At 48.2% G+C, this 71,076-nt stretch overlaps 3 protein-coding genes across 3 annotated transcripts in view; 2 read left to right on the forward strand and 1 right to left on the reverse strand.

Moving 5' to 3' along the window:
- Positions 1-10,723: 10,723 nt before the first annotated feature.
- Positions 10,724-19,027, reverse strand: LOC129385791 (BTB/POZ domain-containing protein 6-like). Its single transcript, XM_055072919.2, has 5 exons — positions 19,022-19,027; positions 17,088-17,156; positions 14,694-14,911; positions 13,528-13,819; positions 10,724-12,215 (listed from the first exon to the last, which is right to left on the reverse strand). Exons 1-5 carry the CDS (start codon positions 19,025-19,027, stop codon positions 11,748-11,750), a joined length of 1,053 nt encoding a protein of 350 aa, XP_054928894.1. The 3' UTR covers positions 10,724-11,747.
- Positions 19,028-36,371: 17,344 nt separating this feature from the next.
- LOC126533887 (BTB/POZ domain-containing protein 6-B-like) lies at positions 36,372-60,675 on the forward strand. Its single transcript, XM_050181097.2, has 5 exons — positions 36,372-36,491; positions 37,707-37,862; positions 38,241-38,458; positions 54,070-54,361; positions 56,832-60,675. Exons 2-5 carry the CDS (start codon positions 37,758-37,760, stop codon positions 57,201-57,203), a joined length of 987 nt encoding a protein of 328 aa, XP_050037054.2. The 5' UTR covers positions 36,372-36,491; positions 37,707-37,757; the 3' UTR covers positions 57,204-60,675.
- Positions 60,676-64,223: 3,548 nt separating this feature from the next.
- LOC126534673 (uncharacterized) overlaps positions 64,224-71,076 on the forward strand; it is a 13,049-nt gene continuing 6,196 nt past the window's right edge. Inside the window, exons 1-3 of the mRNA XM_055072918.1 lie at positions 64,224-64,260; positions 66,159-66,499; positions 68,892-69,059. Of these exons, the coding sequence (XP_054928893.1) occupies positions 64,224-64,260; positions 66,159-66,499; positions 68,892-69,059 (546 nt within the window). The remainder of the gene's footprint in view (positions 64,261-66,158; positions 66,500-68,891; positions 69,060-71,076) is intronic.

A 71,076-nucleotide genomic window follows, 5' to 3' on the forward strand; every position in this document is an offset into this window, starting at 1 on the left:
GGGTTATTGGCAGGTTCCACTTACAGAAGAGGCTAGTAGGTATGCGGCATTCATTTCACCAATGGGGACATTCCGTCCTAAAGTTTTGAGTTTTGGTTTGAAGAACGCGCCATACTGCTTTTCAAGCCTCATGGATAAAGTGTTGCGGGGACAGCAAGAATTCGCTTTACCGTATCTAGACGACGTAGCGATATTCTCCGCATCCTGGCCTGAGCATATGGCGCACTTGCGGGCAGTGCTAACCCGCCTGCGCGATGCGGGCTTGACAGTCAAGGCTCCCAAGTGCCAGTTAGCACAGGCCGAGGTTGTCTACCTCGGACACGTGATTGGTCGGGGTCGTCGCCGCCCCTCTGAAATAAAGGTGGCCGCTGTGCGAGACTTCCCGCAACCGCGCACGAAGACTGATATTCGGTCGTTCTCAGGTGTCGCCGGATACTATCAGAGGTACATCCCCAGGTACTCTGATATCGCGGCTCCCCTAACGGATGCTCTAAGAAAGACAGAGCCGCAAACAGTCGTCTGGGATGAGACAAAGGAAAGAGCTTTTAGCGCCCTAAAGAGCGCCCTAACAAGCCAGCCTGTGCTACGATCGCCCGACTACACAAAAGGGTTCGTTGTTCAGTGTGATGCTAGTGAGCGAGGCATGGGCGTTGTACTGTGCCAACGGGAAAATGGAGAAGTAGAACACCCCGTCCTGTATGCTAGTCGTAAGCTGACGAGTCGTGAGCAGGCGTATAGCGCCACCGAGAAAGAGTGTGCGTGTATCGTGTGGGCCGTTCAGATATTGTCATGTTACCTAGCTGGCTCGAGGTTTATCATTGAGACGGATCACTGCCCTCTCCAATGGCTGCAGACCATCTCTCCCAAAAATGGCCGCCTCCTGCGCTGGAGCCTCGCTTTGCAACAATATTCCTTTGAGGTGCGTTACAAAAAGGGGAGTCTCAACGGTAACGCCGATGGCTTAAGTCGAAGCCCCTAACGTGGGAATCAGCCTCAAAATTGCTTGTTACTGATGTTTTTCTTCCTGAGGCAGGATTTTTAACCTATTGCTTTTGTGTAGTGTTTCAAAGTGATGATGTGCTTTCTAGTGCAATTTTCCGATTTGTGGACGCGTTCTGAGTGCTGCTAAACTACTGTAAGGAACTAGGCAGCAGTATAAAAGGGGAAAGAGCCTGGCAGGGCTTAGTGAGGGTTGTGCCGTACTTGCTGACTGAGCGGTTGACTTTCAGGCGTGGTTCTAACGCTTGCCGGAAACGAGAACAAAAATGTCAACTCTCCCGAAGTCACTTTGCAGTGTCCTGTGTGAACCTGAACGTGAGAACGAGGCCTTCTCTGTGCGCTGCGCTCAAGAAACGCCAACGGACGCCCGACTTCGGTTATGAGCATCATCGAGCGACATCCCTCCGGACAGCGGATGCAGTCCCCTGACCATCGGGATCTCCTTCCCCCGGCGGGGCGGTCTGTTACGTTTCGCCTACAACGCGCGGTAATGCCGGCGCGGATGCAACGGACGCCGGGGCTTCGTTCAAAGCGGCGGACATTTTGGGCCGTTCGACGCCGCCGCAACGCCTCCCCGCCAAGCGTGTCCAGGCGTGTTTCAGTGCCACGTGTCTTCGTGCGTGCGTGTGTGTGTGTGTGCCCACGCTTGTCAAAGCGCGGCAGCCGGGGAGCGGAGCTCCCCAAGTGAAGTGCCAGGAGGTCTGTCCGTCGGCGGGTTGGCGATGCGTCACTACACTTGGTTCAGCATGTCTCTCGGCTCGACCGTGCGCGCCGTCGTGGGCTCATGCTCCGCCGTCGCGTGGGCTCATCCCGTGACCTTCCTTCTGGCCCGCGACGCCGAGAGTATAAGAGCAGCTGCCCCCGGACGCCAGGAGAGAGGCTCCGATTTGTACTGTTGAGTTACGTGCTCTCCCGTCTCTCCACTTCGGTCGAACTGACCGGCCGCTCTTTTGCTATGTTAGAATAAACAAGTTGTTCTGTTACCAGTCTTCTCATGCTTTGCCGGGACCTTCGGATGCTTCCAGTGCCCCAGGCCGCCAGGCCAACGCTACCCTTGGGGCTTGCGACCCATTCGCAATAACGGGCGTCAGCACCGAGACCCCAACAATACCATTTAATCCTATAAAGAGAAGCACCCTGTCGTGCGATTCGCGTTGTCCGCAGAAGCTTCGAATTCACTATAGTACGCTTCAATTCGACTACCTCATCGTCTACAAACCACCACGTGGCGAACTTTGACAATGGTGTGCTATTCTCAAGATGCATCGGCACGTCTGGCGTTGTTCATGGAAGCGGCCATTTCTGCAGCAAAGATGACTGCTACATTCTTCACATCGGCACTTGGTTCACGTGGGTGAGTCAGTCATTCCGATGCGATAGCTGCACGACTTGACGAAGGCTACTCCGAGACCACATTTGACACAACTGTGTTGCGTCCGATGGCGAAATATGCAGTCGTATGACTGGCAATTGTAATGATAGATTGAGGCTTTATCAATCTGGCTATTCTGCACTATCGGTAGCAGAGGTCCTGGAAATCTGGCCTTACGTCTTGCCAGCCCACCCGAGCCATTTTTGCTCTACCTGAAGGCGACAGGCTTTGAGTGCCCGACTGTAAAGACGCTGCACGTGCCTTGTGTCTTCGGTGTGATAGCGCGTGACTCACCTCCCTCTCTCTCTCCGAACCTGTCATTTCGTCACGCGTCAATGTTGCTAGAATGCTGAAAGGGTGACGCGTTGCATGCACTCATGTTTCGCCCGCTCGCTGTGGGACGCGTGTGGTTTAACTAGCAGTGCACAATTTTAAGTGCCAAACACATGCAGGGTGACCATGTTTGAGTTTTATGGAATTAAAAAAAAAATCGCCTGTGACAAATAGCGAAATTTTTTCCTTGCGCAGGATTATTCGGAGAGGTGGACATTACTAGCATGAGATATCGAAACACATATTCGACTGATCAACAACATTCACCAATTAACTCAATTATTTAAAGCACATATCGCAATTTACGAAATCTAGCCGCTGAGTATATAAGACGTGTTCGCTTCAAATGAATTTCCAAGATGACACCAGTTTCAAGATAATATTTCCCAGAGTGGAGCGAGACACATGCGCGTTTCAGTTATACGTTTGTGCTTCAATGCATAAAATAACACTTTGTTAAAAAAGTAAGTGGAACAACAGTGGATTTTTACGGAAAGCTTGATGACCCTATCTCCAAACTGGCGTCCTTCTGGAAATTCATTCCAAATCTACACGCCTTGCAACCTCACCGGCTACAATTCCTAAATTGCAGCATGTGCCGTGAGGTAATTATTTCGAAAGATAATTAGTACATTTTAGTAAATTAGCTGAATGTGCGCCTCCATTTCTCATGCAAGTAATGTCCGCCTGAACAATCCAGCTCAAGGACTGCAATTATGTTCTATGCAACAGGCTATTTCTAAAAATTCCGTAAAACTTAAAAATTATCGACCTGTATTTGCGAAGTTGTGGGAACTACAATACGGTTTCTCCGACGTAAAGAATGAGACTGTTGTGAGTGTACGAAGGGTGGAGAATATCAGATATTTCAAGTCGATAGTAAAGTTCTTCCCGAAATATCGGACGTCGCCTCATCGATGGTGCCATGACACAGCGCAGGATTTGCTGATGCCTTGCAGCAATAAGCTTAGGTACGATGATCTGCCCATCGCTACTAGATACTTTTCTAATAATCTAGTAACGTTGGATCTGCCTTTCCTTTCCTCTATGTCTTTCTCTCTAGGTGCGATGAGATTGCTCATAAATATAGCAAAGTAATCCATAATTACTCTACGAGTCCTCAATACCTCGTTAGCACCAGGTGTGGCTGGACAGAGCATCTTTTTATTACGACCCGCTAAAGAAAACAAGCGTACAGAGCAGCGTGGCTTCGGGCGTGAAAAAAAAATACGAGACTCAGCACGTCACCGGAAGCGGAGGTGGTGGTCACGTGGTGTTTAGACGACTGCTAGTGTGTCTCGTTGTCCTCGCTCACCGCTCAGGGTGGCGACCACGGAGGAAGGAAACTCAGGAGAGGCCCTGACGTCACTCTTTTGCAGCTAAAGTGAAGCCGGAAGTTGGCGTTGCTCATGGCGTTGCTCCGCCTATCGGGCCAGCTCTTCTCTCTTGTTTACATTTCTCGCGAAACCACGCCGCGCTGCGCGCAACCGTGCTGCTCGGACGCGCGCGCTCCGCAGCAATACTGAACAATCGTTAGCACGTTAGCATCATTCCACCAAAGAGGGCAAAATTTCCCGCGGGTATTCCTTCGTCCGTTGCCATTGCCGTGGCGCGGTACATTGCGTTCAGCGTTGTATGCGCGTTCATTTCACCAACTTTAGTTCCTCCTGTCCCACCTGGCCACAGCAACATCCGGTAGAGCACGGTCCAGATAACGCAGCGCAACAAAACACGGAGACCAACGCAAACGTGCCCGCACGGCGCCTTTGCCACGGTACGAAACCTACGGAGCAACACCTGTGAGCGCACAGAACAATAACAAAGCCGCCATTGTGGCCCGAAAGGCGTGACCGCTACAGCAAGGAAATAAAAAAACAGCAAAAAAAGGAGAACCTACTACGTCACTTCCTCCACACTTTTCTCTTAGCGCGAGGAGGGGGTAGGGCCTCTCCTCAGTTTCCTTCCTCCATGCGGCTGCTCTATTCTCGACCTCGGTGGAAGAAGAGAGGCGATCCGACGATGCCGCTAGGCGCGGCCACTTAGTGTGACTGACTTTAGGCCCCCAGAACAGGTGCTGCCCCTTGCGGCAGCGGCGTGCGTAACTTTTTGGTTCGCTTTGCTGGCGCTTGTAAGGGCGCGCTCGGCTGAGGCGCTTTATTTCGATGCATATGTGCCGTTCGCTTGCTCAAAACGACTCTATTTGGTTGGACGAACGTCCCTTTATATTTCTGCCGACATTCCGAGCTTTTATTCGACTCGAGACCGCATGAGTGATTTATTAATTGAGGGCTCTAGCAGCAGTCATCTCGGCGTATGGCTGTATTAGGCTCTCATTTTGATATTTACGAGAAAGACAGGCACTACAAATGCATAATTAATAAAATTCCAAAGCGAGCACGGTGTGACGCACATTCAGAGGAGTGCCAGAGCACTAGATAAGCTTCCACGTCTGTCAACATGCACAGGTCATGCGTTGCTCAATCTGAAAAGTGCAAAGTGAAAATTGAGGGGTGCTATAATCGATTTCTGAATTGTGTTAGGAGGGCAATAGCCAAAGAAAACTGCCTTCGCTTTGCTTATTTTTATTGTGAGAGAAGTAATGCCCGGCATTATAATTAAGCAGGTCGTTTATCTGGTTTAAGGAAACGGGTAATTATATACCTGAATGGTTAAAACGAAATAATTCAAAACAGAAAAGTTAGAAGCCATGCAGAAACACGACCAGCACCGCATGTCTTTGTTCCATTCCGCAGACGCACACGGTTGCAAGCACGTTGAAAGCTTGGGCCGTATATCGGCGGTATCGACATATCGACTATACCGCCGTTGGTTGATCCGCAGATGTTTGGTTTCGCGTTACCCTGCTCCGCTGGACATTTGAAGCCGCGTAGGAATCGCGGAAGATGTGCCTTCATTTGATCACTCGACTGCCGGTTGTTTGCACCAAGAGCTTTCACATTTGACCCCTCGGCTGGTCAGAACAGCGCACGTAGCTCGCACAAGCTTCGCGAGCTTTCTCCAGTTGCGCGACTTGTTGTGTCGGACGTTCTCTGTTTGCTGAACTGTCACATGCTCAGCGCAACAAAGTAATTTAATAGATGCGCTGCAATATCTACTTTGCGCTCAGTACATGGAATTCGAATGCGATGCTTATCAAGCATTTCATCAATGGTGAGGTTGTAAGCATCAAGACTTTTCAGCATGTTTCTGGAAAACTGCTTCGGCTCTCACTAGCTTTTGAAATATGTGAGCAGCCTTGTGCAGAAGCCGGACTCGTGTCATGAGGTTCACAAGAGCAGCCGCCGATCACGCGAGCAGACGACGCGTGTCTCTCGTGTCGGCAATGACGGTATTTTGACAATCAGCGGCATGAAACCTTCCGCCTGCTAAGAATTAGGCGACAGGCCGCCATTGGAATCTGAACCTGGCAACGTTTAACGTTAGAACGCTATCTAGTGAGGCGAGTCTAGCAGTGTTATTGGAGGAATTAGAGGGCAGTAAATGGGATATAATAGGACTCAGTGAGGTTAGGAGGACAAAAGAAGCATATACAGTGCTAAAAAGCGGGCATGTACTGTGTTACCGGGGCTTAGCGGAGAGACGAGAACTAGGAGTCGGATTCCTGATTAATAAGGAAATAGCTGGTAACATACAGGAATTCTATAGCATTAACGAGAGAGTGGCATGTCTTGTTGTGAAACTTAATAAGAGGTGCAAAATGAAGGTTGTACAGGTCTACGCTCCTACATCTAGTCATGATGACCAGGAAGTCGAAAGCTTTTATGAAGACGTAGAATCGGCGATGGGTAAAGTCAAAACAAAATACACTATACTGATGGGCGACTTCAATGCCAGGGTAGGCAAGAAGCAGGCTGGAGACAAGTCAGTGGGGGAATATGGCATAGGCTCTAGGAATAGCAGAGGAGAATTATTAGTAGAGTTTGCAGAACAGAATAATATGCGTATAATGAATACCTTTTTCCGCAAGCGGGTTAGCCGAAAGTGGACGTGGAGGAGCCCGAATGGTGAGACTAGAAATGAAATCGACTTCATACTCTGCGCGAACCCTGGCATCATTCAAGATGTAGACGTGCTCGGCAAGGTACGCTGCAGTGACCACAGGATGGTAAGAACTCGAATTAGCCTAGACTTGAGGAGGGAACGAAAGAAACTGGTACACAAGAAGCCAATCAATGAGTTAACGGTAAGAGGGAAACTAGAGGAATTCCAGATCAAACTACAGAACAGGTATTCGGCTTTAACTCAGGAAGAGGACCTTAGTGTTGAAGCAATGAACGACAATCTCATGGGCATCATCAAGGAGTGCGCAATAGAAGTCGGTGGTAACGCCGTTAGACAGGAAACCAGTAAGCTATCGCAGGAGACGAAAGATCTGATCAAGAAACGCCAATGTATGAAAGCCTCTAATCCTACAGCTAGAATAGAACTGGCAGAACTTTCTAAGTTAATCAACAAGCGTAAGACAGCGGACATCAGGAACTATAATATGGATAGAATTGAACAGGCTCTCAGGAAAGGAGGAAGCCTAAAAACAGTGAAGAAGAAACTAGGAATAGGCAAGAATCAGATGTGTGCGTTAAGAGACAAAGCCGGCAATATCGTTACTAATATGGACGAGATAGTTCAAGTGGCTGAGGAGTTCTATAGAGATTTATACAGTACCAGTGGCACCCACGACGATAGTGGAAGAGAGAATAGGCTAGAGGAATTCGAAATCCCACAGGTAACGCCAGAAGAAGTAAAGAAAGCCTTAGGAGCTATGCAAAGGGGGAAGGCAGCTGGGGAGGATCAGGTAACAGCAGATTTGTTGAAGGATGGTGGTCAGATTGTTCTAGAGAAACTGGCCACCCTGTATACGCAATGCCTCATAACCTCGAGCGTACCGGAATCTTGGAAGAACGCTAACATAATCCTAATCCATAAGAAAGGGGACGCCAAAGACTTGAAAAATTATAGACCGATCAGCTTACTGTCCGTTGCCTACAAAGTATTTACTAAGGTAATCGCAAATAGAATCAGGAACACCTTAGACTTCTGTCAACCAAAGGACCAGGCAGGATTCCGTAAAGGCTACTCAACAATAGACCATATTCACACTATCAATCAAGTGATAGAGAAATGTGCAGAATATAACCAACCCTTATATATAGCTTTCATTGATTACGAGAAAGCGTTTGATTCAGTCGAAACCTCAGCAGTCATGGAGGCATTACGGAATCAGGGTGTAGATGAGCCATATGTAAAAATACTGGAAGATATCTATAGCGGCTCCACAGCCACCGTAGTCCTCCACAAAGAAAGCAACAAAATCCCTATAAAGAAAGGCGTCAGACAGGGAGATACGATATCTCCAATGCTATTCACAGCATGTTTACAGGAGGTATTCAGAGGCCTGGAGTGGGAAGAATTGGGGATAAAAGTTGATGGAGAATACCTTAGCAACTTGCGATTCGCTGATGATATTGCCTTGCTTAGTAACTCAGGAGACCAATTGCAATGCATGCTCACTGACCTGGAGAGACAAAGCAGAAGGGTGGGTCTGAAAATTAATCTGCAGAAAACTAAAGTACTGTTTAACAGTCTCGGAAGAGAACAGCAGTTTACGATAGGTAGCGAAACACTGGAAGTGGTAAGGGAATACATCTACTTAGGGCAGGTAGTGACCACGGATCCGGATCATGAGACTGAAATAACCAGAAGAATAAGAATGGGTTGGGGTGCGTTTGGCAGGCATTCTCAAATCATGAACAGTAGGTTGCCACTATCCCTCAAAAGGAAAGTGTACAACAGCTGTGTGTTACCAGTACTCACATATGGGGCAGAAACCTGGAGGCTTACGAAAAGGGTTCTGCTGAAATTGAGAACGACGCAACGAGCTATGGAAAGAAGAATGATGGGTGTAACGTTAAGGGATAAGAAAAGAGCAGATTGGGTGAGGCAACAAACGCGGGTAAACGACATCTTAGTTGAAATCAAGAAAAAGAAATGGGCATGGACCGGACATGTAATGAGGAGGGAAGATAACCGATGGTCACTAAGAGCTACGGACTGGATTCCAAGAGAAGGGAAGCGTAGCAGGGGGCGGCAGAAAGTTAGGTGGGCAGATGACATTAAGACGTTTGCAGGGACAACATGGCCACAATTAGTACATGACCGGGGCAGTTGGAGAAGTATGGGAGAGGCCTTTGCCCTGCAGTGGGCGTAACTAGGCTGATGATGATGATGATGATAACGAAAAAGAGCATATCTTTAGGTATGCGCGTTTCAACGCTGACTGAGGTCGTAAATTATCCACGCTTGAGGCAGTAGAATTGGCGGAGAGCAAGGCCTCCGGTACACGTGCTGGCCGTAGCTACGGCACTCACTTCCGGTCACACGAAGTGGCCGCTTTCTCGCCCCAGCGCGGGTACAGTGGCTTTTAGCTACTCTAGCGCGGGCGCGCCGTCGGAGCACTCTCTTCTTACTGAAGTACTAAATCGCCGAACAGACGGCACAAGAAGAGACACGGACAAGTGCTCGTCCGTGTCTCTTCCTGTGTTGTCTGCCTGGCGCTTTAGTACTTCAGTAACATGCACCAACTAGCCCAACAAAAAGTTCTGCTTGAATACCTCTCTTTTTCCACCGTGTTCTCGACACGCATGGCGGCTGCATGGCCGCCGTTATCCGCCATGTTGAGTCTCCGATTGGCTCTCTATAACTCGTGTGTCTTGAAATTTGTGCCGGGAAAGTGGCTTTTTTTGTTCATTGTCCTGATATCACGTAACGCCGTTGAATGAATTGAATTCAGTTCGAACCATCGCGTGCGTATACGTCTTATATATAACTGTGCTTTTTACCTGTCGTCTTGATTCCATGCGAACGCAGATCCCAACGACCGCAACGGTGGGCGAAATCATAACGGCGGTGCTGAAGTGGGCGACGTTCTTTCTCTATTTCAAGTGCGATAAAGTTCGTTCCAATCGATCAAGTGGTCATCTCGGAAAATCATTTCTGCGTTTTTTTACATGTATTTTAATAGACGCGTCATCGAAGTTAGGCCCTCTCTGTTCCTCCTCCATTGTTCTTTTTCTGTTTCTTTTTCCCATTTTTTTCGTAGATTATTTATTGACTGAATTTGATTTTGACCGCTGTAATAATAACCTCCCCAACAGTGGCCCATTTTTTTCCCCCACCGTCTCCTCGTTTAGCACAAGAAATTGTGCAGATCCAACGCACATGCCTGAATGTGAATATGTGAAGCGATCCGTGAAACGCTGTAAATTTGCCCGTTTCATTCCTGCGTGTATGACGCGAAAGAACAACTCGCGCATGCGCCCTGCGCACCCGTTCTGCGCGATGGGACTCACGTGGCCATCACCTCCAAAAAGATAGCTGGCATTGGTACGGCACAAATATACGAGCGATTGTTTCCCAATGCTTGCAGCATTGCTTGCTTGTAGATATACGGCGTAGCCATTGCAAGGTCGATTCAAATAGGTCGCGAAGCTTCGGGCGAAAAGCCGTTCAGTACAGATTGTCACCGACATCAGCATGGGGGTTTATGGGAGCAGCGATTGAAGCGCGACTATGTTTGGAGGGAACAAACACTGGGAAAGAAAAACGCGTTTTTTTAATTCAAACGAGACACAGTTAGATTCGTTCAACGAAAATAAAATTCCTAGACATTTATATACATTCGTGCCGAGTTAAGAAAATACAAGTCTAATCTTATTATTATTAATAAATGCATTTCTTTTCAGCGCCCATCGCTACAGGGGGCGTTGACGCCACTATCACTCGCAATGCAATGCACGTCTTGAAATGGGCAGAAAGGCGCACTCGTATCACCTGTTGAAATACGCCCCCCTCACGTGTTGTGCTTTTTTGCTTGTCGAAGTTTGTCTGAATTCGGTGACGCGGGTAGCTTCATTGCTTCTTAATCTGTTCAGTCAAAAGTAGTGAGTTACGACCGCCAGATAATTGTGTAGTTGTTTTCGTGTGACTGCGCTGGCCGACGGGCTTGGCATCCAACAATAGGATCAGCACTCTACACCTAAAGCTTTCGTCGGCCTCCAAAAAAAGTATGTTCTGAGCAGGGATGCGATTTCGACAACCGTATGGCTGGCCTTTTCCTGCGTCGCTTTCCACGCTGAAAGCTCGAAACGCCCATCAAGTCGAATGGCGGGGCACTTGAATATATAGCTCCAAAGGAAGAACAACAAAACAAATTTCTCGCCTTCGAAAACAAAATGACGTCACTTCTGCTTTTAACGGACATGGCGTCACATCATTTTTTCTTCCACCGGAAGTGTTCCCACCACATACAGATGGCGCTAAGCCCCATGGACCGCCGATGGACCGCCATGTTTTGAACGTATGGGCTCCCATGGAAGCTTCGCTACCAGGTATATTTACCTTGGCCATTGCGCCCGTCATTCAATTCTTTATCTTTTTTTGTTTTCTTTAACCGATCTATTCGTCAAGACAGCAGCGCACCCTGCAACTATACGGCCAGGAAAGTATTAACGAAAGCCTCATTTCAAAGAAAGCAGTATACGTATATTACAAGGGCCTCTAGCGAGCCCATTGCAATCAGGCCAAAAAAAAAAAAGGCAAAAAAAAAAAAAACACTGACATTTCCGTCGCAGCTCGACAACAGAATCCACCAGACACTGCGACGTGTCGATGTCGGCGTTACTGTCAGGGTTGAAATGGGAAGCACACAAGCAGTCTTCATATTGTTTTTATTCACCGTTTATTTGAACACGCGCATGCACAGACAAGGAAAGACCCGCACAATTAGAATAAAAATGGGGAAAAGCTTGATTTCAGATTCTGCTCCACCTGAGAAAATGGCACGAGAGCACGACGCAGGCAGGTAATTTTCTCTTACGCACAGATTACAGAAAATGACTACGGACAGACTATAGAAGAGAGAGGTAACATCATAGCGCCTTTATAAAAAAAAGAAATGCACAGAAAGAAAGTAAGAAAGAAGATGTTCCCGTTCGCCTCTGCATCGGCGGCTAAGCGTGGTCGCGTTTTAGGAATCCGGCCGGACCATCCCAGCCGCGCAAGAGAATCGAATCAGCGCCGACTCAGCGACGTCTAATGGGGAGCCCCCCTCCGCATAAGGGGAGGGAACCCCCCCTCCGCGGAGCCCCCCTCCGCGGAGCCCCCCTCCGTTCCCGGGAAGTCGATTCGGGCCTGTCGAAATGTCACGCTCGGGGTTCAGCCACTCTGGCAGCGGTGACACGCTCCCGGGTTCGAGAATCTTGCACAAGATGGCGGACGCCTCGTCCGACGAGAGAATGTCACACGTGGTGTCGGCCCTGATGAATTTCGTCATCTGCCGCACGCTCAGCGCCAGGAACTTGATCTTGGGCAGGAACTTCCTCACAGCGGCGGCGACTGTCCCGGTGTGCTCCCAGTTGGCAACGCGGGGACCGCACTGCGCGCCTGCCCAACGGAGTACGGCCTTGATGACCACCTTCGTCGGAACGCCGTCCACCTGCGCGGGTGGAGTTGCGGTATTAGTAAAACGTCGTACTGATCGTAATATAGACCAAACTATATAGACTGTGCGGGGGAACACGGTTGCCCACTAACCATCGCACCAACTTAGGTCACTGAGTTATGCGGTAATGTGTACACACGGGCCTCTCTTTAAATATATATATTTTTTTTTTCACGCCGACACTGGTCAGTGTTAAGTAGAAACTCTTACACGCTTGATTGGAGCAATGGGTATCTGCGGGTAGGATGTGTGCCGCTCCTTGATGGACTGTTTCTTCATCCACTTTCATTTACATTACTTATCGTTTCTTTATTTCGTTTATTAAGCGCAAGTTTTCCACTATCTTGTCCTCGGTGTCAGTGTTTGTTGGCTTCTTACGCTGTGACTAATAAAAATCGGGCCCCTCGGTCAACCCCCTTTCTTCTCTTTGATGGACGCCTTTGACGCCAACTTGGGTAACTAGGTGTGTGCCACTCTAGAATGACGAAAATAATGCTACAAGCTTCTCCGAAGCTGGACGAAAAAAGAATTAACCCACGTCACGAAGGCTCCTTAAGGACAGCGACCCCACGCTTTAGCAGGCTGCGCCACAAATGTGCTGGCTATGTAAAGCTTTTCAGTGTACCGCTTTCACGTCAACGCTTTAATGAGCTGCGGGGCTAATGCACTCGGCATGCGCCGCTCTTCAACGAACCTCTCGTCAACTGCGGTCGCTCAGAATGTCGTCCCATTGGGTGTGCAGCAGGCGACGGAACAATTCTCAGCGTTAGCACACGTTGGCGCGCCACGAATTTCGGAGGCCACGCACGTGATTCGCGACGGCCCCACAGGATGGCGCGCAGTGTTGTTAGGGAAGCGCTAAAGAGGAGTCCAGCTGCAGCAGGCGCCTCATGCGTAACCAGTTTCGATGGTGCCAATACATTGTGTCGCTATATTGATACAGTGATCAATGCATTATTGTCGGCAGTAATTGTGACATGGGTTCCATAGATTTTTCTTCTCTCTCTATTTCTAAGAAGCGCAATGCGCTAGAGTAGCACTCGCGTGAACGCATCTTCTAACACGAGGAGCGGCGTATTTGCTACGCCGTTGTTACGCTGTCGCCGACTGCGTATGTGACAAGCAGAATGCGCTAACAATTTACGCTATCCGCGCTGTTACGCGTCGGCTGCAAGTTCCGCCGGACTATTGACAGGAACTTGGCGGAAGGCTTGGCCATCGACACCTTGTCGCAAGGACTTTGCGTTTCGGTAAACTTAAGTTGGTTTGTTCGTCCGTTAGTTGATGCGTATAAATAATGGCTTACCCTGTCCAAAACGAAGTTCACCGTGTGCTCCATGGAGATCGTGAAGGCAGCAGACGACAGCACGGATTCAGCGTTGCCCAAGATCACTTCGTCCACCACGTCGTCTCTGACTTCACCGTAAGACACGAACGAGTGGTCTATCACCGTGCAGACGTCGTCTGCTTCGAGGTGACTTTGAATATATTCGGTGCAGGTGCTGGCGAGATCTAGGAAGCGGTACTTCATAGCCGCGTCTCTTGTGTAGATGGCATCTTCGATGTTGTTGATAGCGGACCGTCCTGTGTATACGTACCTGTAAAAAAGTGATGGGAAAGAAAGAAAGGGCTAAGAAACAGACGGAAGGACGGGTTCACGTGATCACAATTTCCTGCAGAAGTAACACTCGGAGACGTTTGTTTTTCGCCGAACGTCATGAAGAGATATCGCACTCGCCACCATTTCGCTCGCACTTAGATATTGTAGCGAGATCGCATTTTATGGTCCATATCTTTTAATATAACTGGCGCTGAAATTGCGTCGTTCTCAGTGAAAAAATTTGAATTTTCCTTCTTTTGCGATGTGGAAAGAGAAGAGAGAGAAAATGATAAAGGAAAGGCAGGGATGTCAATCAGGACGGAACCCGGTTGGCTACCCTACACTGGGGAAGGAAAAAGGGGAGAAAAATATTAAGAGAAGAAGAGATAGTTCACCGTGAATATCACCGACGTGGTGACAGTTTTCTGCTCTATATCACGGACGAACACACGGCGAGGATCACAGACGGTCACTCAATGCAGTAGCTTTCAAATATCACAGCAGTGGTTTTGTGGCCCTTTGTAGCTGGGACATCCGAGGCCAAGGTCCCAAAATCTCATTCAAAGTGAACGGTTTTCTATATCTAACTGACCTAGAGCTGTCCAGAGGTCGTAAGAAGCTGTATTACCCACTTCGGGTAATATTCTGCGGAGGAGGTATTCTGTAGGAGTCCACCTATAGTGGACTGTCCATTTCGGCCGCTGCCGATTGGCTGGGGCCGCTCGTCTCTTCCTCGCTCGTACAGTTGCACCCAATCTTCGGCGGCCGAAATGGACCCTCCACTAGGTGGACTCTTACAGAATACCCTCGCAGGTCTCTGAATACTATGACATAAACAGGGAAATAAATTGCGCGACAGTATACGGACTCACGTGAGAAGCCCACGGAAGCCATTGGGGTGCAGGTCCCTGATGAGGACGGTGTCCCGTTCGCGGAGCGATCCGCGAAACATGGCGCCAAATACGTCACTGCGCATGGCCAACAGCTGTTTGTGGGCCTTGAAGGTCCTGGACACGGAGTAGGGGCCGGACCGCACGACGAACTCAACGTCGGCATACCTGCCGCTCTCCAGGAAGACACCGAAGTCCAGCTGCAAAGACACGACGGAGGCGCAACTGACATTAAAGGCCCACTGTATAGGAAACATAGGTCGGCGCACTCATTTCAAAGGCGTGAGTGGGTGTGGGAGTGAGTGCCAGTGAGTGTGAGCGGAGGTGAGCGCCCACACTGCTGACCTATGATAGGAACTGTTTGACTGTATTTGAGAGCATCGCTTTATATTGAAAAAGAAAATAAAGAATAAAATAGCTTATTCCAGCATATTGCTGCACAATATGGTATACAGTGTCATATGGATAAGTAGCCTACATGGCTAGTTTTGGATCCACGACACCAAAGTCAGCATAAATTGCAATCCAGAGCAAGAAGCAAGGACGGGTAATTTAAAGTGTGACCTTTAAAGGTATTGTTCCGTGATAGTATAGATTGTGGGTTTTCTGCAAGCTAACATTATTGTTTAGCCTGTGCGAGAAATATTGATGAGAGATCAGGCTTATTCGCGATTAGTATCACGTAGATACACATAGCTATAAGACAGACCTGGGTGGTTCATGATTAGTATCACGCAGATACAGATGGCTATAACACCGATAACTGTGTTATAGTCCCGAGCTTGGATATCTGCACCCACGTAACAATGCCAAAATTTAAAAAATAGTTAAGTACCACGCAGCTAGACCAAAAAAGCAATGTTTGCCGTCGCTTTGAGTAAATCAGACGTGTTTTCGCAGTTCACGTAATTAGCAAGTTAATAATTATTATTCAACTTCTCAAATCTTATATTCTCAGCAAAAATATTTTTACAAGCCTGAAAGGGAAAGACAAGTGCACTAAGAACCAAGAAGGGCCGTGCGACAATTCATGAGGCCCGTTGTTGATTTTTTTCTTTTTATCGCGTGAAACAGAGGTTCGCTTACTGGCACTGATTTGTCCGTCAGCATACGAGTATTATATGATCCAATTTGCTGGTTTTTGCATTCTACGCACATATAGCTTTTATGTTATCCACATAGATATTCGCCGTAATGCCGACATACCCGCCAATCCCAGGTGGGTATGGACAAAAAAAAAAAAAAAAACTTCGCTGTCAAAGAGCCTCCATTGCCGCTCGCATGTAATGGCGCAGAACATAGAACACCTGCGCAATTCACTGGCACGACGTCTCAGGCTAGGAGGTGTCCGACTAACGCTCAAATTATTGGAAACCATGATCTAGGATTCACCTCACATCCGCTGACAACCAGAAGTGCGCCTGCATTATAACAATATTTCCGACCGCGTAAAATGCCTAGTCTAGGACTGAGCAGGTATACCGGGCAAAATCTGACGATTTAAATACGGGGAAGCGTCACGAGAAGCTCGCAAAAACAGCCGTTCGTGAATACGAAACCGACAAAAAAAAAAGAATAGTTGTCATTACCGGTTGCCGAGAGCGGCACGTCACATACAGCGCACGGCCCTTCGGCATGACCTCCGAGATAAGAGGCGGCGCCCGCGGCACGCCGAAAAATCTCGGAGGCTGCGCGCTAGGACTTACGTCATAGCGACAACCGCCAGGTGCGCGCGTCGTCTGCTTAGGCGCTTTCAGATCTAAGCAGAAGCTGCTAATAACAAGGCTACGCAATCACCAGTCCTGCGCAGCTTTGCCAATATATTGCTTAAGTGGTATATAACACTCATTTATACTGAATTTAGCGAATGGGAAATCTTGTTGGAGTTGCTGTTTATAAATTGTGGTTTTGATTGGCCTGCAGACGTCATTCTAGTATATAGTGTGTCTCAGCTAACGTTACCCAAGCTATGATAAGCAAAAAACAACAAGAAAAATTAAACCGGCACAAAACACTGTTATAAGAACTGCAGTGTTCGGTCTTCAGACATGTGACGAAAGAACACCGTATGCTTTATAATTGTATGCTGCATAGTGGTTTTTTTCTTCGTCATTTTTAACGGCGTGCCTAACGTTAGCTGGGAAAAATGGTAAGTGACCGTGTTGGTAAATCGCGCGTTGTCTAAGACTGCACAATAAATGTGAATTGACCGCACCCACGTCCACTAGATGAAGCGAGTATTCGTATTTAGTCCGATTTCGAAGTAATGAACCCGATTTCAAGGTAGTTGCTTCCCAGAGCCTCGCAAATGTCGACGCATTGAATGTATTTTCCATTTCGCGGGTTTATGAGCCAGTCGTGTTCCTGAAGCGTTACGGTGTCTTCAAAGAGTTCCGGCAGAGAGCCACCGTCAATCATTTTCTTGGCGGCAAGGCAGTTGCGAATCTGTCAAAATTATGCACTCGCACTGGAGGTTCACAGCACAGCCTTGACAACGTCAGCAACTTCAAGGCGTGAGATTCGAACGAACAACCACGGACGACGCACACCGTATCGGCTCTTTTGCACTTGCTTCCGGCAGGGCTTGGCGCCACCTTGCGACTGCATTTCTGAACTCGCGCTTGGAACTACGCATAACTACAAGAGCTTGGAACTACGCAGTGAACTCGTGAACAGAAAAAGTGCATGCCAAGTGAGCAGACTTGGCACCAGATTCGATGGGACTTGGCATTACTCATGCTTAACAAATTCCTGTACACATACTCTTTTTCGTCTCTCGCATGCTGTCACTCACTTTCTTTTTCTGTCTTCTTTTTTTATGATGCGACGCATGATATGCAAGGTCGCGCAGGGTCGGTTTGAATCTTTAGTCCCACCTTTAATATAGCTCTTTAAATAATTTAAAACAATTAGAGCACAAGACACGTATAAGTGTAAATTGTTGCGTAAATATCGCTTTAACTATTACTGTCATAATTCTCTCTTCATGGGTTTAGTACACTTCCATCCGAAGGAAGTACCCTATAACACAAGAACAACAGAAATATGGATAGTACCGTATTGTCGCACTGCCTATGGTCGGCAAATGCTTCAAAACAAACTTCCACGTCTACTAAATGAGTTCAATCAAAAACAAATCGATATTCGCGAAGTCAAATTATCTGACTTGTACACGTTCTTTCTAGCCTAACATTGACCTGTAGAACTGTTTATGATTTATATTTAATTATATTGTTTTAATGCCACTACTACTGTGCGTACGTTCTTAAGAAATGTTGTGCTGACATTCGGCGCTGAGGTGAAGTGACATATGTTAACGCATGATGCCCTACGTAGGACAGTAACTAGTGATGTGTTTAATTTTACGGTTTTGTCAAGGTGTATGACAACGTTGGGTTTAATATGATGCTTTTGTGAAAGTATACGACCATGTGAACGAAACGTGTGTGCCTCTGCATTTGTCCTTGCCAGTATGGGGGCAAAGGACTCCCTCAAGCCATCCTTGAATGGCTTTTCCCTTCGCCTGCCATCACATAAGCTATAAACCAATAAAGAATCAGTCAATCAATCAATGAATTTAGCGCTCACAAATACGGCAAGATAATGCTAAATGTTAAACTAGATCTGATGATGTCTAAAATATAAAGAATGATGCAGTTAATAAAATTTAAAATAAAATTTAATTACGCGATCAATTTTCAGTTTACCGAAGAGTGCGAAGTGATAAGCTGACTTGCGAGTTTTAAGATATAGTCAATCTGTATTATCTATGTAGTAAGAGATTATCTAAGGCTATTCGCGCGACCACACGATAATTTGGGGTTCCCAGATCCTAAGGGCACGAAGGTCAAACCACCTGCAACGAAGTCCGAAGCTCCGCCCCCTTCACGCGCTACGCCCCCTTCGCACAACGTGACCCCGGAGGCGCGCACTCATTGGTCCAACGAGTGGAGCCACAACTGCGCCTGCTCCCCGAACCGCAAACATGCCTCGACCAAAGAAAGTGGTCGTTGCTTCTAAGTCGAGCGTCAGAATCGCCAGGGATAGGCAGCGCTGCCCCGGTCTAACAAAACAGGGAAAATCAAGGACGTTCAGCTCCCCAAAGGCACAAATAAGGAGCTACTCTATAGTGCTTCGCATATATAGAGAGCTTCGGTCACACATCGTGTTTATGGTGACATATTTTCTCCGCAGGTATATCGTCGTTTACTCTCTACTTTAATTGCTTTATTTCTATAGCATTTGCATTACTCATCAAGTTCTCATTATTTCGTATTATTCGATCGAAGGGGGGCATGTCAGACACTTACAGTCATGGCTGTCGTCCTTGTGGCACGTCGCTTGCTTGAAGCAGAAAACAGTGAAGATGGCGAGGATCACTGAGGCAGCAAATATGAATGGCACCTGCGGAAAGGAAGGGGTGGGGAGCAGGAGCCGTCATGAATAAAGGTGATCGAAGTACTTTAGAAAGCTGTGCTTCACCTTAAGGAGACACTATGTAGACAAAACAAAGTTTAACCGTATCAACAGAAACACTTCTGCATTGCCAAAATCATCCATCTCACCACAAGAAGGAGAATCCTCGTAATCCGAAATTATGGAATAACGAGACACGCTTATAGCGGCGCCGCCTTAAAACTTCACGCAACAGATCGCCGTGACGTCATAGATTTATGCCGCGTCTGCTCGAGCCCAGGTAAATGTTTTTTTGTTTTTTTTTAATCGTTGAAGATTGACAACGTTGTACTTGAGATGAGCCAAATGCGGAACCAGCACTGGCGGAACTCGGCAAGTTCATTAGACTCGCATTAGGGACAACCAGCCTATATCGAAATCCGTGACGTCACACTGACGTACTGCCGGTGGGGCTTCGGCGAGAAATTTATTGAAGGAAATTTATAAACCTCCATTTTCACTAGCAATAAACTTGATACCGCAAAGCTCACAACAAATAAGATCTGAGCGTATTATATATATATATATATATATATATATATATATATATATATAGCTTGCGCTTATGTAAGTAAGAGCTAGTGTCTATAAGAAACTCTGGTGCGGCCTGTTCAAATCAGACATGCACGTAACGAATTACGTGTTATTTTTTTACCTGTAATCAATGATGTTTTTTGGTAATAATGTACTTTAACCATTACTTTGTTTAGTCGGTAACGCTCCTTGTAATTCAATTACTTTCTTCATTGACTCTATTACATGTAAGCAGTTCGATTATTGTTTTTTGACAAAACAATCTCTGACAGGCGATTCAGCTTCGAGGACACGTAAATTTGGCGGGAACTGTAGACCAAAGGGATGAAAGCATCTACGTGGGTGACACCATTCCCACAATTGACGTCATGCAGCGCTACACCTGCATCACCCCAACGTGGCGGCCTCACAGACTTGCACACTTCTCTTGGAGATCCGACCCGATTTCTCATTCAATAAATTTCTCTCCCTCTCTTCTGGAAGCGCTTATAGGTGACAAGACTTATAGGCGCGTCATGGGTGATGAGAGCTGCTGCTGAATTCTTCGCTTGTAGCAGTGTATGACTGCTATAATAAAGACAGAGAAGCTTTGGCAGGTTAAATCATATGCTTCAAACTGTTCGATGTCACTTGATTCATATGCGCCTACTTTTTTTATTGTAATGCACTAACGGTGTTTGCACGGCTGAATAATATGCAGCATAATATTAAACTGCGTTGTAGACTGGGACACCTTTTCAAGGAACTTGAATGTTTGCTAGCGTTCATTACCAATCTGTGGTTTGAATCTAAATGGCTAACTTGTGAAGGGCGCCGAGAGCAGGTTCACCAGTCATGGCCACTTCGGATGCTGGTGCCAGGAAATCACCGAATACGATTCTTCAATTCCTTTTTTCGCGGCTCTGTCGTGAGCGCATTCTTCTGGCCCTAGCAACAATAACGCACTTCGCTTCCTGGAGAACCCAGACCCGAGCATCACGGCATAGAATGATCGTAATCGTATCAGCAAGACGTTCGTTCGTTACTGTATACGCTGTGTCAGTAGTTCCATGCAGCAGAGCCAAGGCTACGCGACCCGCGAGCGCAGATTCTTGCGCAGCGAAATGTAGTGCCACACTTGGGAAAACCGTTGGACGACTAAATGACCCTAACAACTGGTTTTGACGCTACTTTCTCACTTGAAAGCTTCCGCACAGGTCGCAGGGCTATATATCTCTCGATTTCACTTCGTTATTGAATAAAATATTTACTGAGGCTCTATCACGCTATAAATAGACTTCTCCACTTGTTCGAATGAAAACGCACGGGAAAAAAAAAAGAAAATTAATGCAGTGCTGCTGTACAGACATTAATTTGCATTTAAAAATACAAACAATAGATTTTACAGGGGCTAAATTCGTCCTTCTAGTCGGCACGAAGTACGCCTCCCTGAGTGTACTGCTTCGTCCTTCTCAAAGATGGCGTCCGCAGACTTGCTTTGCGTGGTGTTCAAGGTTATACATACAATATTAACGCGTTGCACGTACACATTTTGTATCGACAATGTTCAGACTTGACTGGCCTCCTGTTCTTATCGTGGACAGATCTGCGGGAGCACCTCTTGGCCCGTCGCAGTTCTATATTGCGGATATATCGAAGCTAAAATCTTAGTGACGACACGCTAAGAAGTTTCCCAATCCAAACAACTTGTTGACACCTTTCGGGAAAGCGTGAAAACTCGCCACTCGTCGTCAACAGCGCGTTCGTCGTGCAACCTCCAGCGCGATCCCACATACCAGCATGGCGCCGCACGACAGACGGCGCTGCGATCGCAAAATGGCGGCGCCCTCAATAAAACGGTCTATACGCAGCCCTTCTCTCCAGCGCTCACATTCAGTGAATTTTCGGTGTCGCTGCGGATGTGTTCACAAGAAAACGAGGAGAAAATACCGAATATATCCGACTTGTTCCGTACAGTGTATATTTGTGCAGGTTTAATGAAAGTAGGGAGGAAAGTATCTTTGAGGTAATCGGTTACTGTTAAGTAATTTCTCAATTACTTTCATGGGGCTGTAATTAGTAATCGTAATCATTTACAATGTTGAAAGAAGTAATTGTGATTGGCTGCATTTTTCTGCATAGCGTGTACAGGTTATATCATGCGTTATATTATATTATAAACTATAAGGTATTATACGTTATATTACAGGTTATAACGTGTACACGTCTGATTCAAATATATGTAAAATGGAGAACTGCTTTCATGAGAGAGCTCTTTGAGTTATTTGAATGAAATTTGTTGCACTTAATGAGAGAGGAAGTGAAAGTCTAGTGACTGTAGGAAACATAATTTTGATTTAGCGCCTCGAATGTTTTTTTTTACAAGAAAGCGTCGAAAATTGCCGCGTTAAAGAGAAATGAAACGCGAAGTTTAAAAAGTCCGCACCTCTGCTCCAAAAATAGCCAGATCCCAGTTCTCGAAACAACACCAGGTAGACCACAGAAGGCGTACGAAGCTGATACACGATTTTACAACGCTCACACGGCTTTTGCAAAAAAAAAAAATGGCCTGCTCGGAAATGAGTGGCATATTTTGGAGTGGTGTACGCACGTATATGCCGTGATGAGCTCACAGTTAGTCTGCGCAATCAATTGCGCATCCCTTAAAAAAAAAAAAAAGAACTTTTTGCGAATCTGCCTATACTGCACCGTGAGATTGAAACAGCGCGAACTAGAAGATATATGCAAAGACAGCGACACACAGGGACAAGCGCCGTACCCACACCACTGCACCATTGTACCTGAAATTCGCTACCCTCCAGCACAGGCACTCTCTAATCCTCGCCGCGTGCTCTCCCCTGTTCCGTGCAGTGCAGCGGGAACTACGGCCGGCATCAACACACCACAGAAGTCCGTCAATTGCGCAGTGCCTAATCGCCTTCCGCGCAACGACGACTGAATGGAAGCTGCTTAAAGGATCGCTGACACGATGTTTCCCACTGTATATATATTTTTTTGTGCCAAGCTCCAAAATTTTAGTAACTATTTCTCTAATAGATGATATATTACATATTTTATGCTGCTCTGTGGACATTCACAGATTTTTCATATAGCACAAAAATATACGATCTTCACTTAAAGCGAAAAAAAAAAAAAAGCAGGGAATGGCTGGGAATATGTCAGTGCCCCTTTAATATCCGCGAATCCTACACCCGAGTGTGCAATGCCAAGTTACGGCGTCCGTCAAGAGAGAGAGAGAGAAACGAAGAAGGAAAGGTAGGGAGGTTAACCAACGACGCGCCCGGTTGACTACCTTGAAAGGCGTTCAATGGCGACAATAGAGCCCTCAGTCTCCAGATGGGGGGGCCATACGGAATATTGAGGGCTTCTCGGAATGCGTTCGTGCTCGCGCTTCTGGAAGTGAAAGGGGGGGGGGGGGGGGGTCGGCTTGTAGTTTTGTGGACGACAGGTCCGCTGGTTACACGTGAACGCGCGACAAGATGGTGGCAGCCAGCTTGCCGTCTTCACGCTTAATTCCTTCTTGCTACTGCCTCTCAGCAGTGACAGCGAGAAATAAATGGTAAAAGCAGCCTTTGCTTTGTCTTACGCTGAAGGGAAAGTATTGGCGATGTTTATTCGTTATTATCGAAATCAGCTGCTTCATATTACGTTGTTAGGCCTGACGTGCCATCGAGAGCCGCGAAATTGTGTTGATTTCTAGCTACCAGATGGGGGTGGGGGGCGCCACAACATTCAACGCCGGCGTGTGGAAACAATGAAGCTGAGTGCCTACTGCAACATGAAAAATAGGTAACCACTAAAGGTAGCATGAATGGAATTGTGATGAAAAATAGGGCACTGTGGAATTACAATAGCTACGAGGTGGCGAGGGGGATTTGGAAAGGTGCGGTGGTCCGTAGTCTGCCTAAGGCAATGCGGTCCTGTGCATGAGATCAGAGGTTCAAACAAGGATGGAAATTAGGCAGCGAGGAGTAGGCAGGCTTGCTTTGGGAGCACACGGAAATACACGAAATCAAGGGGTGCCTTTTGACACGGGATGGACATCATTCGAGGAAAGGGAAGCTAGCGGCAAGGTAGAATTTGAGCAGCGATTGAGTGAAATGGCGGGAAAGCGATGGGCAAGGAAAGTTTTCAGCGACTTGTACACGAGGAATGTTGACACAAAATGGAGGAAGCGCCACCAAAAAATTGTCACGCATATATTCAGACAACAGCTGGGAAGCAAGCCAAGAAACATCGGTTAAAACAAGGTTAAAGAAACAGAGAGGGGTCTGTGGAAAACAGGGACGCCGACGAAAGCAGCACTGGGGACATACAGAACTTTCAAACAGGAAATTGCCAATGAAAACATCTACAATAATTCACGGGGAAGCTCTTTGTTGTACGAAGCTAATACAAGATTATTGAGGACTAAAACGTTCCGGGTCAAGTGCTAAGAGATACGTCATGTCGGGCGAGTGGAGAGGAAACAGGTGAACACGGGATGCTTTTCTGTAAGGGGCTTCACCCTACAGTTTAAAACAAGGGGGTGGACTTTTTTCAATGCATTGGGGTTTAGGGACAGTTGTGCAAAAAAATAGACTTTAATCGGTTAGAACGAACCAAACGGAGGTTACCTGATTGGTGGCTAAAATCAAGGCAAGAGTGACATTTCACCCTCCACTCAGTACAATATGTATTACTGGTCACGACTAGGAGGCGTCTGCTGCCGCCCGATTTAAAGTGTTTCAGCTTTATTCATTCATTCATCTATCCAACCATCCATCCATAATGGTGACACGGAAGTCATTTTTACGGGTAATGACAGCGTAATAAAACTAAACCTAGCACAATCTGGTTAAAGCGCTGACTTTTTCGGCGCATTTTCGGTTTTTGCTACGGGTGTACGGTTGTGCTCATTCGTACAACCGCGAAAATTCAGAAGAGTACGCAATCGGGCTGGTCGGTTCCTGATTACGAGCAGAAAAACAGTGCTAAACAGCAGGACGAAGGGAGGGAGACAGGCCACAGCGCTGTGGTGGTCTCCGTGCTTCTCTTCGCCATGTCGTTTATCGCATGCTTTCTGCTGGTATGAAAATTCGTCGCTACAGTTTTTTTGTCCTCGATATCACGTCCAAGTGGTTGCCTCCCCCCCCCCCCCCTCCCAACGCGACAGAAGGCTACCCCGCAACCAATTCGGCGAAAACGTGTAATGGTGTCCCGCCGCTTCAACTAGGCGTGCACGGGCTACCATGTGTTTGTTATAGATGTGGCTATGCGAATTTCGCGAATGATCGATTCAGACGTTCTAGAAAAAAATATATATATCGGAGGAAATGTCATTTTCTCCTACTGATAGAATGGAGCTTTTTAAATCTATTTCGATGTGCTATGACCAAAGTTGTTATAGTGCTGCAGAAAAAAAAAGAAAAAGGAATCGGGGCTTCATCTTTTCCGGGAATTCGAATTTCATTTCTCCGTATCAAAGCACGCGAGTTTCTGGAACCGCTAACGTGACAAGCTTGAGGCAAGCCGGTGTATGTGACAACTACTCCACTTGCTAGTCACGCAATAAACACGAATAAACATTTAAACAACAAACAACGTACACAGTGGGCAAGCTGGATTCAATTTTGCGTTCTAATTCTTGCTTTCTAATGAACCTACGCGTTGAAAGCGTCGGTTCATTAGAAAGCAAGAATTAGACCGAAACCGATATGGTTGGGGAAAGGTTAACTTGTTGATCGAACACTTGAAGTTGTTGCAATCGTACGATTGTTCTAACCGGACAACAGTGAAAAATTCGTCGCTACCTTTTTTTTTTGTTTTTCGCGATGTGGCGTCCGACTCATTGCTCTTCGTGGCGGTAATCGTTAGGTCAGAATTAACGAATCTACTTGGTTGGTGTTCGTCTAATTAGCATATATTCTCCGGTTCGCTAATAAACGCTCCCGGGCGCCAACTTAGAAGGTGTGCTACGACTGAAATCTGTGGCAGAAGTCGTTACGCGAACAAAGAATAAAATTACAAGTTCAGGGAAAGCCTAAAATAAAAAAAGGAGTTCGCGTACCTTCTTGTTTCAAGTGTTTTAGAGCTACGCATACGTTATCAAGTACACCGACTTACTCCGGTTCAAGACGTTGGTTCGAAACATGCCACCTTCTACTCACGGCATAATTATCTCTCGCGTTCGCTCGTTTCTTATGTGCATGCCCTCAATCACTTCTCGCGTACATGCAGCTCGTTATATATATATATATATATATATATATATATATATATATATATATATATATATATATATATATATATATATATATATATATATATAAACGGACCAGAACAGCAAAATACGACTTACCCAACGCTGAGAAGACGACGTCAACACCGTTCGCGGACTGTTTGGCGGACGAACGATCACCGCGGAGGTTGGAACAAGAGTAACGACCACGATGCGATGCTTTCTTGCTACCAGAATGCAAAGCGATGCGCCCACGTGGGGTCCTCAGTAAACGCGTTTGAGAAAGGAGGAAAGGGGTCGCGCACTGGTAAAGGAAATTGCTCCCCGAGATTGTGTCAACAAAAAATGTCGGAAGGCAAGGCTGGAAAGAATATCGAGGGAGGCCCCGCTGACCGACCGACATTGACAATGCGTTTATCTGGAAATTTGTGAGGACATGGTTGTCAAGGCGCTGAAAAAAAAAAAAAGTGGGGATGTGAGTCAGTGAGTCACCTGATTTGCCAAGCTGGCGACGGAGTCACCTGACTAGGCCCCTAGCACCATGTGCCCTTTTTGTACGAGGGAAAAGAGAAATACCGGGAACCTCGTACACGAACAGGATGTGCTATACAGGACAAATTCCAGCGTTCGACAAGATAATAAAGGATCCGTAAAAGATATGTACATTTACAAGAAGGTCATACAGTGAATCTTTTACACAGTCAGTTTCCCAAGGGGATCAACGAAAGTTTGCGTAATGACAAAATGACAAAAGGACGAGATGCAATACAGATAATACAAGGGATGTCATTATCGAACACATACGAGCATCGTGAGGATAGTGTCATACATTTGCTTATACTTATAAAAAATGAGATGGCAACTTTTATTGGGAACGACAGCAACAGCGACAAAGCGGCCTGAGTAAAATAATTATGCGGATCCCACGCATTGTGGGAATTGATGTAATTGAAGCTTTCAGTGCTGTTTGCTTTGGTCGACGATAATTAGAAGTGACGTTGACGGCAAATGTTTAATTTATTCTGTGTTCAGTGCAATTTGGGTGTGGTGAGTTGATGAAAGTTACATTGCGTGCAACACCTTTCGTTTCTCAGTCTGCTATGCAAAGCACACAACGAGACGTTGTCTTGAGGCGTTTTTGTGCGATATTGTTCATAACCTCCGGGAAAGTATGCACTCCTCATTGCCTCACTCGTCACATCAGTATGTGGCAGAAGTGTTCGACTTTGATTGAATTATAGATTGTACTTGGTCAAAACACAATGCGATTATGAGGCATGCAAAAGGATAGAAAGTTGGGCGAGTCGGTACGGCAACATATTCTTGGATTGTAGCGCGAAGTGACATGCATAGACTAGACGGCCACGAGGCACCAGGAGGCATGCCGTAGTGGAGGACTCCCGATTCATTCTGACACCACGGTGTTCTCTTAGCGTGTATCTAAATCTAAGTGCCCGAGCGTTCTTTTTTTTATTTCACCCCCGTCGACATGCGGCTGACGCGGTCAGGGTCAAATCCGCGACATCGAGCAATGCCATAGCTGCAAAGCTACCGCGGGGGCACGGAAGCGTTGATTTGACGTGCGACCACTTCCGTAGTGTCACCTACGACCCCGCGGTGAGCTTAATGCCGCTCTGCTTCTGCACTTCCTGCATACGTTGTCCGCGTGACATATTTGCATGTTCGTTTTTTCAGAAATGGCAGAAGCGTAGCGTACTGTACCTTCAACTTAAATTTATCCCGTGTACCCTTAACCACTGTCCTATCTAGAAGTAGGGTTTCCTTGCCTGGTCACGTCAGCTATTCTTTATCTCCCCCCCCCCCTTCCCCTCCTACGGGGCCGCGGGCGAACATTGGCACGGCTGTTATTGATTCGTTTCGCGACGGCGTCGGCTCTACCCAATCTCTATCCCCTCTCCCCTCTGCCATTCTATCTAGCTTCCCTCGGGACTGTTCCACGTTAGTACAAAGGTAAGCGCTGCAGTTTCTGCAGTGCTGTGCGGGGGGGGTCACGGATAATTACAGCCGTCAAGATGGTACTGTGTCGGAGCCCAGGGAGCTCCAAATAGCGCTCCGGTGAAGCGTTGTAAAGGTCCGAACAAGTTAATAGTATCGCATCTCTTGTCTGCCGCGCTTCTGCCATGTGTATACACACTCTGAAAGAACCCCGATGCTGCGTGCAAGAGAGCGACAGCAGCAGCAGCTGTGGAAAAGTCGAAGGAAGAGGGAAAGAAAGCTGCGCTTTAAAAGCTTCGCTTTTACAAAAACAAAACTGCCCCTCGAAATGTCCGTGTAATGGGAAAGGCTCCGCGAACTAAGCCCGTGAATAGGGCGTTTCTAGCGAGAGGGAAAATCCTACTGGAGGCTACACCGTAGCTACCTTGCCTTCATGAACATTACATGAACACGCTCACATGAACATGCTAACATGAACACTGGCCTGCGGGGTTGACGTGGGAAACGGTGACCGTTTAGAAAACAGTGAAAGAAGTGCAGTATATCACCGACGTCGTAACGTTACGATTTTTTATGGATCCATAAAACGATCTAGTTAGGTGAAGTTAGACCGTGTACAATTACTTAGCAGTCCGCGAAGAAATGCGGAGCAATCATATGAAAAAATAATAATAACGAAAACGGCACAATAAAATGAAATGGTCTTTTCCCGTATACTCGGAGGTAATGACAGGGAAAAAAAGAAACGAAAAAAAGAAAGATGGTCTTCTAACCATGCGGATGGCGAGCTGGTCTAATTGGTTCGGGGTCACAGTTTTCCCCTAAGGTTTACTCTTGTTTTGTGCTTGCGTGTTTCACTGTTTCGCTGGAACATTGTATCCTCTCAGTCCCCTAGCGTTCTCAGACACTTCGCGCGTGAATACACATTTAAGTTTATAAAGAGGAGCACTCTGTCGTGCGATTCATGTTGTTCGCGGAAGCCTCGAAGTCACTATAAGACGCTTCAATTCGACTACCTCATCGTCTACTAACCACCGCGTGGCAAACTTCGACAATGGTGTGCTATTCTCAAGATGCATCGGCACGTCTGGCGTTGTTCATGGAAGCGGCCATTTCTGCAGCAAAGATGACCGATACAGTCTTCACATCGGCACTTGGTTCACGAGGGTGAGTCAGCCATTCCGATGCGATAGATGCACGACTTGGCGAAGGCTACTCGGAAACCACATTTGACACAACTGTGTTGCATCCGATGGCGAAATATGCAGTGATATAACTGCAATTGTAATGATAGATTGAGGCTGTATCAATCTGAGCAGACTGCACTATCGGTAGCAGAGGTCCTGGCAATCTGGCCTTACATCTTGCCAGCCCACGCGAGCCATTTTTGCTGTACCTGAAGGCGATAGACTTTGACTGCTCGACTGTAGACGCTGCACGTGCCTTGTATCTTCGGTGCGATAGCGCGTGACTCACCTCCCTTTCTCCTAACCTGCCATTTCGTCACGCGTCAGTGTTGCTAGAATGCTGAAAGCGTGACGCTTTGCATGCACTCGTGTTTTGCCCGCTCGCTGTGGGACGCGTGTGGTTTAACTAGCAGTGCACAATTTTTAGTGCGAAACACGTGCAGGGTGACCATGTTTGAGTTTTCTGGAATGAAAAAAAAATATCGCCTGTGACAAATAGCGTAATTCTTTTCCTTGCGCAGGATTATTCGGAGAGGTGGACATTACTAGCATGAGATATCGAAACACATATTCGACTGATCAACAACATTCACCAATTAACTCAATTATTTAAAGCACATATCGCAATTTACGAAATCTAGCCGCTGAGTATACAAGACGTGTTCGCTTCAAATGAATTTCTAAGATGACACTAGTTTCAAGATAATATTTCCCAGAGTGGAGCGAGACACATGCGCGGTTCAGTTATACGTTTGTGCTTCAATGCATAAAATAACATTTTGCTAACAAAGTAAGTGGAACAACAGTGCACTTTTACGGAAAGCTTGATGACCCTATCTCCAAAGTGGAGTCATTCTGCAAATTCATTCCAAATCTGTACGCCTCGCAAACTCACCGGCTACAATTCGTAAATTGCAGCATGTGCCGTGAGGTAATTATTTAGAAAGATAATTAGTACATTTTAGTAAATTAGCTGAATGTGCGCCTCCATTTCTTGTGCAAGTAATGTCCGCCTCTCTGAACAATCCAGCTCAAGGACTGCAATTATGCTGTATGCAACAGGCTATTTCGAAAAATTCCATAAAGCTTAAAAATGATCGACCTGTATTTGCGAAGCTGTGGGAACTACAATACGGTTTCTCCGACATAAAGAATGAGACTATTGTGAGTGTACGAAGGGTGGAGAATATCAGATATTCCAAGTCGATAGTAATATATACATATATATATCAAAACGTTTGTTTAAAAGAAAAAAAAATAAAGAAAGCGAGTGGGTGGAGCCCCTAGTCCAGGGCCCCACTGGCTTGAGCGGTCCGCCGTGCCTGGTCGAGGAGCGCCAGTTGCATCTCCCGATCCTCGCTGGCGAGCCAAGTCTCCCACTGCTCCCTTCCGGAAAGATTGCCGGCTATTTTTGGTGTATTAATTTTGGGTGGCCTGTTCTGGCAGTCCCACGTAATGTGGGCGAGAGTTGGCCGGCCTCCGCACCAAGGACAGCGAACGCTGTACAGCGTTGGGTGAATGACATTTCTAAAAAAAAAAAAGGTTTGGAAATGTGTGCGTCTGTATTCGGCGCCACTCACAAGAGTCCTGCCTGGATAGGTCAGGGTGTGGTGGACTGTACTTTCTTCGCTCGCGCCGCTGGTGCTCAAGGATGTCTCGTGGTAAAAAGGGGTTTTCGTCAGAGTGGTCGGCCGCTCACCGGAAAGGTTTCAAGGAAACAGAGACGATCCGGCTCGTTCAGGCTTTTGTGCTAAGTCGTCTCACATATAGCCTCCCTTTCCAGGACCCCACGAAAACAGAACTAAAGGCCCTAGATGCGTTGATTAGGACGTCGTACAAAGCGGCTCTCGGCCTACCACAGGGAAAGTCGACAGTAAAGTTCTTCCCGAAATATCGGACGTCGCCTCATCGATGGTGCCATGACACAGCGCAGAATTTGATGATGCCTTGCAGCAATAAGGCTAGCTATGATGATATTGTTCATGAATAAAACAAAGTAATCAAGAATTACTGTACCAGTCCTTAATACCTCTTGAGCAACAGGAATGGCAAGTCACAGGAACTTTTTATTACGACCAGTTAAAGGAAACAAGCGTCGAGCGCAGCGTGGCTTCGGGCGTGAAAAAAAAAAAAAAAAAAGAAACGAGACTCAGCATGTCACCGGAAGCGGAAGTGGTGATCACGTGGTGTTTAAACTAGTATGATGTGTCTCGTTTTCCTCCTCGCTCACCGTTGCGCACAGGGTGGCGACAATCGCGTCGTCTGCTATGGCCCGCGCCATGTTCCATCTCACTCCGGAATGCCGCACAAGAACACCCGTGTACCGGGCATTAGTTGCACGTTAAAGAACCTCAGGTGGTCAAAATTGACTCGGTGTCCCCCACTTCGGCGTTCTTCATAATCATATCGTGGTTTTGGCACGAAAAACGCCATATTATTATTATTTTTTTTTTTTTTTTTGATCGAGACGCAGTCTGTTGAGCTGGCCGCCTAGTGGCTGTTAGGGCAATTTCTACCTTTTTCGTAATGTCTGCAGTCTGCACCATGGCGGCAGCTGCGAGTTCTTTCTTTCTTTGAGTTTACTACACTTAGGACGTATTGCCTGCTTGCCGGCCTTTGTATTTACTCGGCCCCGTAGGTGTACTTGACCGTTTCCTCTTTCCCGTAAGAGGCGTGCACTGCACGCAATATTGCCTTTCGTATTGCTAAGTGGTGTTCGAGGTGCATGGTTCGAAAGGGGAATTTTTTCCACTAAAGGAGAAGTGCTTGCTTTACCGTACTTATTATGTTCGGGGGTCACTGATTAAGTGCTTTCTTCTGAAGCCTCCTTCTTGGACCTAAGTGTTGGTCCGAAGTACGTTACATATATAATACAGCACACTCCGCTTAAACGGATTTCGAGGAGACAGAAAGAAGTCGGTTTCTTTGGAAAGGCGAAGCGTGAGTCGCGATAACAAATTAGTAAACAGCCATACGAAGTAAGGAGAGTAGCCTTATCGGCCGAATAAAGTTGTAAACATTCGCTTACTAATTAAATTAACAAACATGGGGTTAAGCGCGCACACAGGGAAGCATGAACAAGTCTCACTCGATGGCCCGACCGCCGAAACCGAAACTTCCTGTGGCGATGAAGAGAAAACAAGAAGTAGCAGTGCGGAACTTAAGCATATTTGTTAGAACGCCAACTACTTTGGCCGCACTTGATAGCGCTTCTTATGCTTCGATTTCGGGCTACTCGAAACGGATACGCGTTTGTGATTTGTGACGGTATCCCATTTTTTTTTCCAAGGCGACGGAAAAGCAACGAAATACAGATATTGCGTAGATTTGACGCGCACGTTTGAGTGCATGCAGTCTTTGCTTCGTGTTGTCGACAAATTCGAGTTCGCCTTGCCATCTGCTATCCACCTGGTTAGCTCAGATGGTAGAGCGGCTGCCCCGGAACCGCGGTGGTGCCGGGTTCGAGTCCCGGCGCAGGACGAATTTTTCTTAAACTTTGAGGTTTTTCTTTCGAGGAACCCGTATGGGTTTCCTTTGCAGCAATTGCTACGAACGGGTGGATGTCTGATTTTCCCTTTAGTAATTACTTCTCTCGACATTGCGGGTTTCCGCAGAACTACTACGTCAATCATGTACTTTGTATTCAGTGTTTATGCACCGCGCAGGTCACATGGTGAAATGTCGCGCAGTGTTTACAGGTTGATGCGCTACCTCTTTGGCAACCTACTTCGAGATGTAAAACGCCAGTTCGGGCACTTTCAGACGTCGACAAAGCGATGTCCCCGAGGTCCGAGGCGATGCTTGAGGCATTCCGGTGGATGAATGATGAGGAGAGGAGGTACAGCAGAGAGAACAACGATACTTGTAATATCTGTCTTACGTCACAGTGCACAGAAACGCAAGAGAGTGAGAGAGAGAGAGACAGAAAGAGAGTCTCTTTAGTAAATCCTGAAGAGCTTCGCCTGGCGCCACACCCGAAACGCCACTCGGGCACGGCGAAAAAATGAAACGATATGCCCCAGTGCACGATATACACACAACGTGCACAGATCACGCCAGAACACTCAGCAAGCTAAAGTATGTCAATTCGACCATGGCCTCTTAGGAAGCTTAAAAACAAAGTGGCTTCGGCGAGCAATATGCGCAGGCATATTGCAAATGATATAACACGCGGGTACGTTTTTCTATTCATATTGCCAGAGGCACACACCAATTTCTGGAGGTTTGGCCACTCTGGTTGAGCGGCTCGAGAATGTGTGTAGGACCAAACATCCGACTTAGCTTTTTTTTATTCAAACCGGACATGAAGTTTATTTATTCATTCATTGGGACATAACAAAGGGTTTTTTTTCGCACGATGGGTGTGTGGAGAAAGAGTGTCAAGAAAAAGGCAACTAAATACCTGACAGTCTGCCAGATCCCAACCTGACCGCCAAACTGCATCAACGCTCAGCCCAATGGGCTATTACTATTTTTATTTCTTCAACGTTTAAGGCACTTCAAGAATTCGAGAAGGAGCTGTTGGCAATCGTGCGCAACTCTCCATACCAGGACTGGGTTTCGTTCATTAACAAAGGCGTAGACGCACGTCATTAATGCGGGGTGAGTTCGACCCTGATCCAGGACTGTGCGACACTGCCCGTCAACGGTGCCCCGCTTCGTGTTTCTGGACGAAACCCTTCGGCCCCTGTGGCTCGCAGATAAGTTGGCTTAGGCTCTCGCTCGTTTTTGGCTTAGAGAACTACGACACCCGTTTTAGTGTCGAGTCACGGTCTTTTAAAGTTCCTACTAGTTCTTTTTTTTCGATTTGGTAGATTTAGGAAAGTGTGTTAACAATAATTCAGGCAATAAACGAAAATTGTGTTTGACGCTGACTTTGCATACAGCATCCTCACTGCGCTATATCATTCAAATTGGTTCAGTGACTTCATAATGAGAGAGTTTGTGCGTTTCACATGCATTTGAGGAGGGAAGCACGACTAGGGCCCAAGGCAAGCTATCCTCTTAAAAGCAACCGGTGGTGTGCGAGCATCACGAAAAAGATGTTGTTTAAGTGTGTCAGATACAAACGAACGCGGCTTAAATGGACACGATAGAATGCTGTAATGTTGTTAGACGTATATTCTTGAATACCGAAATGATCAATCGTATCGAGAAAAGAGGCATGATAAACCAGGAAACACAAGGAACGGCCTCGGAGTTCTCGTAGAAGCAGCCCGTGACATTACGGATGTTGATGGCAGATTACGCTGTATCGTAAGGTAATAAGTAAAGGCTCACCATCGCCACATTCGAGAACGTGGAACAGGAACCATTGCACAGGAACGTGCATTTCGTCATACCCCCGTCATCGAATGAATCCTTCCTGTTCTGAAAGGATAATACGTTCAACTGATTTACTGTTTCTCTATAGTGTCCCTTCAAAGTTTTGAATGCTCATGCAAGTCGTATTGCTTAAAACGCCAATAGCTCACACACTGGGACACGCCTGAAGCAATTTCCATTAAAGTAAACTGTACTACAACGTTCAATTTCAGTTCAGTATAAGTGTTTCTGGACGCCGTCAGGCAACAGATCGCGCTTCACTCACACCGAGCTCTTCGTGAGCTCAGCAATACGTCAAATCTGCGCAATTTTTCGAATTTGTCGTGCCTGTATGGTCGATGATGCAAGCGTTACGATGAAATTACTGCTTACACTACGGCAATTCAGGGAAGTTGGATCTCTAACGGCAGCCAAAAGTACTTGCTGTCAGCGTAAAAAGAGACAACTGCCTCTCTTACATTGGCAACATAACCACACCAAGATAGCAGTAGAAATTTATGTGCGTTAAAATTTGCGAATTGCAAAGAGACAAAAAAATTCTTCAAATTACCATAAACTACTACTGTTACAAAAAAGAGCTTTGCGTGCTATTGAGGGCTATTGCGGCGCACCACATCAATTGCGTACACAACCTTTGTTTGTTGAACATAGCATACTACAAGCAGACCAAGTGTATTGTCTACGGCTGTTGCAATACAGTCATAGAAGCAGTTTGTACTCTATTACTGACAGTACTATAAATTACAACCTTCGTGAGGTAAAACTACGTGTACCGTGCACGCGCACGAATTATGGTAAACAAAAGCTAAATTTTCAAGTACCCCACGCCCTCAACAAGTTTCCCTTTACAGACGATTACATTTTTTTAATCTAAAAATCTGTTCAAGAAAAACGCCAAACGACGTTTGATTGAAGGTGAAATGCAAATCTAAGGAAATGTATCTACCGTTTGTTTATATATATGTGTCTCTCGATCTTTGTTGCGGACAAGTGCTGTAGTTGCATTTTTTCGTGTCTTAATTCACCAGTGATGTACGCATTGTATTTGTACGTGTATAACTTTGAGTGCTTGCATATTACCTTGCACATGTTCGTCTTTTTCCGGAATTAAATATCCCTGTGCGCATTGTAGCGTTGTTTTGACATATTTGTCGCGCCTTCTATGTACATTTTTTTAGCCTTTATATTATTACTGCCAACTGTATGGGTACCGGGGCCTTGTCAGGCCTTACCGCCTTTCGTCCCGGTCCCCTCTTTTCCTTGAAAAGAAGAATAAACTTCACTTCACTTCACTTCCCAAAAACCGGGACGAGCATAGGCACTTCCCATGTCCACGAGAAAACCGCCGACGTGCGCTCCACACGTAACGTACACTTCAGGACAGAGGACTGCACAGCTTATGTCTCAGAGCAACAACACAAAAAACGACGCTGCAGCGACGAAAAGCGACGCTGTAGAGGGCTCCAGATAATTGTTGATAGCCCGGAGTTCTATAATGTGCAGTCAGTCAAAGCTGGGTACACGTAGATTGTCGAACTCCGCCCTCGCGAGAAGGCACGCACCGCGTCAATGGATCGAACCTGCGATCTCAGCAGAACCGCCGCAGCCAAGGCAAAACATGATGCAATACGTACGGAGAAACTGAATGTGACAGGGATTAGCTAAACTGTCTCCCCGTCCTGGTATTGCTGGAGCCGTGTTCCGTAACAGCCGCTTATTTTCCATTGTTTCGTTATCACCCGTGTAGCTGGGGTTAACCGCAGCGGCCGAGCCCAACGCTTTATCTCTCCACAAGTACACACTACACTCCACCCTCTGATACAAATCGTGCGGCGTACTTTGGCGCTTAGGAGGCAGGCAGTATCGCCCTCCCTCGTCGTACTCTTGCAACTGCTTGCGAACCTAATGTAATGGTGTAGTCCTATTGGACCGTGTGCCCACCTGTTTGTGTGTGTGTGTGTGTGCGCGGCTAGAGGTGAGCTCTGTGTCGGAGCGCTCGGTCAGCTGTGCCGCGCATGGTATCGTCTTCTCACGTGGGCATTCGTGCATCGTCTTGGTGTTGCCGTAACGTCGTGGCCCCGTGAGTACCCGTACAAGGTGCACGTAAGTACGAGTTTCTGCCATTCTCATCAGTCATGCTGCTCTGCCTATTTGCACCACAGCTGTTTGTTGTATCTGTACCGACCCTTGAGCTGTGTTTCGGTAGGCTCCGGTTAGCTGTGCATTGCAAAGTGTCGTTTTCTCACGTGTATTGTCCTGCATCGTTTTCGTTTGGCCCGGGTTTGACCTTGTAGTTCACCTCGTGAGTACCCGGACGACGTACATGCAAGTGTGTGTTTCTGTCATTATCATCACTTCTGTAGTTTTGCTTATTTTAGCCACAACTCTTCTATCTCGGCGCAACATTTCTAGACTGTGGAGTCGCTCGTAAACGTTCTCTCAGAAGTGCTATCACGAGGGCCAGTTGGTATATGACATGACCGCATGGTGTGTGGTGGCGCTGCGAAGTTGGCACACAATGTGTGTCGGTGTGTGTAACACGTAACGCAAGGTGCAGCCGGTCACAAAAGTTGACAGGACACGGATTCCACGAGAAATGTGCATTTCTACTCGGTTGAGGCACGGCGCACTTGTTTTAATGGATCACTGTGTAGGTCGGAAAAACTACTAGACACTGGCGAATTTAAATTCCAGGCGCCAAGTGTGCGGCTATGATTCGCCTGAATTAAACTTTCTCGCAAATCACATGTCTCGCAAACGTTTGTGACCGACCTCAAAGCGTTCGTTTGTAGTTTTCGTGTGAGTGTACCTGCGTATGTCACCTTACCAGTGCAACCTTACGCCAGGGCGTCGTACGTTCTTCTCGGTACGAAGTTCAGCTTGAACAGGTTAAGCATGTCCAGTGACAGGCGTGCTAGGATGTAGGCTTATCACTTGCGGTTTAGTGCGTTTGTGTCTTTCTCTGATCAGTCCGTGATGTGTATTTTGTTAGCGTATTAGATGTAGCGTATAGAGTGAAGGTAGCGCGGCGGTGGATCTGTGGTTGTGTAGTCGCGCTGCTGAACTCGACGAGAAGAAGGAAATAAAGAGAGAAGGCAGGGATGTTAAACAGATAAGCACCTGGCTAGCTACCTTACTCTGGGGGAGGGGAAAGAGGGAACAGAAAGATAAGCTAGAGGGAGGTAGGGGAGGGGGAAGGGAAAGCCGAGGTGAGCTCGCGCGCGCACGCGCAGGGCCTGAGCGAGTCAAAGACGTTCACGAAATAAAGATAAGTGTGTGCCGGGCTCATACCTGTTGTGTATGTTGCCCTGTGAACAGGTTCAACGCCATATCAAAACTGTGTTTTTCCATAGTCACCAGCCGAATATTATGGAAACGAGCCCGTTTGACAGTGCCGACTGGTTTTCCCGGATTGACTGGGCCAACCCTCTCCGTTATATCGAGCGACAGCCGACGACGGGGACGACAATGCCTGTGAGTGTTTCTTTAATTCTTTTTTTTTGCAGACTTCCTGTGTGCGTAACGCTAGCCAGTGTCGCAAAAAAAGAAAAAGAAATTATGGCGCTATAAGTCCCTGGCACATTGCTGCAGTATTTGTGTTACACACGGCTGCATCCGTTTATCTGATCCGCCCACTTTGAAACAAGTGACGCTAGATGCCGAGTGCCATTGATAGCCGTCCACGTCTGGGGTGCCCCGTTATTGGGTAAACCAGAACACGTATGGCTTACACGCGTCGTGGACTGTCTTGTTTATGCGTGGAGAAACTTAACAGTGAAATCAACTTGCGTGGTGGCCAGTTCCGAAAAGTTTTGTAGAGACGCTTCTGAGAGAGCCGATGTCGATTTGCAGTTGAACGTGGAGAAATTCCTGCAATGCGGAAGACACGCCGATGTCGAATTCGTCGTGAAATCGGAAAAATTCGCCATCTCGAAGACCTTCAAGGCTCACAAGCAATTACTGGCCTTAAGTAACGAAGTTTTCGAAGCCATGTTCTACGGTCAGCTTGCCGAAAAGGACACCGTGGTCATCACGGACCTCCACCCTGATGGATTCTACGGCCTTCTGAAGTGAGTACATTGCAGCCGTGTTCATTCGCCGTTGTCATAGGCGTGACCCTACTATGTGTCTTTTCGAATGTCACGAGGCATCGACCCAGAAAAGACCTGCGTGCATTGTTCGCAAGGAATAGGCGACGCCTTTACCAAGCGCTTCAGCGTACCGGCTATCTCAATTGGGATTGTTGTAAAATAGTGCATTATGTCCTTTTACAACGAAGCCGTTAGTGCGACTAGAAGCATTCAATAACGTCACCTCTGTTTGGACGGTATTCTACAAAAGATCTAATGACTCAAGAGGTTTATTCTGGAAGTGGGGAAAATGTTAAAGGCTATGTGCGGGTAAATTTTGAAGTGTGTATTATTTCGGAGATAAATGAAAATTGCTGAACTTTCGTTCTCGGATTGTTAACAAGTTTTATGCAGTTTCCTCACTGCCCAGTAAGGACCAAAGACTGCAGGCGTTTCACATTCGGACAATATGGCGGCAATCTGCTTGTGACGTGCACCGAAGCATTGAAGCGTGTAGGGTAATTTTGTGCATTCTAAAAATTAACACTAGCATTCTCCGAATTTCTATGCGTTGTACGAGACATGTAATATGCTTTTCTGGTGTCATCGGCGAACTATGCGGGACACGTTGCTTATATTTTGTTGAACTAGGTGGCATGCTGTCCGTGACTGACCATATATGTTAATTTGTTTCAGTTAATTACAGCCTTGATAGGAATTTACTCATTAAAGTGTTTCAGACTGTCGTACGGCCGTTTTTCGCGTTTCCCATAGTGTGCCTACTTGACACCATGTTCACATTTGGTGGAGCTGGTGGGCATAGTAATTTTAATGTCTGGGAATACTTTCGCATATTTATCCGAACGGAGTGAACGAAGCAGTAATGGCAACCTAACCGCAAGAATTGACTGACCCCCTAATGCTCTCTTGCTCATCGGGGATCATTACTGGCCTATAGCGAAGTCCTCATGATCGAACCGCTGTTGTTTCCACTTCAATATCTTTAATTACAATGAAACTTCCCGCAACTCAGTGATGGATTGAGTTTTCGTTGGCATCTATATCATCACCATTCGGCATGTTTGGCGGAATGGAATGGAATGGAATGGAAAACTTTATTGAGTCTTTTAAGGTTTTAGCGGGTCGAGGCCGAAGTCTTCATTCTGGAAGCTTGGGTCCTCTTCAGCCATGGATGGGCCCCTAGTCCAGGGCTCCACTGAGCCGGGCCGCCTCGCACGCGTGCGCTATTAGAGCTCTTTGAGCCTCTAGCTCGCGGCTGGTGAGCCAGCTCTCCCATTGCTCCGCACTTGGTGTTTTGTGTTTGTGGAATGCCTGGTTTCTTGTACACTCCCATGTGATGTGGTATAATGTTGGTTTAGCTCCACACCACGGACAGGTTGCGCTATACTGCGTGGGGAACATCCTACTTAGTATGTGTAAGTTTGGGAAGGTGCCCGTTTGCAGTCTCCGCCATCCTGCGGCCTCCTCCTTTGTTAATGCTTTATGTGGTGGGGGATATTGATATCTCAGCCCCTTATAGAGGTTTAATAGCTCTGAATAGCTGTTCCCGCAGTTGATCCGTGGCCCCTCTGGGGCGGTTGACGTTCCTGCTCGGCTGGTCATCCCTCGAGCTAGGCTGTCCGCCCCTTCGTTGCCCCTGATCCCTGCGTGGCTTGGTATCCAGATAATGTTATGTGTGGGTTGTCCCTCAGCGATTGGAACTCTGCTGAGGATCTTGAGCGCCGTGCTACTAATTCTGCCTCTTATATAGCTCCGGCACGCCTCTTGTGAATCTGTTAGAATATTGAGGGATATTCCTGTTCTATAACCTTCTTCTGCTGCCAGTGCGACAGCAATTTCCTCTGCCTCGGTTATGTTAGCCACCTCGGCCGTGAGTCCTGTGATTAATTCTCCTTGATTATTTACTACTACCGCTGCCGCGTTGTTTTTGTGTGCTTGTGAGTATAGGGACGCATCGGTATAGACTGTATTGTCCCTATGTCCCATTGTCTTTTCGTAAAACTCTGCCCTAGCCTGTCTCCTACTCGCATGGAGGTTTGGGTCCATGTTGCGAGGGATAGGTTGTATTCGTAGTTTCTTTCTTAGTGGGTCTGGTATTGTGGCCCTGCTACTTTGTGGTTTTTCTACTTCCCGACCTAGCTTTGTCAGGAGCGCTCTTCCTGTTGTTGTATTGCTGAGTCTTCGTACTTGTGCATTGAGCTGGCATTCCCTTAGTTCTTCAAAAGTGTTGCTGATTCCAAGTTGCATGAGTTTGTCGTTGGATGTGTTCCTTGGGAGGTGGAGAGCTGTTTTATACGCTTTCCGGAGGATGATCTCCACTTCCTCTTTTTCGGTTTTGGTGATTGCATGGTACGGCAGTGAGTATGTGACCCGGCTGACTATCAGGCTGTTGACCAACCTGAGTGTGTCCTCCTCTTTCATGCCATATCGCTTGTGTGCCACTCTGCTAATCATTCGGCCCACCTGTCCTGCTGCTTTGTTTAGCAGGCAGATTGTGTGGCTGCATTTCCGGCTTCCTTGCAGCCACATGCCGAGGATTCTAATCATCTTTTGTTCCGGGATGTTCTGTCCTTCTAGCCTTACATCGAGCGGGGCATCAGTGGGGTGTCTGCCCACCCTGAGGAGTTCAGATTTCTCCGTGGAGCATCTGAGGCCTCTTTGCTTTGTGTATTCTTCGATGCAGGTGGCAGCTTCTTGTAGTGCCTCTTGTTTATCCCCTAGTGAGCCTTGAGTAGTCCAGATCGTTATGTCGTCCGCGTACATTGCGTGACTGATTCCTTGGATTTTGCTAAGTTTCTTGGTAAGGTTGACCATCGCTATGTTGAAGAGTACTGGCGAGATTACTGAGCCCTGCGGAGTGCCCTTGCATGGCGTTTGAAAGGCGTCACTCCGTAGGTCTCCCAGGCCTACTGTCGCTGTTCTGTCGGTTAGGAAGCTTCTGATATAGTCATGGACTTTCTTCCCGCAATTAGTGGTGTTGATCCCCTCCATAATGGCGGCGTGGGACACGTTGTCAAAGGCTCCCTTGATGTCGATGGCCATGACCACGTTTTCCCCGTGTTTCGGCATTGTCTCGAGTACCTCTTCCTTTAGCTGTAGCAAAATATCTTGGGTAGACAAGTTTGCCCTGAAGCCGAACATGGTGTTGGGGTACCATCCTCCGTCTTCAAGATGCGTTTGGATTCTTCGGGTTACTATTCTTTCGTACAGCTTGCCTAGGCATGATGTAAGCGAAATTGGTCTGAGATTTTCAATTTGGAGTTTTTTGCCTGGTTTGGGCATCATCACAACTACGGCGTGTTTCCACTCCGCTGGTACTTTGCCTTCCTCCCATAGTTTGTTGAGGTAGAGGGTGAGCTGATCAATTGCTTCGTCGCTGAGGTTTCGAATTAGCGAGTTTCGGATTTTGTCCGCCCCTGCTGCTGTGTTCTTCGTTGTAGCCCTTACAGCCTCGACGACCTCTTCTCTTGTGATGGGTCGGTCTGTAGTTGAATTTTCTTCACCCTAGTAGTCGCCTCGGTAGCCTTCTACCGAGATCTTTCCGTAGCATTTTTCCCGTACTGCTTGGAGCAGTTGTTCTTCTGTTCCTTCATACTGATGGATTAATCTCTGAATGGATTTGCTGCTTTCCGCCTTGCTCTTGCTCGGATCCATGAGTGTTCTGAGGATATGCCATGTTCTGGCTGTGCTTAGGGTGCCATTCAGTGAGGTACTAAACTGCTGCCACCCCTGCCTTGCCAGCTGCGTTGCATACTCCTCTGCTTGCTGAGTTATTTCGGCAATTTTCTTCTTAAGCTTTCTATTTAGCTTCTGACGCTTCCACCGCTTGGTTAGGCCTCGTCTTGCCTCCCATAGCCTGAGGAGTCGTTTGTCCACTTCTGGTGCTTGTTCTGTTCGTTCCACTTCTTTTGTGTAGAGATCTCTTATTTGTCTGAGTTGATGGCTCCAATCCTCTGCCGAGGTTATGTCCCCTTTTAGCTGTTTACAGTGGACTCGAAAGGCATCCCAGTCTGTTAGACATGCCTTGCCAATCTTCCTCCTGATGATTTCTGCCTCTGTGCTGACCCTGATGATGTAGTGGTCGCTGCCGAGGTTTTCTTGCAAGTTCTCCCATTCGACTTGCTTAGCGCCCCTGACAAAGGTTAGGTCGGGACACGTGTCCACGCTTACGCTATTGCCCTGTCTGGTGGGTTGGCTTTCATCTGTGAGTAGCTCGCAGCCTATGTTTTCTGCAGCTGTGCAGATACTGCGCCCTTTCTTGTCTTCGATTCTACTGCCCCACTGCGGACTCTTCGCATTGAAGTCTCCTGCTATTATTAGGGTGTTTTGCCCTGCAAGCTTCTTCGCTTCCGCAAAAAGCTTAATGAAATTTCCTCTGTTTTTAGGTGGGCTATATAGATTGATTACGAAAGTGCTCTTAGCTTTCTTTTTCCGTTTTGGGATCACTTCGGTCACGATATGTTCTAGCTGTGTGTCTTCTAGTTCCTTATGTGTTATGGTTGTTATAGGGGCGCGAATTGCGTCCGCTATAGACAGACGCGCGCAGAGAGAAGAGAACGAACTTTTGAGAGCAACCGGCGAGCAGCCGAGCGGCGGTGAAACTGAGCCTTTATTGTACGTACGTGCCTACCACGCCGAGGAGGTCGGCGCCCCGAACATAAACATCCGCTCGTTGTGCAGACGCTCACGGCGGCGGCGGCGGAATCGGATCCTCTACAGGTCACGGCGGCGGCGGCGGATTCGGATCCTCTACAGGGCTCCCCCCCGTAGATACAAAGGTCGCTGCTGTCGTACTGATGCCCAGGACACGTGTTTACTCACGGGGCAGGGTACGGATGGGGGAGAATCGGGCGGGGAACGAGTGGGGAGTGCAAGAGGAACGCACAAGTTTGCCATGTACGCGGGCTTCACACGGTCGATTGAAATCACGTCCTCACGGCCGTTCACAGAAACAGTAAATGTCTTTTCTCCGCGCTGTAACACTTCGAACGGGCCGTCGTACGGTGCAGTGAGGGCGGGCCGGATGCCTTCGCGGCGCATGAAAACGTGACTTGAGGCAGCTAGGTCTTTGCTTACGAAAACGTCGTAAGTGGAGGGCTGTCGAGGTGATGTTGGTCGCAAACGCTCAAAGAGCGACCGAAGTTGCTCAACGTAGGCAGGAGGCGAGAGGTTGGGGACTGCAGGTGGTGCGAAGAATTCACCGGGTAGACGTAGTGTCGTCCCGTAGACCATTTCGGCAGCAGTACACCCTAGATCTTCTTTTATCGCCGACCGAATACCTAGTAGAACTAGCGGCAGGTCGTCGACCCATGAAGTTCGAGCGTCGCGGGCGATGAGGGCGGCTTTCAACTGGCGGTGAAGCCTTTCCACCATTCCATTTGCTGACGGATGGTATGCAGTTGTGTGGATGTGGCGGATACCGAGGATGCTTGTTAACGCTCCGAAGAGCTCACTTTCAAATTGTCGTCCGCGGTCGGTTGTTACCACGCTGGGGCAGCCGAAACGAGATATCCAACCGGCTACGAAAACGGACGCCACGGTTGGCGCCGTAATATCGTGTATGGGAAACGCTTCAGGCCAGCGCGTGTAGCGGTCAACGCAGGTGAGGATGTATCGTTTACCGCGCGATGAAGGCAGCGGACCGACAATGTCGATGTGAACGTGGTCAAAGCGAGAGTCAGGCGGACGGAAGGGTTGAAGTGGTGACTTGGTGTGGCGGGTCGTTTTTGCACGTTGGCAGCGTTGACATTCTCGAGCCCAGCGGCGGACATCTGCGTTGATGCCGGGCCACCCGTAACGGGAGGTGATGAGGCGCTGAGTGGCGCGAACACCAGGATGGCTCGAGTCGTGTAGCTTGCCAAAAACTTGACGACGGTGCGAGGAAGGCACAAATGGACGGGCACAGCCTGTTGACATGTCGCAGACGATCGTACCGGAGGAGAACGGCAGTGGCACCTCAGCAAACGAGAGAGATGTGGACCCTGCACGCAGGTCACGCAGCTCGTTGTCAGAATGTTGTGCCTCTGCGATGATGTCGAAATCCACAGCAGCAGTGGAAAGCGCGTCGACACGTGACAGGGCATCGGCAGCCGCATTAACGGGTCCTTCGATGTACCGTATGTCGGTCGTGAATTCGGAAATAAAATGCAGGTGCCGAATTTGCCGGGACGTGTGTGTGCTGTGGTTTCCACGGAAAGCGAATGTCAGTGGCTTATGATCCGTCAGTACGTGGAACACGGTACCTTCGAGAAGGTGGCGAAAGTGGCGAATGCCAAGGTAGACAGCCAGGAGTTCGCGGTCGAAAGTGCTGTATCGAGTTTCTGCCGGCTTCATCTTCTGCGAAAAGAAACCGAGTGGACACCACAGATTCTGCTGGAATTGTTGCAGAACTGCACCAACGGCACTGGAGGAGGCGTCGGTGATGAGCCGCATGGGCGCGTCAGTTAGGGGATGCACTAGGAGGGTGGCTTGTGCCAGGGCATTCTTGGCTTCTTGGAAGGCGGCGTCTGCTTCGGATGTCCACTCCAAGATCGCTGATGGTGCCTTTGGAGCCTTCAGCATGTCGGTCAGAGGTAGAATGATGCGCGCTATATTAGGCAGGAACCGACGATGGAAGTTCAGAAGCCCGAGAAATTCGCGTAGCTTGCGAAGCGACGTTGGACGTGGAAAATCCCGCAGAGCTTGAACCTTCCTGTCCAATGGCTTGATTCCTTCAGGTGTGACAAGGTGTCCAAGAAATTCGACGTTGTCAACACCAAAGACACATTTGGCTGTGTTGATAGTTAAGCCATGTTCCTGCAGTCGCGAAAACAGCAACCGCAGGTGGTCAGCGTGCTGCTCTGGTGAAGAACTTGCCACCAGCAGATCATCAAGATAGGCGATGACGAAGTGCAGACCACGTATGACTTCATTGATGAAGCGTTGGAAAGTTTGGCCTGCATTACGTAACCCGAAAGGCATGCGGACGTACTCGAATAGGCCAAAAGGTGTTGTGATGGCCGTCTTCGGTATGTCCGCTGGTTCCACAGGAATTTGATGATATGCCTTGACTAGGTCAATCTTGCTAAATATGGTTGTTCCAGCAAGAGTGGTAGCAAAGTCGTGAATGTGCGGGAGCGGGTACCGGTCGGGAACGGTGCGGGCATTCAATGCACGATAGTCTCCACAAGGGCGCCAATCTCCGGGGTCACGCTTGGGCACCATGTGCAGGGCAGATGACCAGCTGCTTGACGATGGGCGGATTATGCCTAACTGCAGCATGTGATCAAATTCTCTGCGAGCTGTGGCGAGGCGGTCGCCAGCAAGACGTCGTGGCTTGCAGGACGCTGGTGGACCCGTGGTGACGATGTGGTGCGTCACAGTGTGCCGCACTGGAAGTTCCAAATTGGTAGGTTTGGTAAGTTCAGGAAATTCACTGAGGATAGAGGCGAATTCTGATGATGGCGAATGCGGAGCTGGTTGCGTAGAGGCGGACAGCGGTGCGAGGATACCTTGCACGGAGAGGCTGGTCGTACAGTCCACAAGTTGACGGGAGCGGAGATTCACGTTCAAACCGAAATGGGTAAGAAAGTCCGCACCTAGTATGGCGAAGCGCACGTCGGCGAGGATGAAAATCCACCGAAATATGCGACGCAGGCCCAGGTCAATGGTGAGGGAGCGTTGGCCATATGTTGCGATTGTGGATGTATTTACAGCTTGCAAAGGCGCAGTCCTTGGACAACGGTGTCGGTCCTGGCGAGAGGCAGGAATGACGCTTACCTCCGCACCAGTGTCCACAAGAAAGCGATGGCCTGCGATCTTGTCTGTGATGTAGAATAGGCGGCTTCCCGTAGCGGTTGAGTCACGCGCCGCCATTAGTGACTCGCTTCCATGTTTCCCTGCCAGCGACAAGGCTGTCGACATTTTGCAGCGCTGGCGCGGAACCTGGTGTGGTACCAGCAGAAGCCGTCAGAAGTGTGTCTTGGGCGGGAACGGGAACGCGAACGTGAGCCACCCCTAGCCAGTGGAGAGCGACGAGGCGTGTCCATCTGCATTGCTGCCATCGTGTCCATCAGCCTGTCAATTTTCTCCTCAAGGCGAGATTGCCGGGCCTCGAGGTCTGATGTGACAGTGGTCGAGGACACCGCGGAGCTTGCGCCGGAGTAGTCGTTAACGCGGTCCGCGAGCTCTGCCAGTTTGTCAAGAGGCATATCATCCGCAGCTGCCAAAACCACGACAAGTGTCTGAGGCAAGCGTTGCAGAAACAGCTCGCGCAATAGTGGACTCTCGGAGTCTTGGGTACGGTCGCCGAGTAGCTGTCGCATCCGATGTAATAGCTGCGACGGTCGGCGATCGCCGAGTTCTTCCGCGTTGAGGAGTTGCTGCAAGCGGCTTCTCTCGGACACGGTTTTGCGTGTGAGCACTATGGCCTTGAAATGGTCGTAGGGCGCGGCCGGATGTGGGGCTCTCATGACGTCGTCGAACTCATCAGCTACCTCGGAGGAAAGTGCTGAGACGACATGCAGGTACATCACACGTTGCGATGTGATGCGCCGCAGATCGAAGAGGGCTTCTACTTGCGTGAACCACACGGCGGGATTCTTCGGCCAAAACGGCGGCAGCCGCAGCTGGGCATTGGAAATGGCGTCCATGGCAGCGCTGGGGGCAGGGATGTCGCCTGGCACTGTTGACTGGGGCTGAAGAGCCGGGGCGTCGTTGCTGAACACTGTAGTGTTCATTTCGTCTTCCATTGCGTGAGCTTGCTACGTCCGGGTCACCAAGCTATAGGGGCGCGAATTGCGTCCGCTATAGACAGACGCGCGCAGAGAGAAGAGAACGAACTTTTGAGAGCAACCGGCGAGCAGCCGAGCGGCGGTGAAACTGAGCCTTTATTGTACGTACGTGCCTACCACGCCGAGGAGGTCGGCGCCCCGAACATAAACATCCGCTCGTTGTGCAGACGCTCACGGCGGCGGCGGCGGAATCGGATCCTCTACAGGTCACGGCGGCGGCGGCGGATTCGGATCCTCTACAGTTGTTATTTTGTTGCTTATTAAAGTCGCTGTTCGTCCATTTTCCTGACACGTATATCCTTTTAGGGTTGGGATGCAATTTGTTTCCTGTAGTAGTATTAAATCTGGTGGATTTCCTCTAGTGTTAATGAACTGTTGCAGGAGCCCTTGCTTGCGCTTGTAGCTCGTGCAGTTCCACTGCCAAATCTCTAGTTGGTTTGGTCCTGCCATGTTGACGTATTGGTGTTGTTATTTGTTCCCTGGGATTCTGATCCAAACCTGCGCTCGTTGTAGAGGCGGTCTCTGGCGTCGTTTACTGTTCTCTGTGTAGTTTGATTCTTTACGTAGTTGCGGAAGCTCTGGTCTTGCAGGGCTATCTTTTGATTTAGCTGCTGCATTTGCTGCTGCATTTGCTGCATGAAAGCTTTGAGGTCTTCAACTGAGGTGTTCCCCTCGCTAGTTTGCGTGCTCTCTATATGTTGCTGCGGCGGTGATGGCGCCCTAACTGGTGAGAAACCTGCCTTTCTCATCTCTTGCATTTCCTGAATTAGGTCGTCTATTCTTTTCCTGAGCTGCCGGGTTTCTTCGCGGCAGAGCTCAAGCTCCTTTTTAAGATTACTGTTTTCGGCACAAAGCCTCTTCTCGTTTTCTGTCTGCATGCTTGTGTTATTGGTTATGTTGTTGTGCGGAGCAAGAAGCGTTTTGGGAGGGCCGGCTCCCCAGCTCACCTTAACTCCTCCGCTTTTCTTCTGCTGATTTGGCTTCGACCAGGTCTGCTGGCCCGCGCCGCCCAGGGGTGGGTAGGACTCGTCCCTCTCCCGGCTTCGGCCCTGGCCTTGACTGTGGCTGCGACCTCGGCTGCGGCTCCTGGATTCACTCCGGTAGTCGCTCCGTCGCTCTTGATCTTCATTCCGGAACCAGCGCGGTCGCCTTGCTCCGCTTCTGCTCCTGCTGCGTCCCCGCCGCTGTTGGCCCTGGGGTCCCCATCGTAGTTCGTTTGTCGACTTTAGGCGTTGTTTGCAGTCCTTTGTGCCCGCCGCGTGGGAGCCCCCACACAGCAGACACTTGGGTGTACATTGATGATGTTCTTCCGGATCTTTCTGGCCACATTGCTTGCAAGCTCTGATTCCGGGGGTCGGGCAAACGTCCGACCGGTGACCTTGCTGGCAACAAATATAGCAAACTTGCCGCGTTGGTCTGTATGGATAACACCACATCTCTCCCCCGTAGTACAATACTTGCTTGGGGAGGATGGGGCCATCAAAGGTGATAACAGCTGTGCTAGATCGGCCTAGCATTCTCGCCGCTAAAATCTTCACCCCTTGCGTGCGTGTTCGTAAGTTTGTCTTGAGTTCTTCGGCGGGAGTCCCCGGGTCCACCCCGTGAATGACCCCGCGCAGCGTTCCCTCCGGCGCCGCCACGTGCGCGTTGACTTCGTAGCTGTGCTCACCAAACTTCAGTTGCGTGATGCGCCTGACTTGCTGAGCAGCACTTTCGTTGTCTGTACTAATTATAATGATGTTTGAGCCCATGCGGAGCCGGATGATGAGGTCTTCAGCCCTGCATCCATGTCCGGTGGCCGCAACCACCGCTCGCGCCACTTGGTGTGTCTGCAGGTTTTTCACTGCCAGTCCCTTCGGCCGGAGGACTATCTTTAAATCATCTCTGGGGAGCGGAGGCAGTCTCCTCCTCGGCGCTCTCTCTCCCTCTCCTTGCTTGGCCACAGCTGGCGCGCCATCTGTGCTCTTCGTCGAGTCTAGGGAATTTTCATTCCCTAGCTTCTTTCCCGCCAAAAGTTCTGCTTTTCCGCTACGTTGTCGTTTTCTTTGCCGCTTGGATATGGCGATCTCCCAATCCGTGTCTGTGTCCTTGCCTTGATTTGCTTGTGACATTGGTGTCGCTGGGGTGCTGCCTTTCAGGGCTTGAGTAGTTACCGCTGCTCCGTGGGCGAGGGTCTCCCCGGCGGCGTCGCTGAAATCTTCATCCATAATTTCGTGTGTTTCCGCCATGAAACTTGTCGAAACTTGGGGTTGTAGGTGTTCGAGGTTGGGGTTGATGACTCAGGAAATCGCTCCAGGCTCCTCTGCCGCTGGCCGAGGCTGGGAGGGCCGCGGAGCCCCGCTACCGTGTTAGGCCTAATGGGCCTAGCTTCTGCCGGCCACGTAGGGAATCTTCAAGCTCGTGTAAATCCAAAAATAGCGGACCCACCGGCTCGAAAATGGTGTCCTCGTGGTCCGTTCCGCTTCCGGCGTCGGTTCCGACCAAAATTTGGACGGTCCAATTGGGTTAGACGGGTAAAAAATCCCGAAAACTACGGAGCGCATATAAAGCAGCAGCCAGGGTCCCTCGATCTTCTTCTTCCTCCATGTTTGGCGGACTTCTGTTGCATGCAGCAATAAGTTAGGTATCGTAGTTTCAGTTGAGGTTCTGTTTAACCGGACTTCGCAGAAAGTTTCGTTCCATATAACACAGACAGACAGACAGACAGACAGACAGACAGACAGACAGACAGACAGACAGACAGACAGACAGACAGACAGACAGACAGACAGACAGACAGACAGACAGACAGACAGACAGACAGACAGACAGACAGACAGACAGACAGACAGACAGACAGACAGACAAAACACTTTAATTGGTCCTAAGGGACTACGTTGTCGTAGTCGCGGGCCGCACCTGCGCCGGAGGCGGAAGACCGTGATCTTCAGCCATGTCGCAGGCCCTTTGGACAGCCCGAAGCTGGACTTGAAGGTCGTTGCTCTTGACGGCTTCATCCCAGTCTTCTTGCCGGTTTAAAGGCAAGTGGCGCAACGCAGAACATTGCCACAGCATGTGGTTCAAGGTCGACCGTTCCTCGCCGCAGTCTGGGCAGCGGGGATCCACACCCGGAGTGTAGTGGCTCAGCCTCGAGCGAGACGGAAAGGAGCCCGTCTGCAGCATTCTCAGCACCGAGGCCTGGGGTCTGCCCAGCTTCGGGTGAGGAGCCGGATACTGTCTGCGTCCCAGCTGGTAATGAGTAGTGATCTCGTGGAAAGTAAGCAGCGGGGCCGTGGTTCGGTCGATCCCCTGCGAAGCCGGGCCCCTCGGACTGGCGCTGTTGATGAGACCTCGCGCCTGGTCGTGGGCCAGCTCATTAGAGTTGATCAAGCCGGGGGAGACGTTCCGGCCCATGTGAGCCGGGAACCAAGTGATGACATGACGGGCCGTGCCAGTCTTGCGGGTCCTCAGCACCTCCGCAGCCTCGACCGAGACCGAGCCGGCGAGAAAGGCCATCGCCGCCGACCTGGAGTCCGTGAAGATCTGCGTGCGCCCAGGTTCGCACAGAGCCAGCGCCACTGCGACTTGCTCTGCGACGGACGCCGTCGAGCGTTGTATAGACGCCGCATTCAGGATCTTGCCCTGGGGGTCAACCACCGTGGCCACGTACGAGTTTGATCCGGGATACCGCGCCGCGTCGACAAAGGACGCGAGCTCTGGGGTTTGCAGGGCAGTCCTGATGAGTGCTAGGGCTCTGGCTGCGCGCCGGGCCTCGTTGTGTTGTGGATGAACATTCCTCGGGAAGGGGGAGACACGAAAGGTTTCCCTTTCACTCTGGCAAAGCGGGACATCGCACGACTCCTCGGCCATGGCTGCCAGAACCACCATCTCGAGTATTCGGCGGCCGGCCTTGGTGGTGGAGAGGCGAACGATCTGTGCCGTTTACTGCGCTTCGACGACTTCGCTCCCGCACGCATCTGGCCGTCGACGGACGCGCAAACTTCGTTCCATTGCTGCTGGCCGAGCTCCTTGCAGTGCGATTCGATCTCGCGGTTGAGGGCCGCAATCCTCCTCCGGAGGTTGCGATTCAGCTTCTGCGTCTTCCATCTGGCCGTGAGAGAATTCTTAGCTTCGAGCAGGTGCGCCAATCGAGCGTCCATGCGATCGAGCTTGAGGTCCGTTTCGACGGTCCTGGTGACCGCAGCTACATCCTTCTTGAGCTGCGCTACGAGGTCCGCAAACGACTCGTATTTTTCGTGGTCGTCCTTCCTTCTCTTTCGGAAGGCGTCCCAGTCGACTATTTCGAAGGCCCTCTGCGGGGCCGCGCTGACCGGTAGGGAGATTTCCACGATGTAGTGGTCACTTCCCAGGTTCTCTTGTAAGTTGTGCCACTCCGCTCCCGGCGCGTTCTTGACGAAGGCCAGATCTGGGGGGGTGTCTCTCGAGACCGAGTTTCCCATGCGTGTGGGGTGAAGGGGGTCGGTTATCAGTTCTAGGGAGCTGTCAGTCGCTGCCTGCAGGAGTCTGCAGCCTTTGGGAATGCTTCTCACGTAGCCCCAGGCTTCGTGCGGCGCGTTGAAATCTCCAGCCATAACGAGCGGCGTCTCCCTCGCCTTGGACGATGCCTTGGTTGTTAGGCTGTAGAAGGTCTGCCGGTTGTCCCTAGGCGAGCAGTACACATTGATAACGTAGACGCTGTTCTTGAGCCAACTGTTTGGTACGAGCTCGACGAGCAACGCTTCCAGCTTCTTGTTGCCCGTCCGGCCCGTCTGCTTCGTCTGTTTCACTTTGTCGGCCCAGGTGGGACCTCCTGCGATGCGCACGTTGGACTTGGAGCGGCCCCTTGATTGAGAGCGCCCTCGTTGCACGGAGCGCTCATGTGAGCGGGAGCGCGTTCTAGAGCGGGAAAGACTGCGCGAGCGGGAGCGTCCCCTCGAAGAGCTCCTCTTCCGTAGCGCTGACGTCAGTGCCTGGCTCATCTCGCGTGCCACGTTGCCGATATAACACAACGTTGCTAACATTGTGCCTGTTGGCGGCAAGTTCTTATCATCAGTCCGTCTATCGGGCATTTCGTTTTAAGCGAATTTGGTTTTTCCCAGATTCCACTGTACTAATAAATGTTGTATGACTTGAAAATAAGCAGTGAATCGAAGCGTAATAGTACTGATTATACGACTTTGCGTTCGAGGATGTGATGTGGAAATTTGTAACTGCAGAAAATTGCCACAGTAGGCCATGAGTTGATTGACCATATTTGATATGCGTTTCGTACTTGAAAAATACTGTTTCACATTTAGTAAGTCTTAATTGATATTTAAATGTAACGAAATGTCTGTTGCATGACATGCTCTATCTTATTTTTTATTTTTATGTACTCCTGCTGGGGAAGGAAGAGGCCCTGCAATATGTACTCGTATGAACAGTGTAAATAAGTATTTGTGCACACATCAAAGAAACTTTCACTTAACCCTGTAATGTCACAACACCGTTTCCCTCTGCGTAAAATTTTAACACCTTTATCTATGTTTCCGGTAGTTGAGAGCGAATTTATACAAAAAAATAAAATGTTCTTTTAGTCCAAGCTATATTAGCATATCCAATAATTATTGATTGGGTTGATGAACAACGTTGCCATCTTTTTTCGAACATGACGCTATACTGAGGCAACGAAGTCGCTAAATTTTCGCTATATCCTGCTCGAAGGTCGCTAAAATTGTCGCTAGGATAGTTTAAAGATATTGATGCTGTTTAGGTGTTCTTTCAACATTATAATGTAGGCTAACATCGAGCAAAACATTGCCTGTTCGTGTAGTGTCCATGCAGGTTAAGAATAAAACTTGATTAGGAAGGTATAGAAGACTTAATTCATATTAAAAATTCATTTAGGAAACAATGTAAGGTGACAGCCGCAATCCTGCGTTTGCGTCCACATTTTAAGAAAAACATTTTGCGCGGTTCAAACAATCGCAGGTAACCTTATTCTCCCATCAGAGAGACGCTATAGTCCACTCTACGCCAGCAATATCTTTAGCTTTAAGCGCTCGTGAAAGAAGTGATATTTCTCATGTTCACATTGTGTACCTGTGTACAGGTGAAGTACTACGTCGCCGCCCCTTGATCCATCTGAGTGCTAGTTCCGTGCAGTATTGATTTGTCCGAAAGCCGCGAGAAACGGGGCCAGATGCATTGATTGGCGTGGACGAGCCCAACTGTAGCAGGCGTTTCTACAGTTCATATCTCCTATTATTCACCTGCTGCACTGGAAACGCCTCCATAAATTTTAAATTCATGGCACTAAGTCCACCAATCGAACTTAACTAAGCAACTCCAGCAACAGCAGTGTAAAGAGCCTTTTCAAGTGCTTCCTGAAGACAAAAAAAAAATACCACAACAAAAGAAAACGCGCATTTTGTGAGCACAATTTAAAGGTTGTTTGCCTCATTGCAACTGACCACAGCGTGCGCTCCTGGTGAGTGGAGACCGCCATGCGCTACAGCCAATTTCGGGTACCTTTTTTTTCTAGCTTTTTAATGATAAAGTGGCGTATGTTCGGCACTCGTTTATATGATTATTTTATCCTAACCGATCGTCCCGTGCTATCTCTTTGCAGGGGTTATATCATTAGCCTGTGTTATTGTGTTTTAAATTTCAGATGCATATTATTGACGACGAGGCTTTCTTCCTTCATTTGCCTGTCATGCTATACGTCGCTATAACGTATTGTGCCATTTAGGGAAAAGAAAACCTCCGGGACTTACCCGTGTATCTATCTGGCCTTGTATATTTGGTGATACGTTCGTCTGTGGCAGCTATTTTTGCCACCCCGCTTTTGTGGCGCAGGTACGTGTACGCGGGAGGGGCCAGGATCGAAAACTGTCTTGAAGCCTTGCACACAAATGCTGCAGCTGAGAAATATCTCTTCGAAGAGCTGACAAGTGCGTGCCTGGCCTACCTTCGCGACCACGTCGACGCCAAAGAAGCGTGTCCCCTGCTCGACTGTGCCTTCGAGAGCGGCTACGGATTGCTGGACAAAGTGGCGGAGGCAGTGCTCTTTACCAAAGGCGAGGACGTGCTTCGTTCCGATACGTTTTTCAATAGTCGTCCGGAGACGGCGCATCTTGTTCTGGACAAGGTAACAGTCAACAGCATGACGAGAGTTTCATGCCAAGATTGCTTAGCATGAAACTCTACTGTAGCGTGGGCTGCATTCCTCCGAGCACGGTTCCGAGCAAGAAACAAAAAAATCGTGAGCGAGCGGTGTCACGTGACTGAGCTACTGAAGTAGGGGGCGCGCAGCTTCCGGCTTGGAGAAGAGAGAACGGCGCAGAGCAGGCGAGCGGTTGTCAAAGTTTGAAAGGTGGAGCTACTTTAGTGAGTATGCGGCTCCGAACAGCACTATTTTTTTTCGTCTGTTCACCTGGTCAAAAGCAATTGTTCCGTAGTTATTCTATAGCCATCGCGCACATTGTGCAGACATTATTATTTGTCGTGTTGAGAAATGTCAACGAAATCGTGTGCTTGTGTTCTCTATCTATTCGCCCCAGCGTGCCGTATTAATTTACAATAGACAAGGTGAACGTTAACCGGCGTATATAAAACATTAAGAAGCATGTTCCAGGTTACTTTAGAATAGAAAGAAAGGAGCATTATGAGCTTGAAACTTTAAACTGCGCGGTTAACGTGAACAAGCTGCGCCTTGGAACGGTAGCCACGAGACGAGCGATCGCGTACGTCGCATCACGTGAGCGATCGGCGATGACGAAAGTTCCGGTGTACCGAACCGGAAAATTCTGGCACAGACCGCGCTTGCGAAGTGGCATGGAAGCCATGGGTCACCCTTGCCGTACACTTCCCGCTGTTAGAAGTCGTTGCTTATCTTGGACCGCTGCTGGGAGGCAAGTGTACGGATCTGAGCTGTGTGACGTGCTTCCTCAGCAGGGAAGAGAGTCAGGGCGATAGAATAGTTCACGTGAGAAGCGAAACGCAGAATGGTGTCAAGGAAGAAGCTACGCGGTGGACGAACGTAAAGAAGCGGAAGGGGCGGTAAACAACGGTTTGTTGTTGTTCATCGCATTATAACAATGGGCAGCAGGAAGCACGAAACATCGATAGCCGTGGCCGTTCGCATCGTTGCGGATTCAGCATAGTGCGTCGCTTGGTCGACGTAGACCGTAATCGAACACTACAAATTTTTATACCCTTAAAGGTGTTTTCTTGTCGCACTGCTAACACCTTTACCGTTAGTGCCGTACAAATATTTATAGAGGTAGCGGTAGCGGCCCGGTACCGGACGCATGCACCACCCTGCTCATCCGATCATCTACTTTCACTGCGCTAGCTTGTACCCGCTCTCCGCTGCTGCGTACTCCTCGCCTCTTGTCAGCCAATTAGATAAGAGAAAACTGTCAAGATAGACTATGCTATATCTGCTTTGAAGACAAACAAAAGACGACTGCCAATACAGGAGGAGGGCTTTTGATTGGGCGGATGTAACAACGCTGCGGGTCACCGCCCGGTGCTTGTGTCGGCAGTTGTGTAAATGGAACGTCAGGGGATATGCGTGAAAACACATTTTGAGAATTTTACATCATAAGGTCCCTGGTACAGATCCTCGACTATCCCTTTTAGAAGGTGGCTGACCTTGACCTCTTTCGCCATTTGAGGTTCCAGGGCCTTGTACAACTTAAGCTTAGGCACTTTTACGATGGATGTTGTGCACCGGGAAGTTATGCTCGCTCTGCCCATTTTTTAGCTGCCGGATCCCTGGAACACTTCTTGATTTCATCAACGAACTTCTCCCACGTTGTGAAAGTTGAGTCGTCGGTCCACGTTTTTAGTGACTCGATTTACTGCTGCCACGAGACGCTGAGGACTGGCGAGCTGTCGCAGTTGGAAACGATCTCTCGTTGTAGAATGGCAATTCGGCTACTTCAGTAAAACTCCACGGATTGCGCCTCTGTGGTCGGTTCGCCGTCGTTCTTCGGGGGCGCCGTTGTTTTACCCCGCGCCTGCACAAGAGCTGTTACGATGGGATTTGATTTGCAATTTTGTTATCGTATACAGAATGCAATCATGAGGTCCTGGAAATATTTACCAATATTGTGTCGTATTCCTAGATGACTACAGATACGTATTTATTCAAATAATACTGCCCCGTTTGCTTTCCGCTTAATCTTAACGCTAAATTTAGACAGGCTATCAGCACCTTATACTTGCATTCTTTAGGCAACATATTGCACAACGTAGGGGAGGGAAAGAGATAAGAAGAAGGCAGGGAGGTTAACCAGAATCATGTCCGGTTGGCTACCCTACACCGGGGGAAAGGGAAAGGGGGAAGACAAAGATAACAGGGAGAGAGAGGAGGGAAGGAAAGAAGAAAATTGCAGTGAGTTCGCTGACGTGTGTGGCCTTACAGAAATTGCATTAATAGTCACAGTTGGTCGCACAAGCCCGTCGTGCCACGAAGCACGAAAGTGCCTTCACCGCTTTATGGGCCGACGGGCGATGGGGGCGGTGTTCCAGCAGCACCTGCACAGAAATTACAGCAATATAAATGCAGGTGGCAAATGTATTCGGGCAAGTATTCTCAAATATATTCGCAGGTGACATATGTACGAGAGATTTTGATAGTTCGTGCGGCGGTCAAGTGGACGCGATCATATTGCAAGTCGGGTGCCGCGGACTTCAAGACGACTGTCGCCGCCTTCCTGCCGAAGCTGAGGTTCTTGGCGCTGTCATCGTCGGAATTCGTGGAGTTCATCACCTCCGAGGACTCGCAAGGTGTGATGGAAAAAGAAGACGCGTTCACCATTTTGTGCAACCTGATCCACAAAGGGTGCACTGATCTGCCAGGATGGGTATGCCGGGAGAATGTGCCCCGCCGTCAGGCAATGACACCTTTCCAGACTTTCTTGAGGAATTGCAACATTTCTGACCTTTCTGACGTAAAAAAATATGTGATTGTTGTAACATAATATAACCGACAGTTTTAATTACTAGTATGGTGATTACGTTTGAGAAAGCTTTAGGCCACAGGTGAGCTGATTTCTGCGCTCAAACGTATGTTAAGCCCGAAGATATCTTTGTTGATCGACCACTGTTCCTGTTTGAATGAAATCTCTTGCATTAAAAAGAAATAAACTGTGTAGCTGGTCACAGCAAAGATCTATACTTTTGAGTCATTGGATTGACTGATATATAACTAAAAGTGGACTGTGCAGCAGAAGCAGACATCAGGATTTTCTGCTGCTTCTGTCGCAACATCTTGATTAGTATATGTTCCTCAGTTTAGGTTGAATCACTACACGTGAGTTCTGCGAGAAAGTGCTCTTCAGTAAGTGCAGTTTTCTTTATTTAAGGAATGCTTGCATAGGAGGTGTTGCAGAAGCGGTAGCAGCATGCCGAAGCAACCTATATAGTATAGTATATAGTATAGTATTTCGATTCGCTCATCGCATATTGATCTGTGCCCGTTTATAAACATTCCCTTCTTTGTTTGTTTGTTTTTTAAAGGGAAACTTGCCAATTTGAAGCTTAATTTAACGGAAATTGTTCATTGTATTCCCACCATGTTTCTCAATATTGACACGTGTACTTATCTTTATCGAGCGACCACGTTTCGCCGCCTAACAAATGTTATCGCACAGCGCGGGATGCGCCTGCAAGTATCCGAAGTTTCTGGAAAGTTATCGATGTTTCTATCCGCTGTCTGTTGTCGCCGAACCTTGTGTTATCTGATTTCATCGCGTGACACGAACGGTGTAGAACTTTGTGGAAGGCACGCGGGTCCCAACGATTAGTCTGGAACATCCGACGACTGCTGTATAAAAGCCGACGCGCTTGACCTGCTGAGCAGATTTTCGACGATCGCCGACCGTCTTCGCCGCTATTGTTGTGCTATAAGTGTAGCCTGTTCTTGTGGGCGCAGGTTCGCCCAATAAAAGTTAGTTTTGTCTTTCACAGTACTGCTACTCTGTTCTTTGACGTCACCACCACGTGACATCTGGTGGAGGTGCTTGTGCGTTCATGTACCGAACGTCCCCGCAAATCCGCGATCCAAGCCCGAAGCCCGAGGACAAAACCAACATCGCCCAAGACCGGCGCGCTAGCCGCCGACTGCAAGGACTGCCCCCAGAGCACGGACTTCTACCTGAGACGAGCAGGAAGATTGCCACCAAGTCCACCACTGTTCGAATAATATGTGCTGCATTGAAACGAGATAAATTGTTGTCAGCGAAGGTCTATATTTTTGAGTCACTGAATTAATGTGTAAGTAAAAGCGAAGTACCAAATGTAGAAGTTTTTAATTGAGCAGCAGAAAGAGACATCAAGATTTTCCACTGCTTCTGTCACGACAACTTGATTATCATACGTTCATCAATTTACGTTGAATAACTACTTTGTTTATGTGCGTTCGGCGAAAAGGTATCTGTAGAAAGCGCAGTTTTCTTTATTTGAAAAGTAATGCTTGCATAAGAGTGTGGAGAAATGGTAGCAACGTGACTAAGCATTCGTTCGTCGCGTGCTGACCGTGCCAGTTTATAAAAATGCATTTGTTTTTGTGTTTGTTTGTTTTGTTAAAGGGAAGTCTGCAAATTCGATGCCTAATTTAAAGCAAATTTATTCGGCATATTCCCACAGAAAAGTCTTCTCCCAACTGTCACTGGGTATTTACTCTCCTGTAATACTGCAGCAGGTTTAACACAAATAGAGACAATGGTTGTTTAGAAAGATCACTCGTCCGTCTCGCAAACGTTTCAAGAGAAACAAGTTTATTACTCTCATGTCAGTGTTCGTAAAAATGTCTTCATACGCACGCTTGCCGAGACGTCACAGCGTTGCATTTCTTGTCAAAATCCAATTTAAAGATCGAGTTCGTCGAGATGTGTGCTGTATTTTACTTTCATCTGTGCTTCTGTGCCGGAATATTTATGGAGCGAGAGCCTTTTATGTTGTACTGGTGTACAATCATGATTGTATTTCAGTATTCTGTCAAGCAGGTTGGTCTGTACGTCAATAGTTCAAGTGAAAGATTTGTTTTTTGTTGAAAACGTAAAGTGCATATTGTTGTTTTTCTGTGATGACTGTGTGGGGTTATTGAAAGTAGGTTATTAAGGTCACGTTTGCTAACAATTTTTCATGGCAATGGTGGATGCGTGAACTTGCATGGTAATAAATATCGAATATAATAAGCATTAACAAGATTTTGCAACTGCAGGGGGCATGCTGTCTTCGCAGAATTTGGAATAAATGCCGTGACTGAAGCTATTAGTTTTCAGTAGAAACTGTGCATATCGCACAAGCTTTGTTATGTAGGCACTCTAAATTTGTCACGAAATGCAATGTGGTTGCGAGTAAGAGTTTTCCTTGCTGAAACAATCTCGCGTGCGGGAATATACTAAACATAAATGTCGCAGATTGCTAGTATTAAAACTCGTGCCAATTACAGAGTTCCGGTAACGAAAAGTCATGGTTTGAATGGCGTCCGATTTCAATTCACCAATTACAACATGCCTTCCAAAGACATTAACTAGAAAACGTAATGAGTGCTTAAGAGTTCATTAACGTTCTTCCGAAGACATTAACTAGAGAACGTAATGAGTGCTTAAGGGTTCATTAACGTTCATATTGGGAGTTATCGCGCAAAATCTGATGGCCGCCACTGCTCTGTCACGTAGCCACCAAAAATAGTGTCAGATCTCTCATCTTTTTTAACCTCAAACAGTCCTTTCAGAAACGCAAGCCGGGGGCACGAGCGCACAAAGAATCTTAAACTGCGCCTTTCACAGTCGTCCACCTTGTCTAGTCCCGCATGTTGCATTATTACAATGTTGAAATCTAACTAGCTAGGTCGTGTGGGTACACTCTGAATATATTGTTGTTGTTTCCATCTAAGAAAGTTCTAGGTTTACTGTCAAGTTACTGCGGTTGTATGTTTCACGCTCACTGTACAAAAACGTTACACGGCATCGACAGCACTTCTGTTCCTCAGAGCCGTTTCACCAGTTTCTTTGAAAGAGAAGCATTCTGTTTTGGTAGTAAGAAGCAACTCACTAAAATTAGTTTCCCGACCTATTTAAAGGTTAATGAATATTGGGGTTCATTTTTAGGGATATAGAGGCAGCTGGGACATCATAAGCACTCCTCTTACTCGACACAACCACAAGTTCTGAATATGATTTAGCCGTGTGTACTAAACTGTAATCCTGCATTGTAAAAGACCAATCTTTTCCCATTGTGAGATTCAAAGTTTGGTTGGAATGTATGACTATACTGTGTGTGTCGCGTCTCTCACTATGCTGTAAGTGCAGTTATTGCTTTATATTACAACTGTAACTCAAGCGATGTCAAGGTGTGACACCGCGAGTGTGATTGCTTGTGTACTTGTATTTACGCCGCTTAAGCCTTCAATAAATGACGTCATGTGAGGCCTGGCGCCTCTTTTGACTTGTCGCACTCAGTGTCGGCTGCTTTAGCAGTGCTTGCTCATTGCTTTTTCCTTCCTATGCATTCGTACCTGGCACTAAATATTCGATGGCATCACCTGAGGAACTGTTGTGTTGCGATAGAAAATAGTTGAATAAACGAGAAACTTTTCAGGCGTTCCCTGCGGTTGTGATTTCAATTTCTACGACTGAAGTGGGCTCTCCCAAAAGGCACTACCATCATGTCGACGACAAATCTGTGATGCGCTCAACGTTGTTTTCTTCATCTGCTGTGGAATCAAAAGTACATGGACAGAGGCCATCACTCGGACCCACCTGCGGGGCAAGATTCACGAAATAAATAATTCGCCAGTCGCCAACGCTGTACTGTAAGCCAATTTACAGCCTCAAGGATCCTAAAGGGTGCATATCGGTCTATCACTGACGCCCGAATACAGATAAGGGTGTAATAATGTGAGCTATGGAAAAAAGCACCATGAAGGGTGTAAATCGGTTTACAGTATGCTCAGTAGCGCATTGTTAGTGTACTCAGTTGCACGTTGTCGCACTGTTGTGAATTTGAATGCCAGGGGCACTAGACTAGAAACCCAGTTTTTTCTTAGCATTGAGGGGAAGGTGAAGCGCAGGATAAAGTGGCCTGACACCGATGGCCGTTGGCGTAACGGAAAGGTCAGTTGGACACCGGAAACCGTGTTCCGAACTTCTAAGCGTGACCATCGTGCATGTTCAAGAAAGTTTAAGAAGCACAGTATCCTGGAAACTGGGACATGTACTGGCGCTTGGAAAAACAACGCTAAATCAAATGAGCACAGGTATACGCGTATGGACGTTGAATCGGCGGTTGAAGCAAAACAGAACTAGCACAGGACGATCAACATCATTTCAGCTAAGGAAACCTGCAGTAGGTTGAAGGTTTCACACGAAGAAGTTTATTAACTGGACAAGGCAGAGAGGTTGGCCGGGAAGTGGAATATCTGGCCTTCTACTCGGCGCCCGGGAAGAGAAAACGGAAGAGGGTCACAATGGGCGTTGCTGATGGGAGAAACGACATGAAAGTGCTTTTATCACGTGATAAGAAACGTGAAGCAGCACGCATTGCCCCTATCGTCTGCCAACTCTCCGGCCATGCGCCTAGCAGGAGGTCCTCCGATAGTGGTCCGCTGTCTAAATGCCTCAACGTGGCTGTCAGTGTCCGTCTTTCGCGCGCACGGACAGGGCACACTATGAGCAAATGGCCCTATAGTCTCAACAGCGCCACATACTGAATTGTCCGGGGAGCCCACCAGTAGAAGGATGTGCGAGTACCTGCGCGTGAAAGCGACGCCTAAACGTAGTCTGTGTATCAGGTAGGCATGGGGGCGTAGAATTCCACGCGGAATTCGCACAGTGAGAGCTCGGGTGAAACTTGGTGACTTGAAGTAGGCCCAGCTCATACATTTTACGTGCTTCTGTGTAGCACACGGGTATGTGTGCGAGGATTAATGAAAGTGATCACGAGTGGTGAATCTGCCGGCGTCCTCGAGCATGAGTTGAGCGATTTGCACGAGAGAGCCCATCTAATAAATGCAATCTTGTACATATAAGGCGCTAGGTCCTATGCATAATTTTGCAGCTCGGTTCTTGCGAAATGTCTTCTATGCGCTGTCAAAAATTTGTGAAAGAAATAGAAGAAGTATGGCAATTTCTTGTTACAAATACCTTGTCTTCTTTGCGCTTGTTCTTTTTTGTCTGATTTGAGCAAAATAACGTGCTTATTGCTTTCTGTAATATTACGAAGGGTTGGTTTATTTCAATAAGGCGGTTACTTTACGCCATGACTGCTGCTTTCATGTAGAAGGAAAGCGCGAAATTCTGGAATATGATTGTAACAGATCATACAAGTAAAGACAATTATGGTACGTAGAACATATGAGAGGTGACCACTCGCAAGACATCTGGCACCGCACGACACCATCCAAGCATCCACTCTACGGGTTTACGCCTTCATGCTATTAGCCGCATGACTCGCCCTGGTTGTAGGTGTACCTTATTTATTAACAAAGACCCCATGGCTCGTGCATACGAGATCTATTATCTATACATGGTGGGCTCGGGAAGTTATATACATAGCAACCAAAGCAGTCATAGCCGCGTCTGGAAGCACCAAACAAGCATTTCACAGTACAATTATTGCAGTAAGCATTCTATAGATTTTATATTTCGAAGGACTAGAAAATCCCTTAGTCGATTTTTCGAACTTCCCGATTTAACGAAATAATTCGAACGCGGTCATCACTCCGTTAAATCGAGTTTCAGCTGTAATGCCTTTCTTCCAGCTAAGTGCTGTGTACTTCCTGCATTGAAAATATTAAGAATGTAAAATAATTGAAAATGGATCATGCGAAACATTTATGAAGCCGCCAGGTCATCGAAAATGCTAATCAAACGTTAATAACAACGAAAAGGCAAGACACCCAAATCAACCGGTTGTCTCATTGCCAGTGCACAGAAAAACGACCTTTAGAAAGTCCCCTTGACTAACTTGGATTGGCACTTACGCTTTCTGTGATACTTTCTCTTCGGGCGTCGGCACTATAGGATACTGCAATTGGAACCTATGTTATGTTATGTTATATTTAATTTTCTAAGGAAAACAAAGAGACTGTCATGTAAAAGTTATCGTTTTATTTTTCTCAACATGAAAACGAAAGTAATAACACCAAATTTTAAAATAATATAGCCTGAAAATTGATATTAACGATGGCTATTCATTTTATATCTCATTCTTAAATTACAACTTTCTATTTATAAGAAGCCAACAAAAGGGGAAATTACATGTACTTATTAATTGAATTAAAGAAATAATAAATTAATAGAAACGAAAGTGGATGAAAAATGACCGGGCCCAGAAGGGGCACGAACCCACGCCTCCGCATTACGCGTGCGTTGCTCTTACCAATTGAGCTACCACGACGCCATTTTCCCACACACTATCTGGGGTATGCATAATTACCTACTAGAACTAGTGTTAGTCAACGCCGCACCTCATGGCTTTGACAGCGGCCGTCAAGACCTTTCGTTATTTCAATTAATAAGTACAGTCAACCGCAAAAGTTTGCGTGACGCAGCATTTGCCAAGGAGCTGAATTCTCTCGAAGCGTGGTCACACAGCCTCGAATTGAATGTTCGAGCATGTAGTAGCCTTCGACACCTGTACAGTGATTCATTAAATACTAAGTGTCATGCCCTAACCGTGCAGGGATTCACATTTGAAGGGGAAACTGCATCCCGTAAACTTTTGCTGTTGACTGTACATGTAATTTCCGCTATGCCATGGCCTCTGTGTCTTTGTTTGTCGGCTTCGTAAGATATGAGTAATAAAAATCGGCCCCTACGTTTACTTTCTTCTCTTTCAAAATTCCGCTTAAGTCTTATTTCTTCCCATTTTCCCAACGGCCGCCACTTTTTTATGGCCGATCCCTCGTAGTGGGTTGAGCCATAATTACAGGCACCAAACCAAACCGAAGCGAACCAGTGGAAGAAGAAATAGAGGAAGCGGGCTGCGGCAACATGAACGTCTACGAGTTCTCCGAATTTCACGGCGTAGGCAAGCGAACCGACTCCCATCTTTTCCTCCGTCCTATCAGTAGCTTACCCTGAACGTTGTCACGTCACAGTGACTGGGAAGCGCCAGGAACAATATCAAAAGTGTTAACACCATAACTGTTTATTGGGCGAATTCGTACCGGGTAAGAGGAGCAACCCTCAACTTACAAGGACGTCTTCGAGCACGGTCGTCGTGTCTCGACGCCCTGGTTTAACAGAGATGTATTGAACAGCGCGGCACAGGAATAAGAGTAGGTGCACGGGACAACAGCGCTCTGACCTGTGCCTCCTTACCATGACCGCTGTCGCGCTGTTCATAAATTCGAATGTTGAAAACGAGCATGCTGTTATCGCTGGTTATGTTCGTGCTGCGGCCATGTTATACGCATGCCCAGCCGTAAATTCCAGAACAATCGGGTCGTGGTGCTCGCGTATACGTTGTCGGGCCCTTGGACCCTCTCTGCAGAGGGCCCTAACCCTCTCTGCAGCGCGCACGGGGGAAGCCTTTGAAACGCGCGCCACAACGGCACTCGTCGCATGGAGCATGCGCACCGATCGCGTTATCGTAAGAACTCGCGCGGGGACTGCCGGGAAGGGAGCTGCCCGATAAGAAGGCAGCGGAGACGGCCCTCCGGGCTTTTTATTGCGAAAGCAATACTGCTCGCACTTTGGGCCCATCGGTGGTCGTGGCGCCTCCTTACGCAGCTGCGCGTCACGTGACCGTGTGACGTCACGCCAGACCGAGTGACGGGGCCCCAGCTCGTGGCATCGATGGTGGAGGCGAAGCCTTGCGCGCCGCGCTGCCTTGCGCTATGTCGGATGATGTATAGCCATAAGTTTAACAAAGGGCAACCATGTCCACACCATCAGCCGAACCAAGGCGCAGCCAAGGGTATTGCTTTCGCAATCTTCCAGGCTTAACCAAGCTAAGCCTTCAGCCATATTTTTTTTTTCGGGGCGCGGGCCTGGGGAGGCGTTGGTGGGGCGTGGCCCGTCTAGGTTTCTTTCCGAGCGTGCTGCAGAGCAGGGGGAAAAGCGTTTTTTGCATTATGTCGGCGTGAAAGAGTGCTCTTGTTGTTCGCTTTTGGGACTGTGTCTGCGCGCCTGGTTCGGTGCTTGCTTGCTTTCTGCGCTTTATGCGTTCTGTTATTGACCGAAAGATCCTGTTGGTTGATGGTTTGTAACTGCCGTTCTTTCGTCGCTCCCTTTGGCTTGTATATTTTGTTGCCTCGCTGTTCTGCTGCTTGCTTCTTTGCCTTGTTCTTTTCTGCTATTGGCCGCGAGGCTGCGGTAATTGTTTGAGTGTTTCGTTATATCGTAAATTAAAGCGGTTTCTGTTCTTTGCGCCACTGGTCCTTTGTGGTGCTGGTCGCGGCTCGCGGACCCCCTGAGCGAAGGCGAGGGGCCTTCAACGTTCAAGGTTATCTGCGTCGTGCACGCATTCTGGTGCACAACTTTGTCGTCACGGAACTGGTGACGACGTTCTGCTGGTGCATCGATCGGCAATGAATGGTTGGCAGGCTACTGGTGCACTGTCGCGCTGGTATTAGGGGGCAGTGGCTCAGTCTCTTTGCTTGCACGCAGTGCCGTCGGTGTACACGTGGAGGTATGGTCTTTGAGCTCCTTACGTTGAACGGCGGCATATGTGTGGTATCCTGTCTCAACTTCTGGTTTCGGTTTTGGGTCTTTACATCAGGGCGCCACTCAGCGCCAAACGCTGTAAGCTGCCTCCTGTAAGTTGCCTCCGCAGAAATAAACGTTCATTCTTTGTCTGGTACCCGACTGAAGTAGTCCTGCTCTATCTTGCGGCGCTGCGCGCCCCGGCCGTTTAGGCCTCATGCCGTAACCCTTTCGTCCGGCCGCCCCGTCGAAGCTACAACAATATGCTTCCCTATTAAGCGCTGTGCCGCATCGCGCTTTGCCTCGGATGCCCGCGACTTCTCCCTGCACCTCGGGGGTTTTCGTGCGCCGTTCCGGATGGGTTCTGGCATCGCAGAGCGCGCACCGTTGCCGAATATCGCGTTGGAGGTGCCAGTGCGCGGCCCGTAAACGCGTGTGTGTGTCGTAGGATAATTATCGCGGTTGTGTTTGTTATCATTATTGTTGTTGTTGTTCTACGATCTGCAGAGGTGCCGTTGCCGCGATCTTCGATTTTCGGAATCAAGAGGAGGCCTGTCTTCACCATTGGCCTCCACAACTACGTGGGCCGACCGAATGGGATCCTTAACTTCTTGGAGATAGTAAGTGTAGAAATTTGGGTGTGCGAATATTTAATATTTCGTACGCGAGTCGAGTAGCCCTTGGTATATATACGTCTGCAGAATAAGCGTAAAGACCAGCTTCCGTGCAGGCCATGACGTCATAGACATAGCTACCCTACGGTTACCTACCGCGAACCTCCTGGTCCAGGTATTAGTGCACGATTATATCGGTCATGAGTCTTTTATCTTCGTCCAGGAAGGCCCAGCTTGTTGCGGCCGTGAATTGAAGTGACTCGACAAAAAACAACACAAAATGTTTATTTTTTTTCAGCTCATGCGCCTGCGCGCCAGCGACGTCATAGGTTTCTTTACCAACATAAAGGTTTTCTGTACTAGCACACCAACATTTTTTTGTAGACTGCGTTCTCACTCGCGCTTGTATTCATGATGACCAACACTCACTCGCGTTCGTATAGTGACACTCATTCACGCTTACTGGCAACCGCTCGCGCTCGTGTGCGTGTCGAAGCCAATGCACGGCCAATGTCGACGCCAGTTCGCGCGCAAACTCACGGCCACTAACAGTCGCCGGCAGTCAAGTTCATATTCACATGCCCTCTCTTACGTGCACTCTCGTTCACACTCCCCATTCCCCTCCCCACGTGTAGGGTAGCAAACTGGACTCAGTCTGGTTAACCTCCCTGCCTTTCCTTCCTCCCTTTGTTCTCTCTCTCTCTCTTTCTCGTTCACACTCCACGCTCACTGAAATCACCGGCGCTCGCCTCAACACTCGCATCGCGTCACCTCCATCTCGCATCACTCTCTACTCTCTCACGCGTTTTCTCAAGCCTATCACATCAGCCTGGAACGAGTCGGCTGCAATCGCGAGTGAGCGTGCCTACCCACGGTTTGTGGTATTCGCTTCGTAACCGATTGCGAATTCACCGTTCGATGTAGTCGAACGCTCGCGTTCAGTCCGAATGTGAGGGATGTCGCCGCTTATTACATTATAGAGGGAGCAAGCCGGACGCGAGTGGTGAATGCGTGGAATGATTGTTGCTGCCGGGTGAGTCGCGGCTACCTCGCAGAGGTGCCGGTCTCTGAGCGAACGCACGAAGTGTGCCTAGCTTCCCAGTAATTCAAAGAACTCCACTGCGCAAATTAGACGCGAACAACAACAACAACAACAACAACAACAAAATAACAGACACAGCGACACGACGGGCGCCAAAATTCCCAACTTCAAAAGGAGCGATTTTTCATAACCACAGCCAAGTCACGTGATCACGGTGACCGCGCTACAACATAATGAATGCAAGAACGAATGCTCAGCGACCAGCTGCGCACATTAGGTGCAGAAAGTTGCCCAGAAGAAAAGGAGCTCCTTGTCTAGAAAAGATTGAGACGACATGCTGACACAGGCATCATCCATGTACGCTCGATCTGTTACGCCTCTAACCTGCCTCTCTGTCTTTTCCCTAGCTCGGCCTATAAACTTCGCGATGGGAACATAACGTAACATGATGAACATGCTCTGCCAGCATGTTCACAGCGATCACGTGACTCGGCCGTGTTTATGAAATATTTTTCGTTCTGAACAAGCTTATTTTGAAGGTTGGCGCCCCTCTTGTCGTTGTGTTCTTTGTCCCCATCTAGTTCTCGCGGTGAATTCTTTTTTTTTTAATTTTGTCTAAGCCACTAGCTCAAGCCAAGATTCTGCTCTAGGTAATTTTTCGAATAGGGTTGTGTGAATGTCGAACATTTCGTATACGAATAGAAATGATAGAATTTGCTTGCGGAAATGATCGAATGTCGGTTTCTTTTTAGAATATAGGGATAAAGGATCTTAATTGACCCTCGTGGGGAGAATAGCTAAAGCATGGATGGTGACTGTTCCGAATGATTCTGCCGCTGGAGAACAACGGTTGTTGCGCGGAGGCGCCAATACCTGGGCGAACGCCCATCTGCCTATAACTTCTGCCGAATAATGTAAAGTCATTCGATAAGAACGATTCCTTTTATGCCGCCTACTGGTGCGCCGTCTCTAATAAAGAAAAGGAAAATATTTCCTAGTCTCGCCATCTTATGCATCCTTCAAAACAGGAAAAGGAAACGATGTCCGTATTTGTAATATTCCACGAATCTCCCCCAGCGAACACAACGCTCTTATACCTGCATCCGATGAGGCGCTGTTCCCTCGTCCCACTACTGTAATGCGATGGCGCTCCAGTTCACTGAAAAACATTTGCTCGACGTTTACAAACTCGTCAGCTGAGCCAACATTTATTTGCGATCGGCATCCCCTATAGCGGCGTTTGCACGGTAAAAAAAAACCGTACGCTTCGAGCGTGGGCTCCGAGATGGGCGCAGCGCGCGATCCCGGAGGCTGCGTGTTTCGAGCCTTGCAAACTTGCAAGCTGTGCATGCGCAGGTCGGCGGCCTCTACCTGTACGTGCTGGCGTCGGCCATCCCTGGGGATTCGAAGGCGGTGCGTCTTCTGTCGAGCTCGGCATTCACGTTCAGCTTCAACAGCGTCTGCATGTTGGTGGCCAGCATGTCCAGCCCCGAGTGCGCCTTTTACCTGCCGCGCACGCTTTACGTGAGTTGTGTAGCATATAAATTGTTACGGGCTTGAAGGGTCAGAGGGCGAAAGCCCGCTGATGTACTACGTGTCATCACGAGTAACTCTGCTGCAACTTATTTGGTTTAGAATGATAAGCTGTCGGGCTGGTTGGTTTGACAGTATATCTTGCAAAAGGGAGGGCAGAAGAGAGTGCCATTGTGAAGAGGAAGAGGGCGGCTATCTTCTGCAGCCCTTTAGGGAGCACGACTCAGCGCCTTGGGGAAGGGGAGGAGAGCGTAAAGACAAAAGAAAAAAAATGAGGGAGAAGGTCGACGCGATTGCAAAGATCGGAACCGTTAGGTGCCGCTGTCAGCGGTAACCATGTGCTGCGGAAAAAAAAAAGGGGGGGGGGGAGGGGAGGAGACCAAGACAGGAAAGACGCTTTCCTGGCGTGTTTCCTGTTTTGGTCGCCCCTTTTTTTTTCTGCAACGCTTCTGCGCTCCCTTTTGCAAGATGTAAAGTTAATTGGGTGCGAGGAGAGAACGAGGAAAAAGCTATGACAACTTTCTGTGGCTACGAAAGTAAAGCTACGGGCGCGTGGCTGCTGCGCATGTATTAACGCGCCAAGTAGTCCGACACCGCACGAGGTCGCGGGATCGAATCCCGGCCGCGGCGGCCGCATTTCGATGGGGGCGAAATGCGAAAACACCCGTGTACTTAAATTTAGGTGCACGTTAAAGAACCCCAGGTGGTCGAAATTTCCGGAGTCCTCCACTACGGCGTGCCTCATAATCAGAAAGTGGTTTTGGCACGTAAAACCCCATAATTTTTAGTCCGGCAGCGCTTGACAGTTCTTTTGGTTGCTCGGAACAGACGATGAATCGGCGCAGCTTCCATTTGTGACGGTTCCGCGTTTTCCCACACGCGGAAAGGAAAAGCAGCAAAATGAGCAAAGCTTTATACGCTCAGTGCTGCGTTCTGTCGTATTTAACTGTTGCTCATAAAGTGTTTAAGTTTTCTCTTCCCCAACTTACACCACCGTGGATTAAAACGCGGGACTCTTTTCAGCAGCGCTCTCACTTGTGCGTGCTTTGCTTGCGTAGCTTTCCCTTCACATAGCCACAGAAAGTTGTCCACGAGTATAGGTGGTGGCGACTGCTGCCGTTATTAAAAGGTGGTGTTGAAGTTGGTGTGGTGGCTCCGTTTCACATATATACGAGGTGTTTTAGTTGATACGTAAACAGAACTTCTCTTTAACGTAACGTGAAATGTAGCACAATTTTGCTTCTCGCGCTAGATTACTCTCTGAAACACGCATTATTTAAAAAATATAAAGAAAGTTAATGTTTGTCTAGTTACCCATTTTTGCTGAATAACCTTTAAATTAATTACCTTACGTGACACATCGCAATTTACAAGTTGTAGCCCGTCACTTTTCAAGTCATATCTACCTCGAACGAATTCTGAGGATGACACCAGTTTTGCGATATGCGTTGCCAAAGTTTGCGACGACATGCTTTGGTTTTCATGTAAATTTTGAGCCTGAAGGCATAAACGTCGTTGCAGCTTCACGCTAAATTTGACTGCGCTTGTCTCATAACTGCAATGCTAGCTTCAAAAGTCATTTTGAGTGGATTGTACTTTGTGAAATTACTGGCTTCGATTTGTGTATTTTAATACGTACGCCAGTCTGATTAAATGAAAATGGCATTATTGAACTTTTGTTAAATAACCAATTAAGCATACCGGTTTCTGCTGCAAGTAACATGTACCTCTCGAGTATTCCACCTCCATGAGTATACTTGTGCTAACAGGCACAAGTGATTTGCATAAAATTCGATTAACGTCAAGATAACGCAGCCGGTATATTATGCGAGGGCACTTTGCCACACATTACGTGTGACCGAGCATCGCATGATCATGCTGTGTCGCGAGGCACTGTAGCGGGGACGAAAGGGGGACGAAAGACGCGACGGATCTTTCTGCACCACAGCCATCTGGCAACACGGAACACCAACACGCGCCAACTGGCTTCAGCCCACTTCCTCAGCAG

The sequence above is a fragment of the Dermacentor andersoni genome, chromosome 7 (genome assembly GCF_023375885.2).
Source record: "Dermacentor andersoni chromosome 7, qqDerAnde1_hic_scaffold, whole genome shotgun sequence".
Classification (NCBI taxonomy): domain Eukaryota; kingdom Metazoa; phylum Arthropoda; class Arachnida; order Ixodida; family Ixodidae; genus Dermacentor; species Dermacentor andersoni.

Excerpts from the sequence above, each read along its gene's own strand:
- LOC129385791 (XM_055072919.2), bottom strand. Across the intron at positions 14,912-17,087 it reads CGGAACTCTTTGAAGACACC|CTGGACTTCGGTGTCTTCCT; the intron begins GTAACGCTTCAG and ends GTGTCTTTGCAG. Across the intron at positions 13,820-14,693 it reads GGCTTCCGTGGGCTTCTCAC|GTACGTATACACAGGACGGT; the intron begins GTGAGTCCGTAT and ends ACTTTTTTACAG.
- LOC126533887 (XM_050181097.2), top strand. The coding sequence starts at position 37,758 with ATGGAAACGAGCCCGTTTGACAGTGCCGACTGGTTTTCCCGGATTGAC. Across the intron at positions 37,863-38,240 it reads CGACGGGGACGACAATGCCT|TTGAACGTGGAGAAATTCCT; the intron begins GTGAGTGTTTCT and ends GTCGATTTGCAG. Across the intron at positions 54,362-56,831 it reads CGCATCTTGTTCTGGACAAG|GTGACATATGTACGAGAGAT; the intron begins GTAACAGTCAAC and ends ATATATTCGCAG.